General features: G+C 32.7%; 1 pseudogene; it reads left to right on the forward strand.

The window, feature by feature from the left end:
• The first annotated feature begins 31,247 nt into the window (after positions 1–31,247).
• Positions 31,248–43,035, forward strand: LOC126750146 (uncharacterized; annotated as a pseudogene).
• Positions 43,036–59,123: the final 16,088 nt, after the last annotated feature.

The raw sequence follows: 59,123 nt of genomic DNA on the forward strand, positions 1-59,123 counted from the left end.
CCAGATAAAGAATAACTAAATCGATTTATGGTGGTTACAAACTTCTACAAACTAAGCTTTTTTATGTAAATTAATTAAAAAATTAAATGTTTAAAAAATCAAAAACTCCCAAAGGGGTAAAAATGGACTAGATTTTTCCAATTGGGATAAAAATTTTTTCTATAATAGACAATAAAAATCTAATCCGATTTCAGATGGTTGATAAAATATTATTGAATTGTTAGTTGTTAAACAAATATGAGTGGCTATAACTTTCAAAGGATTTGGATAAAATTTATAGCCTTTTATATTTTATAATATATAACAATTCAATAATTTTTTACCAAAAAACTTTCGTTTGTAGAGTTTTGCAATAATCTGAAATCGCTTTAGATATTTTTTATCTATTATAGAAAAAAGTTTTATCGAAATCCTGAGGGTGTTGGGAGTTTTTTTCCATTTTTTATTTGACTTTTTAATTTATTTTCACCAAAAAATACTTAGATTATAGAGATTTTTAATCACCATCAATCGAGTTAATCATTCATTGTTAATATCTGAACAAAAAATTATTAAAATTCCTTTGGAATTTCAGGAAATACCAGATTATATTGATTAAAGAACAGCGGGCGCGGATTATAAGCTTGCTGGTAAATGACATATGCTGCGTTCTCGATTTCGGTTCATGGATATCGATCGGACGCTAGCTTCACAAATGCAATAACAACACAGAATAAACGATCTCACAGAAGCGAAGGCTTGCGTCGGCTCCTTTGATATCCGTGAACCAGTTTTTTATAAGCCCAACTGACAGATGCACCCGGCGCAAATACACTGAGATATCTCGTAAAGTTGTAGTAAACGCATACACCGAACGAAGTGCTTTTATTTTTAAAATCGAAATGGTTATATTCATATAATACGGGAGCAAACTACAAAATTTAGTTACATTTCAAATAGGATTTTTTTTTGTTAAAGCTTATGTTGGTCCTTGCTTTTTAGAATAATTATAATAATTATTATTTTTATAAAAATTGTTATTTGACAGTTTTGATACACGATAGAGGTGTAGGTTAGTATACTTTTAATTTGTTTTGGAATGGAATTTTTGTGTTTTTTTGTGGAAAGTTGTTTTATTATAATGGTAAATAATATTTGCCTTTAGTAAGGCACTAGCTGAGAAAAAGTCTGCTATTTGTGTGATGTTAATATGTTAACAATATACATATACATACAGTGAGAGCCAAAAGTCCGGAATAAATTCATTTAAAATTCAGGGGTATGTTCAAAAAAAAAACGCTCGGACACGTCGATTTTTATTTTTAACTGCGGGTTTTCTTACTATAATTTTATGTATACAGGGTGGTCCAAAAATAAGTTACGACCATCAACTTCAATTTTTAAAATGGAAATACCTATTTTTTATTCTGTATTCTTAAAGAACAGAAAATTCTAGACATATTTCATGTACAATGTCCTATACCTATCTTCATTTTTTTTTTGAGTTATTGACAGTTGAAGATCGGCATATTTGCACTTTTGACATGTTATAAAATCCAAACGGTTAGACATAGACAAATGCGGTCTGCACTTTTTATCGAAGCTTTTTTAAAACCATCTGTTGACACTAGCTAGTTAGTGTCAACAGGTACTGAGAAATTTACGGTTGAATTTCTGAACATACAATAATTCATGCAACTATGTAACACCCTTACTAAGGTAACCTTGTTTTTTTTGTTTTTTTCATCCATTGTTGCAATGATGTTATCATTTTTTGAAGTGACAGGTGTCAAGCAGGCTTATCCTTGTTTATTGTAAAATTTAATATTGCCTGAAAAAATGAATAAGTTAAGTGAAACTGAGAGAATAGAAATACTAATTATGATATTATGTGGTGATCGCATTAGGACCCAACACCAGGTTTGTGAAATGTTTAATACCAAGTATCCTGATAAGACAATATCTCAGTCTACCGTTAGCAAACTAGAAAGAAAATTTAGGGAATTAGGTCACGTCAGAGAGTGACCCAGATCGGATCATCCCTCAATTTCCGAGGAAAAGAAGTTAAATGTTATTTTGTCTATTGAAGAAAATCCTCATACACCGACTAGACAGGCAGCACTAGATAACGATGTTGGAAAAACATCTTTAAGAAGGATTTTGAAAAAGGCAAAATATCATCCCTATAAATTAAAATTAATCTAAGAACTTAACGAAGATGATACAGATCGTCGATTAGAGTTTTGCGAAACTATAATAAATGTCTGCCATAACGACCGTCTTTTTACTCGTAGAATAATTTTTTCTGACGAGTCGACCTTCTGCCTCAATGGTACAGTGAACAGACAGAACTGCCGTTACTGGTCTTCCTCCAATCCAAATTGGGTGATTAAAGCTCATACCCAATATCCTCAATCTGTGAATGTTTGGGCCGGCATTATCAATGACAGAGTCATAGGCCCATTTTTCTTCAATATTCCAGCTTCAATTTGGTTCCAGTAAGATGGCGCGCCGCCACACTTCAGCAGAGCCGTGCGCCAATATTTAAGTGAGGTATTTCCGGGTCGATGGATTAGGCGAAGGTGTCAATTGGAGTGGCCTGCTAGGTCCCCTGACTTGACTCCTTTGGACTTCTTTTTGTTGAATTATTTAAAGCATAGAGTGTATGTAAATAAACCCAACAATTTAGAAGAATTAATATAAGAAATGAGATTCAACGAATACCTCAAGAAATGATACGCAACGTTCTGAGAGAATTCGAATCAAGACTCGCTTACTGTCAAGAAGTTAATGGGGCTCAATTTGAACATTTAATTCGGTCTAGATTAGAATAGTTTCTTCTTGTTCAATGTTTATACAATACTTTTGATGAAATACATTAATATTTTGAATGTTTTTTTAGAAATTCAACCGTAAATTTCTCAGTACCTGTTGACACTTACTAACTAGTGTCAACAGATGGTTTTAAAAAAGCTTCGATTAAAAGTGCAAACCGCATTTGTCTATGTTTAACCGTTTGGATTTTATAACATGTCAAAAGTGCAAATATGCCGATCTTCAACTGTCAATAACTCAAAAACAAATGAAGATATGTATAGGACATTGTACATGAAATATGTCTAGAATTTTCTGTTCTTTAAGAATACAGAATAAAAAATAGGTATTTCCATTTCAAAAATTGAAGTTGATGGTCGTAACTTATTTTTGGACCACCCTGTATACATAAAATTATAGTAAGAAAACCCGCAGTTAAAAATAAAAATAGACGTGTCCGAGCGTTTTTTTTTTTGAACCTACCCCTGAATTTTAAATGAATTTATTCCGGACTTTTGGCTCTCACTGTATGCACACAGAAAAATCCTGATGGATTTTTTCACATTTTGTTGTGTAAAAAAAAATGTTTAATTTTAATACACAATTGTTAGATAATAACTCACAGTCTTGTACAAAAATTCTTAGGCATTTTGTATATGTTTTAATGTGTATATTTCATACAATTATTGCATATTAAATTAATACATCATAAGTGGATATTAATCATTAAGATAATGTGTATAAATATTCCACATTTTTTTTTTAAATCCAATGCAGTTTGGTAAAAAATCTAACAACCAAGTATATTTTTACTACAATTTTTAATTAATTTTTTATTCTGGCTTGTGTTGATTTTATTTACAATTTTGTAGATTAAAAAAGATTCTTGCTAATAGCCCTTCACAATTGTAGAATTTTAAAACATGTATTGTGTAGTTATAATACACAATTGTGTATAAAGGAGGACGCGCCCGACGCCCTTGCCGCTAGAACTTCGTTATTAGCGTCAATGTTGCCAGATTCAATATTAAACAGTTGTAAAGGTATGCATCAAAATTTGCAATCGATTTAAAGTTGTTAATTGAAAATGATTTAACGGGATATTTAAAAATAAGCCCAATCAGCATAAGTTCTAATTTTATTTATTTAAATAATATCGTGATAATAACACGCGTAAGGAAAAAGGAAACGTAACTTTTTTAATTGGCGGTGTAATCTTTAAGATACCTTTGATTTGGCAGCATTGCTGATAATTCCCAGTGCCAAGGTGTTCAACTGTTCATTCTTCAGTCCTTCAATCAACCGACCGGCATTAATTTGTTTTAAGGTTTTTTCGTTTCATTAATTGTTAAAAGTGTTAAAATTGCATAAGAAAAATATGGATATATTCGTTGAAGATAAACTTAAGGAGTGGGGTTTATTGGACCAACTCCAGGAGCATATTATTATGTACCTGTAAATAAAACCCTTAGCTTAAAACTGTATGTTGTTAATATGTAGGTATGTATCTACATAAGAATTTTCGTTAAGTTCCTAATTACGTTCCTATTAGGTATTTCTATTTTCTTTTAAGTTTTTTCGTTTTGTTGTGTCATTTATTTTTATTAAGTGATTTTGAAATTAATTGATGAAGGGCGATTTAAAACGAAATAACAATCATTTTGATTTCCATGGGATATGAAAATCCGGTATATGTAAACATGCCAAAACCTTACTTATTGTAAACGAACCACCCTATAGTCACATTTTTAAATTCTACATAAAATGTTAAAAATTTTCATGTATCATAATGTCATACTTGTTAACTATTTTTTTAATATAAGGTGTTGAAAATGGCACTTTTTATGACTTTAAAAGGGACCTAAAGCTAATTCTGTTATGAAGAAAAAACATATTTCAATTTTCCATTTCGTGTTTTTAAGAATTTCCATTTTAAGTTCCTATTTGCGTTTCTAATGTGGATTTGTAATACTACTACTAAAGTTTTTTTATTTTGTTGTGCAGGTTATATGTACTTTTTTAAAAGGTATTTAAATAAAAAAATGTTTCTTTAAAACAATTGAATTTTTTTACCCTACCTATACAACTTTTTATAAAACAAAAACATTACAAAAATTACAAAATTTTTATAAAACATAAATGTTAGAGTGCTCGGGAAAAACAGTCAATATGGAAAATACATATTCAATCTGTATTTTTCTTATATGACTTCTTTTCTTACCAAACGTTGGGCCTGACTTATTTGCCATTTTTTACAAAACTTATTTTATTTTAATCAAATTATGACCTATCCTGTTTTTCCCAGGCGCCCTAGAATTTATTATTACACAGATTTATGACGAAATTCTCTAAAATGTATTTTAAATTTTTAAACAATTTGTTTACTTTTTATACAAATATATTGATTATTTTTAAATTTTTATAAATATAAATACAAAACATTGTAATAAAAAACTCCAGTTCTTATATTAATTTGATATACAAACCTAAAATAAGTAACCTACACTATATTTAAATTTATAAAACAATATATAGTATTAATATACACAATTTGTAATAAAATTTTATAGTTGAAATGAAAGAAAATAAAATATATTGTAAAAACAACCTACACTAACGTGTGTATTTAAAATGCACAAATTGTGTTTTTTTCCTGTACATACCATGTTAAAAAAAACACTAAGAGTTTGCTTATTTACTGAACAATTATATTAAATAAATATAAAATATTGTTGAATTTAAGTACACAAATAGTGTACTATATATACAATAAAATAAATCAAATTGATACACAATTTGTTGATTATAGAACCACAGTTGTTTAAACACAATAGCATAGAAAAATTCTACACAAATTGATTCTGTACCATTTCCAGAATCAAATTGTATGTAAAATCTATACAATTGTTGAATTTTTATTTACCTATTTTTAAGAGTGTGTACATAGGTAGGTATTTTTAAATTAAATTTTAGCTGGAAGGTTTATACGCAGGTATGTTTTCTCGTATGTTTTAAACACAACACATTTAAGAGTAGGTATCATCGGCTTTTATATATTTATATATAATTTGTATATAACCATATGTTATAAAGGTATTATACGTTGTATAGTCGCCGTCCATTATGATTGTCTAGAACATAATATAAGATTTTTAAGGGTTTTACTACTACTATATTATGCACTTGCATGGGTAAACCAGTCCATAAAAAGACAGATAATTGAAAATTAAAGTCATTATTCTTTATCACATAAAAATACTGTATACCTAAATCAACCTTAATACTTTTATCTATTTACAATGTTATGTACCTGCACGTATGTACACATAAATAGATACATATGGTTTAGGCATATACATATATGTTTATTAAATTAAATAATTTTTATTCTGTATTTATTTGCATGGCACGACAAATTAATTAGGGAATATTCTGAACTTTTCAAAGCTTTTAAACAACCATAATATTAATACCTAATAATGTAACTTTTGTATACCTACTTTAAGGAAAATAAAAAACGGCAAATTACAAAATATCGCAAATATACACACTAACGCTCGTACTAATACACTAATTATGACCCGATACACCACGTGGGCGACGATAGTTGTACCCGTTAGAATGGGGGTAAATGGGAGGAGCCTGAATGAAAAACCGGTTCGGTAAAAACGGCTAGCCTTCGCTTCTGTGAGATCGTTTATTCTGTGATAACAATGGATACTTGGATTGTTAACATAAAATTTATTCTACGTTGCCAAGATGTATTTTTGTTGAATGTATATTTTTTGAACATGTTTTTTTTTCTATTAAGAATATTTTTTTTATTCTGAAAAAATAGTCTTAATAAAATTCTTCTTTTGTTGATTAGTCTCAAGGTATATATTATTTGGTAGCAAATAAAAGAAAATTTTAAAGAATAAATTTTTTAGCTGTTACAAAAAATACAGCACATTAAAAAAATATTCAGTAGATTATTGTATGAAAAATTGGAAAAAAAAACTGTATTAGACTTTCTAAAGGTGCGAGTGAGATAAGCCACCACACCAAACAAGTACAATTATCAACAACAATTACAAGAAAGCGGAACAAAACAAACACTCCTCTATTTCTTGTTCGTTCCTTTCGAATGCCAGTTCATATAACTGTATAATGCTAAGGCTATTGCTCCTCCGTTTTTGTTTCTGGAGGTATTAACTCTGGAGAAGTATATGTAGTATTTGTTTATGATGCAGTAGTCGGAGTTTGTACATTTTGCTTCGTTGCATCCTAGTATGTCAATCCGGAGTCGTTTGTGTTTGGGGTTATACATATTAAAAAATTACCTAAATTTTTTATTGAAATACCTAGAAAGAGTTGAAAAAACGATTGAAGTTTTTTAAGATTTGGGGTTAAGCATATAAAACATTCCGCTTTTCATTAAATTATTATTACAAATTTATACTGCTGAAATAGATGTCTATTTCGATAGATAGTAAAACCGAATTAAATTGTCAATAATTCTTCTTAATTAAAGCCTTGTCGCCATATGACAAAGCCGTAACTCTCAACAATAAAAATCCTTTCATCATAAAAAAATTTAATTGTCTTCAAGTTCCTCCATTATCATCGCGGATACAGTTTTTAATTTCTGATTTTTAATATAAGTGGAAAAGCAATCAAACTCGATCAGAACAAGTCCGCAACATGCGAATGACAAAATGAAACGCTGGTCTTCTGCACCTGACAGTTATAATATTCGATTAAGCCTTGAGGGGTGGTCGATCGATCGATTTTTCGACGTCACTTTTATCTCTTTGATAGTCTAAATGTTACTACGTCTGGCCTGGACAGCTCTATTCAATTCATATCGGTGAGTGAGTGATTGGGGGAACGATGATGAATATAAATCGGATTCGAGAGGGAATTCAGCGTAAAAGTCAATAGGGGTTTTTGAACTTAAGGTTGATGTTTTAATACTGTGGTGCTTGGTTTGATTCGACCGTTATGTAAAATTTTACTTAAGAAGTTACATTTAGAGAAAATTATATAAAAATAGCAGGATATTATTATAATCATAGTTGCTTTAGTTAGTTTTTTTATTGGCAAAGTCAATACTTTGGCTTTATAAAGATTAAAATAATAATTTCTTAAAAGTCACAATAAGTCCATCGATTTAGTACTTTTTTTAAGGAAAATTTGTCCAACCTCTTCAATTAATAAATCATTTTCGATAAAGTATTAAATATATACATATATAATATAGAAAGGAAAGTTTTAAATATTTGGAATCCTGAATCGAAGGATGCACAAATTCTGATAACGAATTAAGGACTAGAGTTGAGAAAGCACGCCAATGATTCATGCGATGTAAGAGACCTATCCGATAGCGAGTGAACTCTGGCGCTAGAGACGAATTTTGAGGATTTCTTAGACGGAGAGAAAGGTACTTCACAGACTAGATGATCGAAAGCTACTACATATCATAAAAGTAAGGAAAACAGCATAGTCCGGCATGAAAAATTCCAACTAATAAATGAGGGAAAGTTGGAAGAAAAAAGAGACTTGGGAAGAAAGCGACTGTCCTACATACGAAACATCAGAAATAGGACCCCACTTTTGATCATCAACCTTTACTGAATTCGGCGCAAAAAGAAGAATACTCCATTGAATACTGGTATTTTTTTAAAGTCCTGGAAACTATCCAGTATGAGCTCACCTGAAAGAGGCGGGCTAATACTAATGAGAGAAATGAATAAATGAATTAGGTCAACTACCTAATTAAGCTTTTGAGACGGCATGTATTCTCAGAAGAAAAAGTGCCCGCAAGGTACTATAGTGGAGGATCTCAAGAGACTTGGCATGAGTATAAATGGGTGAAAAATCGCTTTAAGACAGAGTGAGATGAAACAAAAGAGCTAGCTGGCAAAGGTTCTATAAATTTGAAAACGATGTCTGATCCCGCCAGACTAGTCAACCTTCTCAGCTCGGATAGAAGACGTAAAATAGGCTATTTAAAGGTAGGAGATAGGACAAGCACTAAAGAGGGGAACTAAAATGCCACGCCGTGATTCCCTTCCTAGCAGAGGGAAATGCGAATACAGATCCGCTGCAGAACTCGTGTACACGCGTATATCAAAGAGCGACCTACTGCAACTCTTCTACACGCCGCCGCCGTAGTTAAAAAAGCAGAGAGGGCCATCAATAATAAGGAGGTTGCATTCGCTCTTTCCTTTGACGTTGAAGGAGCCCTCAATTAGGCAAAAATCAAGGAAATCTCTGGTCCTACAGACCAGCAACACACTGGCTTCATTGGCCTGTTGTCAGATTACTCTGGGAGAAAGCCACTAATCCTGGCTTATCTTGTTGAGATGCCGACCATGCAGAAACTTTTCTTTCTCAATGCGCATCTTCTTTTGATTGGTCTTAGGAGGTACGCCTACTTCCTGTTCATTCAATCGCAGAGGTGATGCTTTGTCTACCTGGCATATTGCATGATGCAATAAAGAAGGCTGTGCCTATTTCTTAAAGTGTGATCTCAGACTTGCTATTTAGCTATTCAGCTGTCTGCCGATATCTATGAGTACTCTTCCTCTAAGATGTTAAGGTAGCGTTTTTTGCTTTACTGTACAGCGGGGTGTTTGTGTGATTTTGTCAGAAGGGTGCTGATCTTCCGTTGTAAGTTCTCGATATCGGTTTTACTCAAGTCGAGTATATCACAAGCGTATGTGTTCAATGCTTTAAAGATATTTTTGCTGTTAAGATAGGTTTGTAATACCTGTCTCATCCTTTTAATGAACCTTGTGGTTTATTCTTTCTTTGTTGGCTCGAAGTTCCACTTTTTACGCCTTCTTCACACCCAAATGCCAGTGGAAGATCACCGGGCAAAGATTGGGGTGGTTCAAGGATGAATGCCCGCAATAGAGTTGTCGCCTGTCGCCTGTCGCCAAAGCTATGGTGTCTGGTCATGGACGGTCTCCTAAGGCATTTGAGTAATAGGGGCTCTAAGCACAGACTTACGCAGACGATGGACTGTTTCTGGTTACAGGCAAATTTATTAATAGGGTAGTGTGTGATTGCATGCAGAGAGTATGCAATCCTCACAAAACCGAACTCCTAATATACTTGTCCTAAAAATAAGAAAGGTCAAGTACTTAGGTATGTAATTGGACAGGAAGCTAATGTGGAGTAAAGACGTCATCGAGATAGTCCACGAAGGAAGTGGGGTCTAAAGCATAACATCCTACACCTTTATATACAGCTGTGATCAGACCTAGAGTATGGATCGGTTGTGTGGTGGAGGGCAACAAACAGGCTTCACATTTTCAAAAACTGGTAATGCAAAGGCTGGCCGGTAATCGGCATTACAGGTTCAATAACAACCCCACCAGGTGCAGCGCTGAAGATCCTCATGCGTTTGCTGGAAATGCCACTGTGGATTTAGAGGGAGGCTCTGGCCTCCACTATAGGGATAACAGATAGCCATAGGAGCTGTAGGATATTGTAGTGACACCGATCGAGGACAAGCTTTTTGGCTTGAAAGATATTCGACAGTCTTTCAAGTGGATGTGTTCTGGAGATGACTGGAAGGGAAGAAGATAATAAATTAAACGAAAATAATCAGTACAGGGATGCATTGGACACGTAAGGAAGGAGGAAGAGTCTAAACTATGTTGAGTTCGGGGCACAGTGGAGTAAAGTGCAGCAAGTGAGTGGGCAAATTCTCCAGGTCTGGATTATCTCTCCCATCGATCTATCCAACCAGATTTCTATTAAATCCAACTAGCGAGACTGTTATTCCGATACAGAGGAATTATAGCAGACCTGACTAGAGTTAACAGATCACTATGGACTCAAACATAAATTTATCGATATAATACTTCTTTAGCTATAAATTTTCACAAAAATTATTAATATTTATAAATTTAAAATTTTGAAACGTAGTATTCTTCTTTGGAGAAGATCTTCTAACTTAAATATCTTCATTCCTAGAAATGATCTTATATCAGGCATATATTTTATATTAAGTATGTCATATAAATCTTGAGAACTAAAATTATTGCATCATTAACAAACAATACCAAACAAACATTCTGATATGTAGTAGTCATATTCTGACCTTTTGAACTTGTAACTTCTTCATACCTTCTACAAATTTGAAGTTCCAGTATTTAGTGGCATTTCTTAAGCAATAACTAATGGCTTGATTTAATAATTGAAACTTGGTATTTACGCCTTCAGATTTCTTTATAAAAACCTCATTATTTAGCTCTCCATTTAGGAACGCTGTTGGTACATTAATTTCGCTTATAGTCAGTCATATTCAACATACATTGATAATAGTATTCTTTTAATTTGACGTTTATAAATAGGTGAGTAGCTAAACTCACATGAATCAAATGGCCCTTAACAACCTTTGCCTACAATTCTGGATTTCTTTTCTACTCTGTGGGTGTCCATCCCTCGAGCTTTCCATATGATTCGAATTCACTATTAATGGATTGTTGCCACTGTACTGACTCAAGCTATAGAATATATACTTTACACGATTTTGCCTTTTTAGTAAATTCAGCATAGTCGTGTGAATTATCTTTCTCATATTCATGTCATCATTTCCTTTATCATTTCTTTGGTAGGGCTTTGTTGTTCTATTTCAGATGAGGCTAATCCCAGTTTAGATAAAAAAGCGCAAATCTCTTAACTTAATGATTTTTATCTCCTGTCATGACCATAGTCTGAATCCTCCTCCAGAATATCCAACCATAACAGCTTATAATACTCTACTTTTAGGCTTGATAGAGGGTCAGCATCTCTATCCAAAAATTTTAAACTTACTTAAAGCATTTCTTTCATTATACAATATTGGATCTTACCCAATAGGAAGAGGGGCCTTACCTTTTGGAAGGGCTGATGTCGGTGTCCTATTTGGTTCATAGGCTGAATATTTTAATGCTTCTCCTTAATACCTGAATTAACTATTTTGATCCTGACCATATTAACACATTGAGCTCCGCGTGCCCACCGGTGGGCATGTGGTCCCAGAAAGCAAACTCGAAATGCCCGAAATTTTTAACTTTTAAGAGTATTTTTTCTGTCTTAAGGTAATATAACATGATATATTAACTCAAATGTTGTTTTTTTCTAATCTTATAAACTAAATACCTAAACTATTCAAACTGCCCATCCCAATATATTTTTTGGCTCATCCTGGGACCAGACCGTCGTTTGGTATAGGCAGAATCAATGTAATCCATGCTCACGGTGGAGCACGCGGTCCCTGAATAAGCGATGCGATGTGCCCACCGGTGGGCATTTCGAGTTTGCTTTCTAGGACCACATGCCCACCGGTGGGCACATCGCATCGCTTATTCAGGGACCGCGTGCTCCACCGTGAGCATGGATTACATTGATTCTGCCTATACCAAACGACGGTCTGGTCCCAGGATGAGCCAAAAAATATATTGGGTTGGGCAGTTTGAATAGTTTAGGTATTTAGTTTATAAGAGTAGAAAAAAACAACATTTGAGTTAATATATCATGTTATATTACCTTAAGACAGAAAAAATACTCTTAAAAGTTAAAAATAAATTGTCATAAAAAAACAGTCGTTTTCTTATGTAACCAAAACTTAAAATACCATAAAAATGACTAAACTAAATATAATAAAACTTACTAAAACGACCTAACGTTTGACAAAAAAAAAAAAAAAACAAACTGCTGACACTGAAGTTTTAAGCCAAATGTTTTTGGATGCAAGTAATACAAAGGGGAATATTACACGGTACACAAATTGTATTGACCTTTTTCGCATTTTTTCGGGGGTACGCAGCATTGTGAGCCATTGACATGGTGTTGTAGCATTTAGTGCATCTCTTTCGAGTAACTCGTTTTTGGCCTTCCACTTCCTTCAACGTGCAGCGTTGCGTTCTTGACGTCGAAGGACGAGAAACAGTATAAAGTTTTTCGTCGTTTTCAATAGAGACCTGAAACTACCTCTTCTTTGAAAGTGGTGATGCTGATTTTTTTCTTGTTTATTTTATTGTAAAGATGTAATGCGTTTACTATTGTTGTAGCAGTAATGAGATGAAACACTAGGCGTTTGTACCATTTTGAAGTTCGCCTAGAAAAGGCACGTATGCTGATATTTGATCCGACAAGTCGATAGGCCTTGCCCTGATTACTTTCGATTAAATAACTTTCGTTTTAATAACTTCCTTTCCTTTCTTTGCTAAAGTAACGGTAGAATCATCGTGTTTGGTGCTTAGCATGATGACGTCTCTCTTATCCTTCCACTTCAGGACTACAGTTTTGTCATTATCTTGCCGAGCTACAATTCCAACTCGATTCAACTTTTCCTTTATTACTTCCTGAGGGTTACCTTTGCGGTTTGCTCTAATTGTACCAACTAAATGCGTTTTTCGGTCAATCAGTCTTTTGGCTAATGATACGCTCGTGTACCAGTTGTCAGTGTAAAGTGTGCGGCCACTGTCCAAAAGACCTTCCATCAATTCCATGACTACCTTTTCAGAAACTGCAAATTCACTTGATTTTTCTCTGCTGGTATATACTTTGAAATCCCAAGTGTATCCTCCAGATACACACAACTTGAAAAGCTTTATACCGTATCGGTGTCGCTTATTGGGTATATATTGTCTGAAATAAATGCGTCCTCGAAACGGAATTACTTTCGTCGATACAAATGTCTTTTTCGGGCATGTAGGAGGACTTAAAGTTCTTTTTCAGCATGTCAAGAAATTCGGATATTTTGTAAAGTCGGTCATCAGAGGGTCTGTCCTTCTCATTATCACTTACATGGAACATGCCCAAAATACCTTTAAATCTGTTTCTACTCATAATTGTGGGTATGCGATTTTGGTACAACGATTTGGTTGACCAATAATCCTGTAACTGAGGCATTGGAAGAATGCCCATCCATAATATAATGCCAAAAAATTTTCGCATTTTCACGGGATTGGTATCCACCCATTTCGGCACCTTGGCCTTCCGATTTGGATCTGCTATTGCCACAGCAATTCGCTGTGAAGAAAACCTACTGGTTTCAGTCACAAATAGATTAATTATCTAATCGTCGATAAAATAGTTAAAGAATTCAGTTGGTTCTTTCCCTGCAAAGTCTGCACTAACAGCTGGAACAACACCAACATTCTGAGGGCTTTCACTGAAAGACAGTCGGTCTCCTTGAACGTGATCCCATTTTTGCTTAGTAGTTAAAGTCGCTAGAGGTACGTTATCGTCTAGATCTTCGTCTTCGGATAATAATATGGCAGAATTATCTGAATTATTACCGGATGAATCGTTATCGGATGATAGATCACTTTCAAAAAGAATAAAATCTTTATCTACGAGCGAATCATCTAAAAATCCGGTAATTTCGTCTTCTATTATATCTCTTGACTCGTCGTCGGACAGATTCTTCAGCTCCTTTGCCAACTCCTGATCCGATAGATATTTCTTAGCCATATTTGCTTAACTCTGAAACAAAAAAACACATTAAAGCTAGTGTCCACGGGTGGGCATTCGGTCCCAAAATGTAAAATAGCATTCTGGGACCACGTGCCCACCCGTGGGTCACCGCAAAAAAATTACAGAAACAGCCAAAACTCGACAGAGTATTGATCCACAAACAACATAAACTGCAAAAAAATAACTATTAACAAAAAATTTCCAGAATGAAACTTTGGTCCTTGGAAGTAAAATCTAAATGCCCACCGGGGCCCAGTATATTCTACTAATCTCTTTTATCTAAAAAGAGAAAAGAATTGCTTAAAGCTGTAAAAGACAAAAACTATTCTCCATTATCTAGTCTAAATCTCCTAATTTTACTATTAGACTGTCACATATAAGGCACTTGACATATTCTCCTAATTTATTTTCTGCTTCATTTTTAGCATTTAATATTTTTACAATTAGGAAATATGAGAAATCATCTATGATTGCTTGAAAAAATATTTTTACATGAAAATTAGTTGGTTAGGAACTCATCCATCATTATGTACCAGCTCGCCCATTATTTTTGTAAGATTTTCATTGCTAGGAAATGCAGACCTTGAAGCCTTTGCTTCACGCAAGGTGAACATATACTTTCTAATGTTTTTAGTCTCAAGTGCCACATTGCATCTCGGTTTGCAATTCTATGGAATTCTATTGCAATTCTTTGCAAGTCTATGATGTTACAGATTTTACACACAACCTGATAGCTTTCCATTTGTTTAACTTTATTTAGTATAAAAATAAATAATCCATAACCTGAACTTGACAAGATCTATCTTGGCATTTTTCACTCTTCTAATAGCGTGTAATTTTTTGATGGAAATGATACATTTCATTTTTATTTATCTGTGACTCCTAGTCTTTCAGCTCCTTAATAACTACTTTTTGAAAAAATGATGATACTTGTCCTAACAAAAATATATTTTATTCATATTACTCTTTTTCAAACTGTTCCAAACCACTTTTATAGTTTTCTATTAAATCTAAACCTCGTCTGATATTCCTCGAATAATTATCGATTGGGCCTTAATATCCCTTTTATTAAAGCTGGCTCTTACCTCGGTTGCAGTAGTGTCTTCAGGACGTGCCTCTAATGCTTCAGAGCAATTCTCCCTTTGAAGTACAAATTTATGCAAAATTTCTAATCATTATAATTATTACCCTCTAACAGTGGCAATGTATTGATATTTTCGGCCATCCTAGCTCACTTCACATTTAATTTATTTAAAAAAAGAAGTTCAATAAAGGAGTTCTCTATTTTTAACATAGAGGAGAAGGTGCAAATATGGAATACCATTTTGTTTGATGCATAAATTTTTTTCTTAATAGATAAAATTAAGCCATATTTTGAAAAAAGAAACTTTAGACAATTAGACACCGAAATGTAAAAAGAAATATAAAAGTAATTTAAAAAAAAAATTGCAAAATGTGTACCTAAGAAAAGGTGTTACAAATATGGAATACCATAAATACCACACAAAAAAAATTTGTAACTGTCATCAAAATTAAATGTACCTACAATGTCTAAAATGACATATTACTTGCACCAGTCGCAAACATACTCGTCCTTTTCAGCGCATGCGCAATCATTATGAGCCCACATTGAGCACATTAAACACTGGTGGATCCATAATTCTCCCCTGTGATCGCATGAGAACGTATTTTCGCAAAATATGCATTAAGCATCATTCTCATTTGGTTTTAACTGTCCCGGTATATTTTCTAAATCATTATCAGAATCGTCAAGATGTAAAACTACATCTTGGTTTGAATCCTCAGATTCATCAGAGGAAACTGGATTTTCTGGACTTTTGTTTTTAGACTTTAACTTTTTCTGAGCTTTTTTCTTGTTTCTCGGAACGGTTTCTTTGAAGACAAGTTTCTCTTCACGCTACACGCTTTTACCTCTCTTTCATTTTTTTATTTATCGATTCATTTAGTTCTTCTTGGTGAGGAGATAATCAGAGTAGATCCAACTGTCTTGCGTCCTCTGTTGGATTTTTTTCGGATTGTGTTTGAAACGGGCGATATTTCATACGGTGAAAAACAACTTCTGGGTTGCTTTATGTGAATAAGTTGAATCTAAATCAACATCTGAGTCACAGTTCTGATCTTCATCTGGGTCAATCGGTTGAATTGACGTTCTAGAGTGCGAAGGTTTATCGAGAGGGGCAACAAAAGTTGTAGAGCATGAAGCTTCTTCGACAGGAGTAGTGAATGGTGCAGATAAGCCTTGGTCGACAGAGGTTACAGGTCTCTGTTCTTTTGATTTCTTAAATGCTAACAGTTGTTCTTCTTTTAGCTGCATCTTGTTTCGCAGCAATGAAGTCAGCTTTAGAAGAATTATTTCTGTTAAAAAGGAAAAATGCTAGTGGGGCAAAACCGTTAGCAGCTATTGTGTATGTCTGAACTTTTTCGTAAGCCCTACCAAATAATTTCATTATGTCAAAAGGACTAAGAGCCTGTTGGGTTTGACGGATCCAAATACGAACTTTTAATGGCCCCATAAAAGATTTATCTAAACGTTGAGTGCGGCAGACATAAAATGTTAACATGATTTACCCTTGCAAAGTCGATTACCTCGATGTTGCAAGTATGGCTGTAATGGCAGTCAAGTATTAACAAGATAGGATATTCTGCAGTTGGTTTAGTGTACTCGATAAAGTGACAAAACCACTGTGTGAAAATATGAGACTGCACCCAACCGGATGGATGCGCAACTATGGACCCAGGAGAAGCTCCTCTCATAAGCTGAATGTTCATATTTTTTCTAGGAAAAATAACCAAGGGAGAGATAAAGTTGCCAGCTGCACTCATACAAAAAATAACGGTTATTAAAGCCCCTCTCTCTGCTGAGGTTAACGAAGTGACTTGACGTTTGCCTTTAAGTCCTATGACTGACAATACTTTAGTTTGAACAATTGTTAAACCAGTTTCATCCACATTGTAGACGTTGTTCGAGGAATAGGGCATTTGTTCTTGAAGAAGATCAAAAAACCAATTAACTCTTTCTTTACAAAAACCTGCAGCTCTTGAAAATGATGTCCCCGTTGGCTTCCTTACTGACAATGTTGGATGTCTTTTTAAAAATAAATTGATACAGGCTCTGCCTGCTAATCCTGATGCAGAAAACGGGTGTTTGATTTTCTTCCTTACGGCCAACTGATATGCCATACGTTTCAGATCTGTTCTTGTGAGACCGTAAAATGTGCACTCCATTTTTAAAATATAATCAACTTATACCTTCTTCAGCTCTGATCAATATTTGATGGGCTGATATAACATCAATATTTGACGTTATATCAGCCCATCCTAACAAAAAAACGAAACAAACGGGAGTGTTTCTTAAACTTTGGTTTATATAGAGAGGCATCGTAACAAGTAATTAAATAAACACATGCACAAAAAAAATATGAGCCTCAACATTCACTTATCTGTTAAAATCAACAGTACGGAAAATGCAGGTCTCCACATGCTGTAAGCATAAACTATATTGCGCATGGCAGGCCTCTGGGCATAGAGGGCTTTAACATTGACAAGTTTAGTCGTTTTTTAATAGAGGGCGGCACTTAATTTAGTGAAAACCCAGGTATTCCATATTACAAGCATATTTCATATTTGCACCTTCTCCTCTACATGTTCAATTTATTTTTCTCGGTTTACAAAACTCACAGATTACCAGATTACTGGGCCCATAACCCTCTTAAAGGTTTAATAAAGAAAAATACGTCTTAATAACGTATTATAGATTACCAAAAAGTGAACAACTTCTATGACTTATATCTAATATAATATTTGGGGTTGCCTAACTCATCTTTAAGGTCAGATTACACTTTTTGTGTAAACACGACATTTAATAATGAGAACATCGAAATGGTAATATTTTCAGCTACTTCAAAATTCATTGATCTAAAATTTAAACTATTTTATTCTCATATATTATCATAAACTCATCGATATGGTCTTCTTGTTCTTTTTTTAGCTAAAACTAAATAATCATGATAAAATAATAAATAAAAATACTCTAAATTAGTTTTCTCCTCCAAAACCCAACACGAATAGCTCACGAGACATTCAACTTTCAACTAAACGAAAAGAAAATTTCTAATTTCCATCCAAAATTAAAAACTACATCACTTACGACGACGGTAAAACTTATTATGTTTTAAGTTCGGCCCTTAAGTGGAACACCAAAATAACCCTTAAAATTTACAACGCGCTTGTTTCGCCCCCGAAGACGTTAACTTCCGCAGTAAAATGTGATTTAGGTAAACTAAGGGAGGAAATGTAAGGAATATGGCGATTATTAAGGACATAAGAGTTGCTCAAAGTATACTTAAGGTTGGCGCGGGAAGTGCTAAGGCTGCTTTATCATCTCAAAAAGAACCTTGTCAAGTTGTCGTGTCCTTTATGAGCTTTCAAGCTAGATGCAGCTTCATATTATAAGTTTGCAGTTTTTTTTGCTACTTTGCCGCAAACATTATCGTAGATATATGAGAAATCTAATTTTATTTATTAATTTGAAAAAAGTTGAGAGAAATCGGTCCTAAAAATTGAAAAAGAACAGAAAAAAAGAATAATCTTTTTGATTAGGAATTTAACCCAAGAAATATTTTCAGAATATCCTTCTCACATTCATAAATTTATGTCTATTAAACTGTTTTAATAGTAATTAATAAATAAAAAACAAATAATATAAGCAAATTATGCATAATAAAAAATAAATCAGTAAAAACAAATAAAACGGAAATAAAAAAAATATACAAATATTAAGGAAAAAGTCCAATCTGAAGTGGAGTCAATGTAACATAGAAAAGTTAGTAGGTCTTTTCTCCACAAATAAAATGCTAATCCTAATTTAAGGAGTGATGCATTTCGGCAAGTGGCAAGAACACTGACAATTATCAGACTCTAAGATATATTACAGACATTTTAAAAATATTTACGAACATTTTTTCTGACAATACAGACTAAAATTGTAACAACATTTAAAAAACTTACATAGAGTTAATTAACACATTCTCAAAGTAAACTCCTGGACAAAATTATCGCACCACTGATTATTTTGTCAAGAAAATGTAAATAAAAATAAATATCAGTTAAAACAGTTATATATCTTTTCTCATACAAAAAGCAGAACTGGATAAAAACTATGTTTATGCTCTATTTTGGTATTCAAGGTCAAATTTATCTGTTATCAAATATAACATTTAAATTCCTTATTTTGCATTTTTCGTTACATATGTACCTAAAGCGAACAGTTTCAGTAGTACTTCGTACGTTTTAAGGTGATAATTTAATACAACTGTTGTGAAACATAAACCGTCCTTTTTATTGAGTATGGAGAGAGCGGCACGTCATCTAACTGAAAATGAAGCGGTCCAAGCAGTAACTTTAGTTGGAGAAGGTCGAAGTTACCGTTATGTGGCTGGCATTTTAGGCGTGCATCACACAACAGTTATACGAGCTGTGCAGCGGTTTCGGGAGACTGGAACCCACACAAGAAGACCAGGACAAGGACGACATAGAGTTACTTCTCAAAGAGATGACAATTTCTTGCGCCTCAATGTTCTAAGAAACAGAACATCTACCAGCCGTAGCTTAAATGATTTGATTAGGGAAGTACGCCATGTCAATATTTCAGATCGTACAGTTAGAAGACGCCTCCATGAAGCGAATCTAAATAACAGAAGACCCGTAACTGGATCACTCCTCACCAGACAACACCGTGTTAGTCGTTTAAGATTTGCAAGACAATACTCGGGATAGAATATAAATGACTGGAGGCGCGTTTTGTTTACAGACGAGACGAGAATTGCATTGCGATCACCAGACGGCCGTTCTAGAGTCTGGAGAAGAGAGGGTGAACGATTTGCCCAAGCATGCATATCTCCAAGGGAGCCATTTGGTGGAGGAAGTTTTATGTTCTGGGGAGGCATCGCCTACGATGCCTGTACGGAGTTAGTGCCCATACCTAGACCAGCTCTTAATGCACGTAGGTATGTGTTGGAGGTCCTTGAAGAACATGTAGTTCCATTTGCGCCATTCATAGGAGCGGATTTCTTACTTATGCATGATAATGCTCGCCCTCACGTGGCTGTAGATGTTATTGAATACATTAATGATGTGGGAATTACCACTTTAGACTGGCCGCCCCGTAGCCTCGACTTGAATCCTATAGAACATGCCTGGGACATGTTAAAACGGCGCATTTGGCAAAGAAATCCTCCTCCCCGAACATTACCTGAATTGGAAGATGCTGCTCGTGAGGAGTGGGAAAACATTCCGCAGGAAAGTTTTCAAAATTTGATACGAGGAATGCCGCGAAGACTTCAAGCGGTCATTGCAGCTAGAGGTTGCAATACACGATATTGAGAATTCATTATTGTTTTTCTTGGGTCTAGTTTTTTATTTTTGTATCAAAATTGAAGTTAGTGAAAATTGATGTTTTTTCCTTGTATTGAATTTAGTTACTTAAATCTCGTTTTGTTAAATAGAATATAATTTTTTTTGGTAATAAATAATGCATAGTTAAGAATGTTTATTTATTAATTTTTTTTTGTTTCTTAACAAAAAAAATCTCTGAAAATCAAGTGGTGCGATAATTTTGTCCAGGAGTGTATAAACAATAACAAATAATACTTGAATCACGATACACTCACAACGGTATGTTCTTGCGCATCCGCCCGGCCATCGCGTGACGTAATGCGGCAGACAAGGTTCTCAGGCGCGATGCATAATTAGATGGTATATTTGATATTTCTGCGATTTTTTGACGGATACTAGATATTTTTGGTACATAATAATTAGTATTTAATAGTTATTAAATTAATTAATACATAATATTATTAATTAGTAGGTACACATTATTTATTGTTTGCCAATTTTACAAGTTCAAAAGCCTTGTGCTTTTATATTAATGAGAAATAAGTATATACCACAGATATATTTAGTTTATTGTTTTAGTTGAATTAATAACAGGGAAATCAGGTCAAAATTTTTGCATTTATTTTAGTTGCCTTTATTTAATGTTGGCACGGAATTGTACTTTAAATGGTGTGCATTTTTGGGAGTGTAATTTAATAGCTTTTCTCTCAAAGGTATTTCAAAGCAGTCTTCTTTAAAATGGACTGAACATATTCGTGCTAAAATGTTAAATTAAATATTAATTTAAGGGTATACAGTGTGTCCCAAAAGTTACGTCTAAATTCATTTAAAATTCAGGGGTGTGTACGAAAAAAAAACGCTCGGGCACGTCGATTTTTGTTTTTGGTTGCGCATTATTTGCAATAAAATTTTAATTGGATTCTACACAAAATAATAAACATTTTGGTGTATCACATGCCCTAGGTTTATTTACCTGTTTTTAAATACAGGGTGTGGAAAGAAACACTTTTTATAATTTTAAGAGACTCTACAACCAATACCATTAAAGATAGAGAAAAACGGCTTTTACTTTCCTATCTTAACTTTTTAATACCTATCTTTTGAGATACATGCCAAATATGACACCTCTCAATATTTTTGACAGATTTTTCTGACAAGTTTCATATTTGACATGTATCTCAAAAGATAGGTATTAAAAAGTTAAGATGGGAAAGAGAAATCCGTTTTTCTCTATTTTTAAGGGTATTGGTTTTAGAGCTTCGGTATTTGGTTTTAAAGTCAAAAAGTGTTTTTTTCAACACCCTGTATTTAAAAACAGTTGAATACAACTAGCCACGGCACAACTAGACATTTTGATAAAAAAAAAACAACTTAATAAAATAATGCTTATCTAATTTTAAATTCACTTCCAATATAAATAAATAATAATACACAATAACCACGTAACACGTAAATAAATAAAACTCGCCAGCTTCCAAAAATTTCAGAAAAACTATACAAACAACACCATAAAATGAACCGAGAAAGTGATAGGAATTGGACGGTAATCAGACGCTGCTTGCCAGACTATGTCATTGCGCGAAATAAACCAATTGGTGTCAAACGAGGAACATACCGTTGTGAGTGTATCGTGACTTGAATGGAACATCGCAAAATATCTAGTAAACCGTTAAAATTACAACCAATTGAGCAATCCCAGATTAGCAGATCTCTACGCAGTAAGAAGTGTTTATATTTTTTCTTGAAAGACAAATCTCAAACTGCGAGATCAAAACATATAATATGTTGGAATAGGTACGTCGCCGTCGATGATATATTTAGGATGGTCGTCTGCTGGAAGCGTAGTCGCGCGACTCGAAGGTAGCGCATACGTTAAAAGACGAATATGCCCAGCCAATGAGAATTGAAGACGGGACCGAAAACCGATAGATCTCTTCGTTTGCGTTCGTAACATTTTGCAACCGATTGACATATTTCTTTTTTAGCTACTGCAGTATCTGTTTACGATAATTATGGCAACACTAAGATAATAAGGGATATAATTTTCTTAGTTCTAATTTGAATTATTATGTATTTTGCAGTCAACAAAATGCAATCTGCGAAGTCTGTGAGAAGGAATTTTCAAGCACATCAACGAGGAACAGACATCTTAAGAAGTTTCACCCAGATTTATTGGCCAGGAACACAAGAAACACATTATATGTCCAATGTGTACCAATGATCCCCAGACATTTTCTTATTTTAATAGTTTAAACAAACATTTGCTTGATGTTCATGATATAACGATTAAACAATCATTTTTAAATTTTAGAAATGTCGAAGAATATACCTCTTGGAGGGCGCAAAGTAATAGGGAAGTCGATTATGCCTCATGTCAGACCCGAAATAAATTTAAGAATAAAGAAGAACAAATGTTTTACAATTGTAACAGGGTAACAGGAGCGACATCAGAGGTTGTATAAACTCTTAGTTATGAGACATAATTGTATATTTTGTTGTTTACTTTTAGGATTCAAAAGCTCATGTAAAATGAGGAGTGCTAAGTCTGGGGGAAGCATACGCATTCAAGGAACATGCCCCTCAAGGAATTTAGTTAATGTTTTAAAGAATGGTAATAATATTGCATTCATTTTTATATTCCTAGACATAATTTTAATCCTTAAGGATAAATTGATGTAAAATTTTTTTAAACGCATATGTAGGACATTTAAACGAGTTGAGAACAAAAAGGTTATCTAAAGCTGAAGAAGATATTCTTGTTGGGCAATTGACTGCCGATGTGAGAAATAAACGAATAATTCAAGATGCTAGAAAAATTCAGAATGACACAATAGAAAGGGTAAACTTGCTCACAAGAGGTGACCTGGCATATTTGATAAGGTAATATAATGTAGACAAGAAAAGAGATGCTGATGATATGGTAGCCACTGCTTTTAAAATGAATGAATGGAAATAATGGAATAACCAAGAAAAAATTATGTATTTTTTTTCAAGAGAATTGGTATGTATAAAAATTAAAATTAATTCTTATAACAAATTAGAGAGTTTTGGGTTTTTTAATAGCGATATAAATATATGGAAATAATGAAAGTGCTCATGCATATGAGGGGTGATCCATCAATGAAAAACGTATCATATAAAATATTTTCTGACCAATTTCATAATTTTATTTTACTTTTTCAGAATTGAAAAATTACTACATAAAAATAATTGCATGAAAAATTATTTTCATGTAGGTTGTCTTTTTAAAAATTCCATTTACAAATTGATGTGACAGTTTTTCAAGCGAATTTTTCGCAATACATATATGTATATACCGGGTGGCATTTAAGCAGAATGTACCATTTTATAGTCAATAGGGCGATTTTCGCTGCTCTGATGGTCGCGACCAAATGCAGGTACACATTGCTAGATTTTACTAAAACGTGGTGCAATATGCCTTATTCAAAAGAGCAACGAATCTTTTACTCATCCTAAAGAAATTTCTATTCAGAAAATGCAGTTCAATACATATATAAAATAAAAAATATAATACTATAATACATAATATAAAAAATATAATACTCATAATAGGCAAACAAATGGCTTTTGCACAATTTAGGAATAGGTACAATTTAACGAAGAAAGTAGAGTAAATAAATTTAATAGCTGATGTAAGTTAGAAAATTAATATGACAACAACGCCATAAATACAGTCAAGCCGCCGCATCACGCCGTTATGCCTGGTTTTTACATATAGTCTTTATTAGAAGTGTCTTGAGTTGAGTGTTTATCCCAAGTGATTATCTGATTATCATTTATACAGAGGTCGGCATAAGCCAGTTAACCAATTTGCATACCAAACAAAAAGAAAAAAAAACGATACAGAAAAATCGCACAAATTCGGTAAGGCAAGCACCGTTGCCGCATTCGCACTATTTTTGAAGTTAACTGACTTATGCCGACCCCTGTATAATTTTCGCCATGACGTCTGAGGGTTTATCCTATATTTTACCTGATCAGTTTCGGTACAGTGTAAAAGAAGTTTTGGATAAAGGTAACATATTTTATGCTGAATTAAAAACAGCAAAAGATTGCGACGCATGGGTTTCAGAGTTTTCGCGCCTCGATTCAACTGCATGGATTTTACGGCGAAGTAAACCAGCATCCATTCGTATTTTATGCAGGTGGGTAGATAGATTTAATATAATTAGGCATGTATTTATATTCTACTGGCTGTACAGTGTGTCTTAATTTGGTGATGAATGAATTTCGATCTCGGAAACTGTCTAAGATTAGAAAAATTATAAAATAAGTTTTAGACACATTTTTAAGTGCCGTTTGCGAAGCGATTGCAGCTGCAGTTGTTTTATGAATATTTTGAACTAACAAAAATTTTACACAATCGTTTTTATTTTTTCGTAGCCTTATTTGAAAAGATATTTTGAAATTAATTTCTCATCAACAGACACTTTTTTCCACTACAATATAGGATTATTAAATATGCGATACGACGTTTCCCTCCGAGTAACCATCATGAACTTTGTTTTTTTTTAATACATCTCTAGGCTATGGATTTAAAAAAAGTTCTAAGGTCTCAACGAAGTATCGCACTTATTCGACAAATTCATATTAATGGGGTTTTCCGTAAGAACTCTTATCTCGAGAGAGAATAAAGGGATTTTTTATTAAGGAAATCATTAAAAGGATTTTTTCGAATAAGTGCACCTTAGAAGCTCTTATAAATTTCAATAAAACGGCAGTATTTAAAAAACAAACATGTTGATAATTACTCGGAGGCGAAACGGCGCGTCGGATTGCAAATTTAATAACGCTATTTTGTAGAGAGGAAAAAGTCCGAAAAAGTGCGGCGATTTAAAGTAAATTTAAAAATACCTTTTCAAATAAGGCCAAGAAAAAATAAAAACGATTTTGTCGATTATTTTTTTTTAATATTCAGAAAATTAAAACAACGCGCTCCGTAAACGGCACTAAGTTATTAACAAATTTTTCCACCAATTTTTCCCATTTTCTATCATTGTGAGAAAAAAAATTAAGCTAAGATGTGCTAAGCAGGTGTCATGTCGCTATGATATTTTCACGCTTAAAATGGTGGTTTGACAACATACTTACGAACCACCAATTTGTGTATCGTGCCATAATAACATGTATTTTTAGGAAAGATTATGAATGCCATCATTCTGCTCACAGAAAAAAAAAATGACAATAGGAAGTCGAAAAACTTGCAATGTAAAGCAAGTATTTCTATTGTAATTAAATTAACTACGACTGTAACTATAAGAAGACATCAACATATTAAGGTGATTTTTATATAAAACACTCGATGGAAAAATATAAATTTATCTATTTTTTAGGATAATTTACCGGCCATAATTACAATAAAAAATGACCACAGCCTCAGCATCAATACTGCTGATATACTTGGTATATTACCTGCCGCACCTAATACAAAATCAGTATTTGAATCATACTTTGATAACGGATTAGGTATAACAGGGGCTATTAATTTTCATATCTCAAAACTTGAACTGAAATTGGAAGAGATCGATTTGGCAAAAAGTTCTCTGAATCCAAAATATCGGACAGTAAGATACTGGTATGATTTTTGGCGTACATTGCACCTAGGCCCACGTACTGGTGTTGCTATTTTGGAGGTAAAATTATATGTTTACTTTTTGTTGTTTAAGCATCTCAGAAAGTTTTTGTATATTCTAGAAACTAAAATCTAAACAAGAAGAATATGAAAAATTAGGAATTATTGTCCGAAAAAATGAAGAACCATTTGCTATTATTATTATAACACCTGTAATGAAACGTGCTCACCAGTTGAAAACTGCCGGTGATATTGTTTTCGTCGATAGCACTGCATCTTGTGATGCAGAACATAATTCAATAACATTTATGTTAACAGTCACTGTCGCTGGAGCGGTACCCCTAGCTATTATAATAACCAAATCACAAGGTTTGGTGGATTATATGTCAGGCTTCCAACTTGTAAAAAGCGTTTTGGGTGATAACGCATTTGGCGGCCAAGGTGAGCCAAAGCTTTTCATGACTGATGATAGTGATGCGGAAAGAGGAGCTTTGCAACAGATTTTTCCAAAAGCGAAACTTTTACTTTATATTTCCATATTGGGCAGGCTGTATGGAGATGGCTTTGGGACAAAAATCATGCAGTTTCCAAAGAAGATAGACCATTATTATATCAGTCTTTCAAAAATATTTTAGTTGCTTCAACCTTGCCAGCAGCAGAAAACGGGTTTAAAGAAGCAATCTTAAACCAACTAGCAAAAAAATATCCTCAGTGGATAAGTTACATTAGTAACTACTGGAATCGTAGGGAATGTTGGTGTCTGTGCTACAGAGACGCCTCAACACACCGAAATCAAACAAACAATTTTTCAGAAGTGTCTGTAAGACTGTATAAAGACATAGTATTAGGAAGGTGTAAAGCATACAATACTGTTGCGCTCGTCGATTTTTCTGCGACCGTTATGAAACAGTATTATATTCGTCGATTACGAGATTTTTCTCATGGACGCTGTGATAAAAAACGGCTTTTCTTAAAAACACACCTTATTAAAGCTAAGTACCTTTCAAAAGAAATAATTAAAAAAAACAGGTAACTTTACTTTTAAAGTACCAAGCGAGCAAAATAACGAAATGTATGATGTGGACAAAGAAGCAGGTTATTGCTCTTGTCAAATTGGTAGATTAGGTAGTTTGTGTAAGCATCAAGCTGGTGTTTATTTTTTCTTTTGGGATATACATGAAAGTACTACTGACCATCGTTATAATATGGCAATACTGGCATTGGGGGGATAAAGCCCAAAAACGGGAGTTTTATGCATCCTTAGCAATACGTCATACTGATAACGAACACAGTAACAGTAATGAAAACGGAATTTAAATAGCTACTACTGAAAGCTTACTATCTGAAACTGTGTCACGGATTAGTAATCCTTTATTGGAAGTTGTAATTAAAAAAACAGACGCTGATGCTGATACACTCCTCCAAAAATTGATTAACACAATAAAAACAAAACAACAAACTTATGGGTCTTCATCCGCTATAATCACTCGATGTATTAAACGATTGCAAAATGTGAAGCATAGAGGAGCTTGGGATACCTATTTAAGTTCGTTTGGAACCAACATTGGTATAAAAAAATGACCTGGAGCTGCTATACACGTCCAACCAACGGCGTTAGCCAGAAGAAAAGCTGGTGTGACCAAGGGGAGTAAAAGGCTACCATCTGGACGACCTCCATCTTCTGAGACGCGGAATACAAAGACTTGTAAAAGAAATCGAAATTTGGCCTCTAATGTTAGGAATGTACCCAATGCCAAATCACACGGTGCAGGTCATTAAAAAATTTTGCAAGCAATTAAAGTAGCCGAGGGTATTTTTTTTGTTTTAAAAATCACCTGAAAATTTGACAAGTTTTTTTTACTTTTTTTTAAACAATTATTTTCTATGTAAAAAAATGATTTAAAAATGTTGTAAGAGATATTAAAAAATAATATAAATTAAGAAGTTACCTAGTGTTGTTTTTAACTTTAAAAACAATTATTTTCTATGCAAAAAATTGTTTTAGAAATGTTCTAACAGATTTTAAAACATTATTATTCGGTCTAAAGCAAAATGTACCGCGTTTTATTAAAGTTTGGCAAAATGTACCAACGTTTGGTCGCGCCCAATCAGAGCAGCGAAAATCGCCCTATTGACTATAAAATGGTACATTCTGCATAATGCTACCGGGTGGTGCGTCGCCGAGCGGAACATAGGAAAACCGAAAATTTGGTAATTTTGCAATTACATTTAATTGAAGAATTCAAGATTCGCTTATTAAAATTTTTTGAAACTTTTCACGAGGGTTTACCAGATTGGTCTCTTCGAAAAGTTATCTTACATTTTTTCTGTAAAATGTACAGGGAAGCCAATAATTGACTCCCTTAAAATTTACATGGGATTTCCTATGTTCCGTTCGGCGACGCACCACCCGGTAAATACATATATATGTATATATAGCAACTAGTCAAATAAATTAGCTTGTACCAACTTATCTTGTACTGAATGATAACGATTTTGCTTACTTTGTACATGAATGGAATTATGAAGAAGAAATTAAAAGAATTTAAATTTTAGGTTCCCCAACTAAAGACGAAGAGGATAATGTTTTGTCTATAGTTCGGTTTTAGTTTGAAGAAAAGCGAGAAGTAGTTTACCTAAAATATAGTTTGCCTCTCTATTTATTACATATTTTACGGTTTTTTTAGATTACGCAGCCAGCTGTGTAGCTATGGTATAACTTTATAATATATATATTATATATACTTTATAATATATATAATATTTATAGATGAAAATGATTTTGCTACATTTATGACTCAATTCAACAATTTCAAAAATAAAGCGATGGAATAAGAAAGCTTAAAGCTATGATTTGAAAAAAAAAGAAAAATTGAAAAAAAATGTACTATTGAAATCAAAAGTAAGTTTAGATAAGTTTAGTCTATATTTTATCTTTGTAGGTATGTATGTAGCTTAAATATGATGCTGTATTAATTATTCAGTATTTGTGTGTTCTATTTATCTTTACTCTTTAAGGGTTTTGATGCGATCCTGCACCAAAAGATATCAATTTTAAGAGGTTTCACTTTAGGTGTTTTGCTTCTACCTATGTATATAAGTACCAATCTCTTATCTTGAGACTATTTTAGCTTATTGGTATTTTACTTATTTGCTAGGTAAATTTTCAAATGTACTTAAATTTGGATTGCTATTTAAGTATAATATTTTTAGGGCGCCTGCTACTGCTGAAATTGCTTTAAAACGGTGATGGAATGATAAGGGGCAGAACCTCTGTTAGTATATTTATTTATTAAAATGTATACAGAACAGTAATTTTTTTTTCATGGTACTACAAGAAAAATTTGTTGGGTTGTACGTGATCAGCAGAGATGACAAAGCTAGCTAAAGAAGTGATGGATTTAGTTTCTTCTCTATCATTTTAGTTTTAAGTTGTTGATATAATATAATGTAATACATTTTAACTAATCCTAATATAGTATAGAGTTATTATAAAAATTAAAGTATATTTGGTTAAATTTAAAACATTTCAGTAAGCTAGTTGCCATTAAGATATTTGATAAATATGATGGCAAATCTTTAATTTCAAAGTAATATCATTGTTATCACAATGATTTAAATAATTTTCGAATTGTCTTACTGAAAACTACTCAGCAAGTAAGCTGCCTCAAAATATTTATGGAATATTTACTTCTTATAGCCACTATGATGATGCATTACTCTAATGATTTTTTTTAAAACAATACCTAAACAGTTATACAAAAATTAAAAGAAACAAACATATTTTTTATATAGGATTATTTGTAATATATATTGAATTTAGTCGTTAAATAAAAGTATATACGTTATTTATATGGTTTTTTTTCCTTGGCAATTAATATAATTTTAGTTAGTCATCGCCTAGCAATCTTTATCATCTACCCATTCGATATTCTCTGATCCACATATTTCAATATCCTAAGTAATGTATAATTGGCTATTTAAATAAACTTCAAACGTTTGTTGACAATTATTATACTATTAAAATTATAAATTATAGGTATCTATCATAGGAATACGACATGTAAGGGGTAATCTCACACTAAGTTTTAATATACCAGAAAAAACATCTTTAAAATAAGCTAAATTACCAAACAAAAAATACACACTTTAATAATAATGCCAATATTTTTGGATTGTTTAATGCGTTTTATATACACCGTACTCACTCATGCATTTGTACTTATTTACTGATTAACACAGGAACACAGGAACCCCACCGTACTCGGTTCTCTATTACCTACGTTTAAACTTCAACTAACGAAACCTAGACTTTCTACCAGTCATTCTAGTATCCTGAGAATGACTGGTTTCTCTTTTTTTATTTCTGACCCTATCCAACATCTATCTATAGTGATCATGGATATTGCATTCATACCTCTATCGCTACCATAATAAAATGATTTCAATAAGGCACTACGTAAATATCTATGAAAATCAATTTGGCAACAATTTATAAATTAGTTATTTTCATATTCTTAAAAATCTTGATTACGCTGTAAATATATATAAATAAAATCATTAATTTACTAGTCTATAATAGCTACAAATATTTCTTTATTGCAAACAAAACCAAGTCCTATATTAGCAAATATATAGGTCAGAGATGACAAATCTCGCTGTTCAACTAAATGCATTGAAAAATTCGTATTTTGAATTTTGGCGGTATGCAAGCCACGCCTTTGTAATGCCGGAATGCTCTCATTGGCTGGGCATATTCGTTTTTTAACGTAAGCTATACAAGCGACTGATCCCAACAAATGAAATGTAAGTAAAACACAATAACAACATCCACTGTAAACGACCTTGAGCGACTGGCGACCGATGCCCCCATGAATGGGATTAGTCGCTTGTAATCGCATCAATATCAATCGAAGACGCCATAAAATTATTCATCGCGTTTCGGTTCGTGTGTTCTGTGCAGGTCACTGATCAAAGAGAAGTTAAAATGTCATCGAGCGAAACCAGAAAGATAGAACTCCCAGTACTTGCAAGCAACCATCAAATGCGTAGAAAACAGTATGATACACAACCAGATAATGCTGACGTTCGTCCTGTTGGTCCTCTAACAACATCTACAACTAGCAATCCTAAACGTAAAAAAAAACCGGCAGACCGTACAGGAATACTGTTGAATATAAATTTCTAGAAATCGAGAGGCCTAAGTTACAGTTATTTACCGAACATGCTGTTAACAAAGAAGGAGACAGCGACTACCAGTTTTTGGTTAGTCTTCTTCCATACCTAAAAAAAGTTCCAGAGCACTGCAAATTCAATGTAAGAAATAACGTTCAGCAAATTCTTATTGAGGAAGGAGAGCAAAACAACAGATCCTCAAATATCATCTCTCTACACAACACCGGTACATTCGCCTTGGACCAGCGAAACAAGTGGACCCTCATGGACAATTCAAACGTCTAACTCACCTCCACGCGAGATTAATTCTGGCTTGCGACAATATTTCGGGAACTTTTCAGATTATGTAGGCTAATACAATACCAATCAGGGGCAATAAGAATTATAAAAAGTTTGCATATTGTCTGGTACTAATATGTACTTTTTTCATTTCCTTTTCATGATAGATGGTTGTTACTTGTTTTTTGTTCAATTTAAACTAATAAAAATGTATGACAATTGAATAACTTTACTAACCTGAAAGTCACACTTAATCGTTCCACAGGTCTTATTGTCTCCCTGAAATTTGAATCTTTGGCGATCGATGACTCTATAGTACTCAAAATGTACTGAAATGTGTCTAGACTCATCCGGTAATAATCAAAGAATTTGTGCGGATTATTTAGTAAATCGTCATGCAGGTGCTGGAATTTTTCCAGTAAATTTCTTCTACTAAGTATTTCATTTATCTACCACAAACGTCTCTTCTTATCACGACGAGCTCTCAAACGCCTTATTATGTAAGGTTGTTCCAAAAAGTACATGTGTTGCAAATCAATTTCACACGATTTTACAAAGCACACTTTCTTCCGATGATAACAGTTGCGAACTAAATAGTATAGAGTCGCCTGCAGTGAATGATACCAGTTGCTCAGTCTCATGATCGCCCATACACGGCCGTATAAGCTCTATCTTCGAGTCGCGCGACTACGCTTCCAATGGACGACCAGCCTTACAGTCCTCATCGGTTCCCGTAAGGACTTACTGAAATTTCAGGCATATGACAACAGGAACAATCGGGCATCCTTTCTAAACGTTTTAATTAAAAAAACAAACAAAATGAAACTCGAGTTTGAAAACTATAGAAAACCAACGGCCGGCCGTGGATAACGTTATACCCTTTTTTTTAAACCATCCAGTTAATCAAAAGTTTTCCGCATTTAATTCACTTTTCAACCATCTTTGTAATATCCCTTTCGCCCAAAAACATTTTAAAACACAATGTAATATATTTTTTTATTGCCTGGAACAATGGTTATCCTGACAAAATAATAAACGCTCTTTATTATAAACATCTTAAACATTTAAATAAGCAAATATTTAATAAGGTAATATTTAAAAAGACGCTTACCGAAGTATATCATATTTTGGTAACCGATCGCATCAAGTTGCTAAGATGTGGTGTTTAAAAACTAAAATGTCATTATCGAGAATGAAAATCGACAGGAAAGTTAAAAAACATAGTAAACTCATTGAAAATAATATTAAGCAAATTATAACCAATATCTCATCTCCTTTTGCCAATCATATTATTGAGGCTGGACATAGGTTTGAACCTGAAGCAGATACCGAGGTGCTCCACGTTTGTCAAAAGGGTATAAAGTTGGATCTCTTGGAAATACTGGAAATAAATATAACCATTAAATTACCGGTTTACACTTGCGTTAATGACCAAACTAAATTTGAAACCAACACCTTCTTTCATTCCTTAAGTCCTAACAGTAACACTAATATTTGATTTGACTCATCAACATACTTAAACCACATTTATTTTTTTAATATATTCCTTATATCACCATTCGTTTTGAAATAAATTCCTAACTTCCATAAAACGATATTCAGCAAATATTTTTATCATGTATAAAAACGTGAATTGAATTACTTCTTAGGCATATATACAATGCGATTAATTATTATATATGTATATACTTATTTTTTTCTACATTAAGGACTAAAATAAAGATTGATAATAGTAGTAAACAAGTAATATATTAAACTAAAGAGCAACTTAGGAAACAATCGAACAAATTCTGCACCTATAACTATAAACGCTTCCCTGCTCAGATCGTAAATCAATAATATCAGAATAATTAAATCAGTCGGAATTTCTTTTAATAAATAGACAATTTTATTGATACGTCAAAAACAATTTATCCTACTATTGATATCTAATCTTTTTAAGAAAATTATGTTTTTCGCATTTTAAGATCCATGAAAAATAAAAAGACAAGTGATCCAGATAACTTGTCAGCTTTTCTTTTAGGAAACTGTGCTACTGTCCTTTCCAAGGCACTTCCTTCCACCCAATTTTCTTTTCAGTTAGTATTTGTCAACTCAATTTATTCTGAATGATATGATGGATCTCACCAATTAAAGACCGATAATAATCATTAAGAACTTCGTTAAATGCTTAGAAATTCTTGCTCATTGTAAAATCATCGTCAGAACTAACTAGATCCGAGTTTTTCCATGACTTGGGCATAATCATTGATTCCACATTAACAGTCGCAAAGCACTACGAAAAATAGTTTTCTAAAATATACAAAACCCTCAGTTTGATTGCCGGACTTAATAGAGACACTAAAAGCATTATTCTTTTTTATTTGTTAGATTGAAATTAGAATATGCCTCAGTTGTCTGTTCTCCGGAGTATAATACATATTTTCAACTACTCCACAGAGTGAAAAAAAGATTTCTATTGTTTTTGTATTTTAAAACTGATGGTGTTTATCCAGCTTAGGGATGTCCAGAAGATGATATTCTGAAAGTATTTGCTCTGCGATCACTCAATGCGGGGAAGCTATTTTTCACACGTATTCTTGTTTAAGCTACTAAACAACCAAGATGACTGCTCTACTCTTTTGTATAAAATATAAAATTCTTAATTCCGGGCTTATTCTCTGGTCATAATTACACCTTTGCTTTATCAAAAGCAAGGACAAATAAATTATATTCTTTGCCAATACACGTAATGTGCCGAACATATAATACGCATAAAATGCATTTGACGTCTTTTAACACAAAAACATTTTAACCCAATTTTCCCTATTCTTACAGACAAAGCCATTTTTTCCCTATATTTTCTCTTGTGACTTTTTTTGATTTGTGATCTGATATGTCATATATTATTATAGGCTAATTGTATGTAGATATATTTAAATATACTTTTTTATTATTTTTTTTTATTTAGCAGCTTGTTTGATTTGAAATTTATAGTACTTTTCTAAGTACTTTATTAAGTACGTATTCCCTGCTTTTCTAATTGGGTTTTACCTGTAGAGCTTTGTTAATCAATGAATTATGAATAATAATATATATAAAGATATAAAGATTCCCTTTCTCAATCACTCTGTGTAATAAAAATTAAAGAATATATTAATTAACGAAGCATTTTAAAGCTGTATGTCATATGAGATTTTGAAATCATATGAATTTTTTTAAAACTTACCACAGAACTGGAGATGATATCATCATTTTTTATTTACAAAGATTATTGGTACTTGCTCATTACCTCAGATTTGAGGTCAAGTCACATTTTCCATGCTATTTAAAAAAGGCGATTTTAAGGATCCAGGTAATTATAGATTTACTGCGTTGGTAAACTGTTAGTTCAAGCTGTTTACACAAGTCTTACAAAACAGACTCACTGTTTGGTTGGATCAAAATAAAGTAATGCCCGAGTCTAAATCAGGTTTCAGAATAAAAACGTGGGTGCCAGAACAATATTTTCACTCTATACTCCGTGATCCAGAACCAACTTCGATTAGGAAAAAGAAAAATATTAGGTGCTTTTATAGATTTGTTGTCTTTTTGACTTAATTCCTCATTCCCTTCTCTGGAATAAGTTGTACAGCATGGGCATTAGTGCTAAGTTTATTATAATAATAAAGGAATTGTATGAGGTTGCGACGATTAAGGTTGTTTGACGATTAAGGATAGCTTTACAAAAGAGTTTAAAATTATCTTAGGTGTACTACAGGGTGAATCATTAAACTCATTGCTCTTTAACCTCATTTCCGATATTAAACATTTTTTCTTGACTCAGGGGATGAGCGGCATACACTGCTTCTATATGCTAATGACCTGGTTCTGCTCAGTGATTCGCAAGTTGATCTTGAGCGGAAACTTAACATTCTTAACGATTACGCAATCCAAAACCAACTTAAAATAAACGAATCTATGTCAAAGGTCTTAAGTTTTAACAGGTCTCGAATAAAACTTGCTATCCGTTTTTGCGTGAGAGGTAACGAACTAGAAATTGTGAGTAAGTATAATTATCTAGGCGTTTTCTTTTCCACCTCGGGCTGCTTTAAAAGTATGAGCAAATTAAGTATTTTTCGAGCAAAGCAAGTATCTGGCGCAGCTCTTAGTTTAACGTTAAGGGTAAAAATAGGATCATTTGCATGTAGCAAGAAGATATTTCAAACAACAAACAAAATACCAACAAAAAGCAAATCAACAAAACCCCACCAACAAAACACATTACAAAGCAAAAGATACAGTCTGTTATATGTACATATGTATATTATAATATAGTCTATTGCATTAATTGTTTTTGTTATTATTTTATTATTGCAATGATGAATAAAATTGTTCCTGCAGTAATTTCTTAAAAATGTATTTTTAAAAGAATATAAGCTAGAAATATTTTCGATATTAGTTTGGCAGCTATTCATAATTTTTGAAGTTTGATAGGAAAATGATCTTTTATAAGTTTTGGTTGAGTGAAGCGGAGGTAATTAGTCTTCCTTTATACCGGGTATTAATATTGTGACCATCTCTGAGAAATTTTATTTTATTATATAAGTAAGGTGATCTTGAATTAGTGAATCTTAAATTAATTATTTTAAAAAACATTGAAGATACGTGAAAAATCCGTCTGCTGTGCATAGTCAACCACCTGGTTTCCTTAAGCTCGTATTTTATGGGGTTGTGCTTCCTTATACCATATATTAATCTAAAGCACGCATTTTGGAGTTTCTGAATTCTACTCCCTTCAGAAGTTCTCAAGCATGGACCATACACTGCATCGCAATGCTTAAGCTATGACCAGCGAATCACACAGTACAATTTTTGTTTTTCTATTTAAAACGTAGCGATGTGGATAAATTTTTTTAAGGTGTAAAAATTCTTTTTGAATACATGAATTTACCTGCTGTCTATTCAGAATCAAACCCAAGCTCTTGCCGTGCTCGACGTATTTTATAGGCTCGTTAATATGAATTAAGTCCCTATAATACTATAAAATTTTCTATTATTCTTACGGCTACCCTTGCCCCCTATGGAGACCTGGGGTACCTCAAAAGAAATCTCTAAAAAACTAGAATCTATCCCATTATAATAAACAGCTTGATACCTATCTCTAAGATAATTAGCAATCAACACGCATGCTTCCTAAACCCTAAACCAACAAATGACAAAATATTTATTATAAGATTATGGCTCAGAGTATCAAAAGCCTTGCTATAGTCAATCATCCCCAGTAATGTTAGTTTATTGGAATCAAATGCTGATAAAATATCATCAGTTACAGATACCAATGCCGTACAACAACTGTGGTTCGATCTAAACCCTGATTGTGTCAGGATGATGATAAAATTGAGTTGTCTGTGGTACAAGCCAGTCTATAAAATTCAATTTCCTTTTCTAATGAGTAAAACATTAAGAAAGTATATTTGATTATTATTTTCCTTTTCAAACGTAAACTAAGGTTTGGATGATAACTGTTGAATATGGTTCGAATGGTTAAGCATTGATTTCTTGAAACAACTGTTACAATATCGTCAGCATATTTTTTACAAAACGGAATTTCAAATGGCAATTTATCAATTAGAGCATAACAAATCTGCACATACTTCTGATAAGAAATTTCCCATTCCAAGTCCAAATGGTTCCATGTAGAACGTGGCGTAACATTATTAAATACACGATCATCAGGATATCGGGCCAAATTTGGATATCTTTCTGGATAAAGATTAAATGCTGCTAGAGCATTTCCTCTGCATTCATCATAAATGAGATGCATGTTTGCATACTCTTCGGCGGTATACGGCAAGGGCATAATAAATGACTAATCAATAAAACAAACAGCTCAAAAAACACAGTCCACAGAAAAATTACCTCAAAAACAAACCCAAAGCAAAAAATAACGGAAACGTTAGGATAAAAGCAAAAAAGTAGTTAGTTCACGGAATACTGTAAACAAAATAAATTTCAAAAATGTTTGTTGTTTTTTGCTATACTGATAAGATATACCTCTTGATTTTATAATTCTTGAGTCAAATAAAAACATTTTAAACATACCTTAAAAATTTGTTCAAATTTATCTTTCACTTATTATATTTATCTCTTTTAATAATAGTAAACCGTTTTTTAAAAAATATTAGGTAATTTTAAAAGTAGGTTAAATAAGCCAACTTGTTAAGGTATTAGCCAGGTTGCCGTACATTTTTTTGGTCCACTATGAAGGGTCAAAGTTGAGGTATTAAAAATAAAAATAAGTACAGCTTCAATTTAGAATAAAATGTCTTTGATCAGTAAAATATCGATTCAATGTTCTGATCCAAGAATCTGATTTTGGTGACTTCCACTAGAGTATCTCGAAGACCATCGATTTTTTAGTAAGGTTTCATTTCATTTCATTTTATGTTTTTCATCAGTCCCTTCAGTATTATCATTGATTTTCCGGACACTCTTCTTTATTTTGATTAAGGAACTCTTTTAACTTAATGCTTAAACTAAGAATATAAATCTAAGACTCATCGACGTTTTTTTTTTGGATTTCTAATAATTTGTTATTAAAAATCTTATCTGCTGATGTCTTACCAGCAAATAAGATTTATCACTTTTAATAAATATCTTATCTATGATATTGCTTATTTAATATATATTGTAAGTTAATCATCAAATTTTTAATTAGTTGCTCTTTTTTATTGTAAGGTAAATTTAATTTATATCTCAAAGATCATAAATATTGTAACCTTCTTGGAATTTCCAGATCATTTAAATTGAGTAATATTTGTTTAAATTTAAGGGTCTAATCGGTTTTTGTTCATCTAGTAGATTTCGAAATTTATTGTTTTATTTTTGAAAAAGAAAATATGTAACTAAATAACTAATGAGATTTATGCAAAGCATAAAGAATTTTACGGTAAAGCAGTAGTTGAAGACCGTAAACTCTGGGTTTATCATTAGTTCTAAAAAAGTTCTTTTTATTTTGAGGTAACAGCAAAATATATGAAAAATTTGAAACTACCTTTAAGTATTTCTATAACATTTTTTATTATATCTTAAGGGGTGTATTCTATCTCGGGCGCATTATGGAGATAAAATTCGTAGGGTAAAACATTGCATTTTCTAAAAAATTCCCTTTCCAAGTAACTCTAAATAACCGAGCATTTTTTACAAAGCAGCCACGCTTTTTCCTCTAATGTGTTAATTTGGATAAAAACTTTTAAAACTTCACAACTTAATCCGCCCTAATTCGTTTTAAGCCCGAAGTGAGCGAAACTTTAAACCGGTCTCCCCCCTCTCCCCAATCCCCTCTATCCCCTCTCACCCGAAACTTTCCGAAAATTCATCCGCAAGCTTACAAACCTTAGTTTTACTAATTTCATATTTCAAGTGGCTTACTGCAATCAAAATAAGTTTAATCTTATTTAGAAGAAGTGGTGAGGAGGGGGGCTTGCGGCAAAAAGTGGGGAGGAGTTTGAGAGTTTTGCGGTCGAAACTTATACCATCCAATTTGCAAGAGTTAATTATGCGCGGTTAAGAATGCAGACGGTTTACCAAATTAGTTTTCATATTTGCACGTGCAAGTTTAACTTTTATTACTTCTTAAGTGATTATGAATACGATGGATTCTTATTCGGTTGAATAAAAATCCTCTGGTAGGATCAAAAGTTACTTTTTTAAGCCCCTAAAGTTGGTTTGTTAAAAATACTATTTTACCTATAAAAGGAAACTTCGGTCTTTATTTCATTAGCCGAGATGTTCCGGAGATTTCCGGTCGGATTTAATGTAGTTTCCGGACCAGCAGGGCAGATAACCGGAGTCTGCTTTTGATATTTTATCTGAAAGTTAGTTTGGCTTTTCTTGAGTTCTATAGAATGCTACGATAACCGAACCTCTGCAGTTTAGTAATACTAAAGGGTCGCATATTCCTAAAACATGTTTAGGAGCTTTATTACAAACCACGTTTGCATATTCTATGTTAGAAAAATGACGTTTATTGAAATTAATCTTCTGTTCAAGCTTATCTTCTTATAGACAAATAATATGTAGGGAGTATGTGGAACTTCCATGGTATATTCTTTTTGGCTTTTTTTGTAAAATATCTCAAAGTTATGAAGTTATCAGCCAAACGATATGGACCAAAGTTGTAGATAAAAATTATCTATAAAAAAATATTTTTTTTACTAGACCAACTGTTTACTAAATATAGAGCTTGAAAGTTTAAAAAAATCATATTTTTATAAGTTATTCATTTACAATCTCACTTACTTTGATCGTAAATATCTCAAAAGCAGTAATGGTTTTAACCAGAAGAATTATAAGCTTTTTTAAGTTATTTATAAGAAAATTTTATATAAAAAAGATAGAAATAATTTTTATGTCAAAGCAACTGTGAAAAATCTATGAACATTACGATTATGCATTATGGTAATAAATGCTGACAATTTAGGACGCTTAGTTGCTTTTATTATAATTTACCGGAAAAATTTCGAAAAAAGAAAATTCCTTTTTTTATGTCATAAACCACTCAATTTTTTTTTTGTGGCATGTGACATTTAACCATGCAGCCAGTTACAATTTGTATATTTTATTTGATTTGCCATTATTACGTATCGCATATTTCTTACTACTCTGATAATTGATATAGTAATATTCTTTATCCTTTATGCAAATTATGTTTTTTTTTAATGCTATCTTATTTTTAATATCTAAAGATATATATAATTTATAGGATGGTTTTTAGCTACATTATCCTATTCTAAAACATTTAAGACAGTGAGACACACTTTACGCCGCTGGGGTCTATCAGGGCGACTCAATACAATACAAGGGATATCGACTACAGAAACATAAGGGAATGAGACTTGGAACTAGGATAACTATTCTAATTAAAAATCTAAACTAAATACTAAGTCTTATATTTCTAACGAAGGTAATTAGATAATTAAATATTTTTGCATTTTCTAGTGCCAATAAATGCTTAATATTAAATGGACTAACCACTTTACATTTCACGCGTAAATTAACCACTAGCATCTCGATTTCTTGAGTATATTTTTTACATTAAAAAAATATGTGATTTAGGTCACATGTAACATTCGCAGATAACGCAGGTTTCAAATAATAAACATTGTTATATATTCGCTCTCTGATAAATGATAATATTTCGTTGTTTTTAGTTTAATTAATAACAATTTTTTTAAGTAACAAGTGTTCCTAGTGTACTTGGATCATTTTGTGCCAAAAACTGTAAGTGTTGGATACTTCTTATGTACGTAAATTGCAATAAAACAAATTTTGCTCGCACCATTATTCAAAAGTCCCGGAGCGTGTCCTTTACTAATACAGCAAGGTCGTTGATAACAGTCGCAGAGAGGCCTACTATATCACGGCTTGGCCGGAATATTATCTCACTTACGCAAGGATGTCTGTTAGCAATCAGCAAATTTTTGATTTATTGTTAAAAGTAAAACAACAAAATACTGACATTAAGGCTGATATTCATGGGATAAAGAGGGACCTGGGGGAATACTGTGTAAGACTACAGGAGTTGGAAGGTAAAATTGCTGAGTTGGAGAGTGAAAATTTGAATTGCAAGGCAAGGTTAAGACGTTGTGAAGAAGCAGGAAAGATAAATCGGTATAGATAAAGATAAATTGGAAAAGCTTGTTTTGGAAACATTTAAAAAGGTCTTACTTGTGAACATCAGCTCACAAGATATAGATAATATATACAGAATTGGAACCATAACTGAGGGACGAACCCGTTCTGTAATTATAAGATTTCTTAGATTTTCTGTAAAGAAACAAATTTTTCAAAACCTTAGCAAACTAAAGGGTACCGGTGTTACTATATCTAACGATCTTACAGTTGAGCAGCAGCAAGATCAAAAAATCCTCTATAAATATTTCAAAATAGTCAAAAGTAAGAACTTCGAGGCAAAAATATTGAAAAATAAATTACTAGTGAACGAAAACACGGAATTTGGAATAATATACAGACATCCAAATGGTAACATTGGTGATTTCTTGGACTTTTTTGAAAACTGCATGTCGAACCTCTATTCTCAATACGAAAATATTATATGTTTTGGAGACTTTAATATTAATTTGCTTCAGGCTTCTAATAATACAAAAAAGCTGGAAAATATTGCAGAAGTGTTTGAATTAACGCAAGTTATAAACGAACCTACTAGAATTACTAACCGCTCTGCATCTCTAATTGATCTTATATTTTGTAATTCAAAAATTGTTAAATCTTCTGGCGTTAGTACAGTTCAGATTGCTGATCATTTTGCCACCTATTTAAAAATAAATACTCCAAAAGAAGCATGTGAGTCGAGAACTATTAAGTATAGACCTTTAAAGAATATTAATTTAAATGATTTTAGTCGTGATTTGTCTATATGTCCTTGGGATGAAATTTTGTATATGCCAAACATGGATGATAAGTTAGAATATCTGAATTCTCTTATTTTGAACCTTTTTGATATTCATGCTCCCATAAAAACCTTTAAAACTAGCAATAAACAAAATTATGCGCCATGGATAACTGAAAATATTAAACTCCTATAGAACCTACGTAACACTGCCTTAAGACGTTATAAAAATCAAAATTACCAGCACATTTTTCTTATTACAAACAATTGAGAAATTATACAACATGGGCTATAAGAGCTGAGAAGAGGTCTTATTTGAGGGATAAATTTTTGATTTCAACTGTGAAGAAAAAATGGGCAGAGCTGCAGAAACTTAATTTAACAGGATCAAAGAATAATAATAGAATTCCTGAACATTTAACTGAAAACCTAAACAATATAAATTCGTTTTTTGCTAATCCAACACAGGTTACTCATCCGTTAAATAATGATCTAATTCACTTTTATAGTACTCACATTAAGGAAGGTATAACAAATATATTAACTTTTGAACCGGTAGTAGAGGCAGAAGTCACTAAAATTATATATGACATTAAAAGCAAAGCTTTTGGGTCTGATCAAATAAATGCCCACCTAATTCAACTTTGTTGCCCTCGTATTATTCCTTACATCACGCATATTATTAATGTCTGCATTGAAATTGGCTATTTTCCACAGCGTTGGAAGCATGCATATGTAATTCCCTTACCTAAAGTTAATGAACCAACTGAATTTAATCATTTGCGTTCTATAAGCATTCTTCCGGCCCTGTCGAAGATCTTCGAAAAGGTACTTGAACGTCAAGTGAGAGCATTTATTGGTGAGTTTGATATCATTCCTTCAAAGCAATCTGGTTTTCGCCCAGGATTTGGCTGCTCCTCCGCAATGGCAGCTGTTACAGATGATCTGATTAAGTCGGTTGATGACGGGAAAACAAGTGCTTTAATCCTATTGGACTATAGTAAGGCTTTTGATATGGTAAATCATCATATTCTCATAGCAATTTTCCATTACATTGGTTTTAGTATGTCATCTGCACGGCTTATTAGATCATACCTTGCAAATAGATCACAGCAGGTTATGTATCGGGACAGGCTTTCTGACTGTCTTCAAGTTATTGCTGGGGTACCACAAGGAAGCATATTGGGTCCTCTCCTTTATACAATTTATACTTGTAATTTTATTGACAGTCTTCAGTTTTGCAATTACCATCTTTACGCTGATGATACTCAGCTCTACTATTCTTTTAATATACGTGAAGTAGACATTGCTAACGAGAATATAAACCTTGACCTTCAGAGAGTTTGTCAAACCTCCGCTGATCATAATTTAAAAATTAATCCTGCCAAATCAAATTTTATTATTTTTGGTAATGAAGTGTCAAAAAAAGTTGCCCAGGAGCGCCTAAGTCTTAAAATTGACAATGTGAATATACCTTGTATAAAACATGCCAAGAGTTTGGGATTGGAAATAGATAGTGATTTGCGGTTTCGGGAACATATAACTTCAAAATTAAAAAAAGCTTATTCAACTCTCCGTCTTATTTATTTTAGTCGTCATTTTTTACAAAAAGATATTAAATTATTGCTATGTGATTCGTTAGTGCTAAGCCATTTCAATCACTGTGATGTTATTTACGGGCCTTGTCTTGATAGTTTTGAATCTAGAAGCATTCAAAAAGTACAAAATTCATGTTTACGTTTAATTTATGGCGTCCGTAGACACGAACACATTTCACCGTTTTTACGTAAATCAAAATGGCTTAACATGTACAATCGTAGAAAACTACACATGAATACATTTTGCTTTAAAATTCTTAAAACAAAAAAACCAGGATATCTTTTTGAGAAACTTGAATTTAGAGTTGATGCTTGTAATCGACCTTTGCGTTTTAATGATAAAGTGTCCCTACCTAGACATCGAAAAGAAATATTTAAAAGATCATTTTCATATTGTGCGGCTTAAACTATAAACCTATTTTCACCGTCATTTTCAAACACTTCGCTGTTGAACTTTAAAAAACGACTTAAACAAATTCTGATTGTTGAACAAATAGGCTCTAACTGAATTATAGGGGTAAGCTTGTCTAACTGGATCTCTTAAATAGCTGTGATTTCTTGAAAAACGGTTTTTAAATTACGTGTTGAGTTATTGTATTTTTTTTTATTTTTTTTTTTGATTTCTTGTGTTTTTGTTTACTGTTTTTGCTTTGTGTTTCTATTTTTATCTCTGTATTTCTGTTTTACATTTTAAACTTATTCTAAGTATTTTATGGTTCTATAATTTTAAATTATGTGTTTGCTTTGGCCATTATGTATTTTTGTATTTTGCATTTATTATTATTCATTTATTTTTAATTATGTTTATTTCAATTTTGTTACTCTACCTTATTTTGTAATGATTACCTTAGATTCTAAATATTTAAAAATGTAAAAGTTTTAATTTATTTGTGTTTGGGCTTAAGCAGTGCCTTACAACACTTCTATTGTAAGGTGTCTGAGGAGCCTTTTAGGACATATTGCATTGAAATTTCTGTATTTTTGGTTAATGTTGTTGGTCCTAATAAACGAATTATTATTATTATTATTATTACAATTTGTGCACAGATCAGTAGGTAATACTTTTTAATTTTGTTGGTCTAATTCTTCGGTCTAATTTTGTTGGTGAGGTGTGCTGGGTAGCAAGCATGTCCTAATTTCATATGAATTATAGTTGTTTTAAAACGCCTTAGCACGTTTAGTTCACTATGCCAGTATGCAGAAGGTATTTTTGGAACTAATTCGCAATAATTTGTTGGAGATTATTTGCAAATATTTGCCCAAATATCATTCCACTTAACATTTGTATTTTTCCTAATTATTGCATTTATGTCAGTGAGACAAGGAAGATCAGATACAGTTGCCGACGGCAATACTATTTGTACTTAGTTAACAAATCTTCTAGCTTATTAGCTTTAATACCAGTATGAGCCTTAACCCATAGAAATAATACTTTTTTGTTAAAAAAGGATAAACGACGTATAAGTTTTTTATTTTCCCATATTATGGAGTTAACTTTATAAGACCAAGCATAACTCCTTTCAATGCCTTAAAGAACAGACATGGAGTCCGATAGTATAATATAGTTTTTTTTGTAAGGCAAGTTTAAGTTCCTCTCTAATGGCAATTGCCTCAGAAGTAAATATGCTACAATTTTTGTCAATTTTAAATTGACATTGAATGTCTAAAACAGGGATGTATATTGCTGCTCCATTGCCTTCTTCACTCTTTGATGCATCTGTATACAGGGTGTTTCAGAACTATGGGATCAAACTTCTACGAAAAACAGTAGAATCAAAGCTAGACTTAATTGGACGAATACCAGCAGCATTTGAAATCATTCAAAACGAGGATCAAATTTTTAGTGTAGTCCGCCGAAATCATGTGCGGCGTTTAAATCGGTATATTGAGGTTGGAGGAAGATATTTTGAATAATAATTGTTGTGATGGTATCATATACAAAAGGTAAAAATAAATGCATCAGATCCTATTTAAGTAATTAATATTTTTTCTAAATTTAAACGCGTCTTAGGGCCGTAGTGGCGTAGTGACGCATTTCCGGACATGGGTTCCTATTCTCAAATGGATTTTTCTGTTGCACTGAACAATCCCCAGAAGTTTGATGCCATAGTTCTGAAACACCCTGTATATATATGTATACTCTTATCATGCTGTGATAATTCTAATTTAAGTTTGTTTTTATTTAATATGGAGCTATCAGTAAACGAAGGATATTTAACAAATAGAAGATCTGTATTTAAGAATTTGTGTTAATTAAAGAATTTAGCACTAAGCATGCTTCGGCGCAAATAAAGAAGAGATTCCAATGCTTCAACTAAAAGTGTCTGTGTAGGAGTAGAACGGATAGCACCTTAACTAATGCGCAGAGCTTTATATTGTATATCTATTTTCTGTAACAAACCATTGGAAGCAGAACCATAAAGACAGGATCCATAGTCAATAATTGATCTTATGTAACTGTTATAGATAACTAAGGCTGTTGATACATCACAGCCCCACCAAATTTTAGGAAGATATCTTAAAAAATTTAATTCTCGTTCATATTTAGGAATGATGCTGTTGATTTGTTATCTCGAATTAAGTTTTTTGTCTAAAATTATGCCTAGATATTTTACTGCTTTTACGTAAGGTAATCTAATATCATTCGTTTAGTAAATATAACTTATGTTAGGAGTATTGTGACGTGTAAAGATACATACACTTGATTTTTTAATATATATTTCAAAACCATTTATGACCATATCCTAATAATATTAAACATGTCACACAAACTGTTCAAACATTGGTCATATTTTTTATCAATACTGTATATACAAAAATCATCAGCATACTGTACTAAACTATATTTACATAATAAGGTGTAAGTCGCTAGTGTACATGTTAACTAAAGTAAGCACTCAATTTCAACTGGTAACTTTTAAACATTAATACATGGCGTAGTATAAGCCTTAAATCCCCATGATACTGCCATTCTCTTAACTCTTTTTCTCACATTTCTTTTTCGTGAAATATGCACCTATTGAAAACTTTTGAATCCATTAAATAAACTGGTAATAGATCACACGGCCAGTTTAGTTATGATCAGTCGATCTTAGTTACTGTCACAGTCAAGTTGGGTCACTGTCGCCGAGATAGGTTTGTTCAGGTCGTGAATTAGGGATAGTCGAGTCATGAGTACTAGTCGCGGCTGAAGTAAGAAATTGCTTACGAGTTAGCCCTATTCCCCATTACTGCTTAAAGGCTAATATGGAGTTTCTCTCCAGGCTATTGATAACTAATTTCACATCTAAGAGTTGCAATCCACACTCAAGTTGAGTCATTCCCGGAGAAAGTATGTCAGTTGAGTCGTGCGTCGTAGTTGCCTTTAAGATCGTGAAATTCTGATCGAGTGAAAAGTTGCTTACGAAATTTTTCGTATTTGTCCTATTACCTCTAATGCCCATGATGAGTTTCGCTCTTTCCGTCGCTCTCTTTACACCAAGTGACCACGTTTAGGCCCTTAATTCATAAAAACCGAAAAATGGGGCTCTATCTTAGTGACCTACTGAAGGTCCGTTAATGTTCTTATACTCTAAACTCAGTTAAACTTTATAAATGTTTCAAGTTATAGGTTTGGTCTTCATGTGTTAATGCAATATGTCAAAGTACTTACCCCATTGTGGCTAGACTATACAAGCACCATTGGTACTAGTTAGTAAGAATTTATGGGAAGTTTCCTGCTAAAAATCAAAAGTGAGCGTAACTAAGGTTAAATTAAAAATTTCTCATCGTTGAAGCTAATAAGCGACCGTATTTTATATCGTACAAATTTTTTTCATTTATTTGATAAAATAAATTCAGTACCTCCGCCCGGATGGTTGCCTGTCCGAAGAACTACAAACTCTTATCAAAAAGATCCTCTTATAGAAATCATCTTATAGAAAAGATGGTGTACTTCGCCCGAACTACCTATAAGAATGACACCGATGAGGAGAAACTGACAGCGGCAAATCATAGAATGGATTCCTGCTCTATTTAGTCCACAGGACATCCTGGTATTATTAAGCGACTGACAACGGAGAAGACGCTTGGCGCGGCCGGGATCATAAACAAGATGCATAGAATGCTTTTAATCAAACGACTTCTATCGACGGTTCAGAACCCAACTCCTTCGGACGGAGGACTCTCCCAGAAAAGAACATTCTTGGCCGACAGGCACCACCATACTTGCTTGGCCCTTAAGAACTTCCCGCCTTCACAGGAATACCCTCCTCAGGATCAGATGCCTTGACCAACACAACAATATATCATTATTTGAGATGTTTTATAGCCTACAAGGATCAGAATCCACCCTTAAAGGTAGATACATAAATTAATTACCAGAAAGCTTTAAGTTTTTTTGTCGTTTTATTGTCACTTTACTTATAATAATGATGTTTGTTGAAAGAAAAGGCGTACAACTTTGATACTAAAGCTTGGAGCAAACAGTGAAAGGCTCCGATACGAGTCAATTTAGAACGCTGTGCTGAAGATCTTATTGAAACTAGTAATACTGATTTGGCTGAACTAGAACAACTCTCTAATAATGAATGCGTGGAATGTGAACCTATACAAGAAGAGACTTAAACCTATTTCCCCGATATTGCGGATGATAATGCTACGGGTCCATTATTGGGGACTGAAAGTTATAGTGTCAACATTAATATTAACATGGACCATGTTGATGAAAATCAACTAAAAACAAGGCCAAGATCTATTTTATAATTCCGATGATGTTGAAGTCGACCTCCATTATAATATATAAAATTCTGGCTTCGAAAGTAATAGTGAATGTAGTGATGAACATTGAAAAATCAAACGAAGCAATTACAATAAAGAGTAAAAGAGACAAATTTAATTAAAAAAACTTTAGTAAAGAACATTCGAAACTGTGGTAAGAAATACTAGTCCACAGTCTGAGGAAGAGTGAACAAACGAAGCTTAAAGCATCCTTGCCACAATTGTAAACTTAAGTGCACTAAAAAAATTGATGAATACTATCGGAAGGAGATTTTTGCAATATCTGGAGATGATGTAGCGTTTTATTTTTCTACTCCTTATGTTCACTAACGTTCCATTGATATTTCATTAATTTCAATAATTACATTAATCATTTCAGTCAACTTCTTTTATTCAAATTTCTTTAAATTCACACTGTCAATGACACATTACTACTGTAACGCATCACTCTCCTGGTTTAATTATCCATGCTTTCTGTTGACGGTCCGTCACTTTCGTGTCGCAAGTAGGCGCACTCAGCACACGTAAAAGGTCAGTTTTTTATTTCCGAAGTTTGTGAAGCAGGAAGTGGCCAATATGGTTTATAATTTATAGTCCTTAATCTTGTTCAAGCAATCTTGTTAAGCAAGGTAAGTGTGTCACATTTTTAACGCCATTCATTTTTTATGGACAGTGAATACAATGGCAACCGTTGTTTTAGGGCTTTACTTTTCCGTTTTCCTCTTTATTCTTCTTCAATTGTTGATGGCTGCAGGCTTTTGATTTCCCCGGGAAATTGCTGTAAGCGGTGGAGCTGGAGCCAGAGTCAGAACTAGTATTAGAGATTCCCAGTCCGGATAGCTAAGCTACAAATGACATACATTCACAGCCTCGATTTTGAAGGCTAGCCGTTCATTTCTTGGAGGAATATACAGGCCAGTTTATTCCATTTATTTAAATATTACTAACCGTAGATTTGTCTCACTTATTTAAATTTTTATTAATATACCTTTTATTTCAATTTAATGTTACAAATATTTAATCAATATCATAATTTAATACGTCAATTTCTTATCTATAATATTAGTTATTTTTTGTTGTATTGTATTATATATTTATTTTTAGTTATTTTTGTTGTTGTATTACGTTGTTGTGTTGTATTGATATTTTTTTTTTGCCTCTTTAAATCTACTTTATCCAGGATCATTTAATTGTTAATTGAAACCTATATACCAAGTTTTTTCTTAGTTTTTTTTTTAATTTATAAAAAAAAACTAAGTGGCGCCCTCTTATTTAATAGTTATAATCAAGTTTAGATTCTTTAATAGCCAGTTATAAGTGAACCTTCGAACAATCCCAAGCCTCCAATAATTCTGAGCTACCGTCTGCAAACTCTTGGCAAAATAATAATACTGTAAAGTTAACGCCACAATGGGAAACTTACAAAGGACACAGATAGTTGTTCCCAGGAATGCCATTGAATCGTAAAAGTAAAAGCTGCTCTAATCAATAATACTCGATAATGAAAGATGGAGAAAAAATACAAGTATGCAAATAATTTTTTTAAACATTTTTTGATCTATCGGGCAGAGCTATACGCTCAACCTTTGAAAAAATTGATAAAAAATAGGTATGCCAAGCTTGGAAATAAGAGGCAATCATGGAAAAGATCGAAATAATAAATAACTCGTGACGAGTGCAAAGATCACATGGGAAAAAATTTCTAGAATGCGTTGTAATTACAGCAGATCTCAAAGTTCTCCAGACTATATCGATCATAAAAAATCCGTTACCGAACCTGACAGACATGATCTAAAAGAAAGAAAGAAGTAAAGTATGACTTCTTCTGCAGGAAATAGCTACTGCTAGTACAGAGCTCTTTTCAAGTCATACAACCTTTCCCCCTTCTGCACCGGAGAAAGATTAGTGTTATGTTTATCTTATATATCAAAACACGAAACAAAATACAACAGAATATCGACGGGTTTTTGACAAAACATCGTAAGCGACAAAAAGTCCATAAATTGCTTTTTTTGGATAAACTGTTGCTTACGATAAAATACACATTAGTAGTACTTTCCACGTCTTTAATATTCACTATTAACTGCCTAAAATGAATATTTACTTGATCGTAACCACCAATTATTTCCAGACGCTTTTTAAAATGTCAGTATTTTTATCGTATGCGCCAACATGTTTCTGACAAAAGATCGCATACGCCGTAAAATCGGGATGGTTACGATTTGGTATTGTCAATTACGACAATTTTTTTACCCCCACTCGTTGCCTAACGGCGATATAATCTTGTAAAGACACGTTTATTTTGTCATTCCACTAGTTTTCATGATATTGCAAGGTTCATTACCGTCCGTTTAAATTATTGCTTTTTTAAGTAGTGTGTTTAAGAAGTGGTATAATACCTTTAATGTGTACTAAGTATTCTATTGTAATTTTGCGGTGATTACTGTTATTGCCTAATGGTAAGTTAGTATTATGTAATTTTTTAGTACCATAAAGCAAGATACTTTGCACCACTGGGTAATTTTGCACCAAAAGGTAAACATCCACCAAATATTATTCCGATTATTCATCCACTTAAGCCTGTAAATTTAAATGATCTGGGGGAAACTACTAATAATGCTTCTTTTATTCGTAATATTGAAAAACCAATCATGCCAAATAAATTGGTAGACTATTCATCCAGTTCAGAATCAGAAAACGATGAAAATAAAACTCCTAAAAAAAATAGACGCGACTCTGACGAATATTCTTTTCATGAAGAAAAATATTCCGATACGAGCTTTTCTGATTCAGAAATATCAGATCGCAGACATGATATCACCCCAGACATTGTAGGAAGCGCAGGCATAAAGAAAACTAAAAAGATATCAAAAATAATAGTAAGACAAACAGAAAGAGCATTAGGGGCTGGAAAAATGGTCCAAGAAAATCCTTGTAAAAATAAAAGGTGTCAAAATGGATGTGCAGCAAAACTAACGGAACAAGAGCGACATGAGATATTCGAATATTATTGGGGCCTAGGCAGTCGTTCCAAACAAAGGGTTTCGCTTCTATCATGCATAAAAGAACGGGAAGTAAAAAGAAGACGAGTAAATGACGTTAACCTTAGTAGAAGAAATAAAACCTTCACTTACACAATAAAATGGAACGAAGAGGAAATTAAGGTTTGCCAACAACTGGAATATTTCCCAAAGTCGATCAAAGAGGCAGACACAACCCACCTCATAAAACTTCAATTGAAGACAAAAATGAAGTTCATGACTTTATTAAAAAGTTACCCGCAGTTGCATCACATTATTGCAGATCAAGCACAACTAAGAAATACTTACCCCGCGAACTAAGAAATGTATCTTATTTATATTGGCTTTTCAAAAGAGCAGTTACAGTCTCGCAAAGTAAAAACTAATGTATCACTAAGAGAATTCAGGAAAATTTTCAATAATGACTTTAATATTGGGTTTTACCTTCCCAAAAAGGATAAATGTATTCTTTGCGAATCTAGAAAAGACAAAGACGACAAATTCAGTGAAGCAGATGAAGTGAAGTACCAATTTCATATCAAAGAAAAAGATGAGTGCAAACAAAACTTTTTAGCAGACCAACAGATCGCAAAAGAGGATGATAGTTTTCTGTGTGCAAGTTTCGACCTTCAAAAAGTTTTAAATACACCTCATGGCGATAACATGCTTTTATACTATTCACGAAAGTATTCATTTTACAACGAAACGGTTTATGAAAGCACAACAAGAAAAGCTTATTGCTATTTATGGGGTGAAGTAGATGGAAACCGAGGCACCAACGAAATTTGCATCGTTCTTTATAAATATTTACTGGAAATTGAAAATGATTGCAAAAACGTAAAAACAATTGCACTATATTGCGATAGCTGTACTGGTCAGAATAAAAATAAAGCCATGCTTATAATGCTGCATACATTTTTAAAAAAAGCCGCTAACATCCGTCATATTAAAATAACCTTCCTTTTACCTGGATATACTTATATGTCAGTAGATACAGTCCATGCCACAATAGAAAGATTTACTCGCAGGAGAGTTATCTAGGCACCCTCAAAATGGCCAACCATAATTGCAAATTCGAGAATTCACCCTGAACCTTTTAAAGTTATAAGCATGAAACATTCTGATTTTCTGTCATGGAAATCAGTAAGTGAAAATTATTTACAAAGTAATAGTAAATATATCAATGGAAAAAAAAATTCAAATCAGTCAAGTAAGAATCGTATTTATGAACAAAGAAGAAAACACACTAAAAATTAAGCATTCTTATTTCGATACCGCCGAAATTTGTGTTTTGCCTATTTCAAGTGGAGTTCCTAAAGGTTTGTTAAAATAATTCATACCTACGAACACATACTATTATTTTAAATATTATTTTTTCTCATTTCATACGTAGAAGATCAAAAGTGTTACAGAAAAAGCTGGAACCGGTTTACAAAAACCCATTAGAAATTTCCCTTCCAAAGTTTCAAAACCTAATGGAACTATGCAATAAGCACATTATACCAAAAAATTTGCAGGCGAGTAAAAAAATTTGAAGTCAAGGCCGAAATTCCAGATATTTTAGCTGAAACAGACGACGAAGAGCAAAACGACGATCTTTAATATTTTTTTTCATACAGTCATTATATTAATACGTTTTTTGAATAGATAATTTATGTTTAATAAAGAATTTGATATTACCCGTTTTAAAAATTTAAATCCCAAAATCATCGTAAGCTCCAACATAACTCTATCGTAACCCACAAATAAATAATTGACAATTTAAAAAAGGTATTGACAAAATATTGTAAGCGACAAATATACCCGAAAAATTGTAAAATTTTACAAAAAATTAATTTTTAAAGTTATCTAAATTAGGATTTTAGGAGTTCAGAAAAAAAACAACAAATTTTATTAAAAAAGAAAAAAAATAGAAGAAAAAACATTTCTTGTAAAATTCGAGGAAAGTCGCTTACGATGTTTTGTTAAAAACCCATCGATATGAGGATCATATTTTAGAAATGGACTTGTCTAGACTTGAAAGCATGACAAGAAACTTATATTAATTATATATAACATATTTGTTTAGATCCCTAGACCATATTGATTATGCTCAGTTTTAGGCCGACATCGAAAGTGTATCTTGGAATTCCATTTATCTGATTAACAACATTGATGCAAAAATAGATTTTTTAACGTCAACAGTATTAAGCATTTTTGATACACATGCACCGTTAATAATAAAAAATGGTAAAAAAAAGTCGTATAATCCTTGGATAACCGATAACATCAGATTGATGAAAAATCTTCGTAATCAAGCACTTAATCGCTTTAAGCGCACTAAGGATCCTGTCCATTGGAATTACTACAAAAATCTAAGAAATCTTACAAGTGCTATAAGAGCTGAAAAAAACCATATCTTAATCACAAGTTTAAGAATTGTAGTTTAAAAGAGAAATAGGCTGAGCTTAGAAAATTAAATGTTCTTAAAAATAAAAATAAAACAATTCCAGATCACCTAAAAAATGTTGACCAATTAAACAAATATTTTATTGAAATAGGATATAATCATAAACATGCTAAACTTGATTTGCTGAACTTTTATATTAATAATTTATTACATAACATGACTTTTTAATTTACTCCTGTTGATGAAGAATTAATTTATAAAATTATTCTTAATATAAAATCTAAAGCTATTGGTGCAGATAACTTGAATATAACACTTCTCTCTTTTTGCTGTCCTTTTATAATACCATATATAACACACATCATAAATAGCTACATCAAGAACTCATACTTTTCCAAAAACTGGAAAGTAGCTAACGTTTTGCCTCTGGCTAAAGTTAATAACCCTACTGAAGTAAATCAACTAAGATCAATATCAATTTTGCCAACTTTTTCAAAAATTTTGGAAAAAGCTATGGAAACTCAGATAATCAACTATGTTGACAGACTTAATATTATTCCTTCCAAACAGTCGGGACTTAGACCTCGATATAGTTGTTCGACGGCACTGAGTGATATAGTGGACGATATTGTCACTTCTGTCTGATACTATTAGCGTTGATTGAAGAGGCGATTCCCTTTTTAATCAACGCTATTAGATTATTCCAAAGCATTTGATATGATGGATCATAATATCTTGATTAAAATATATAGGCTTTAAGGAGGCTTCGTCTTCTTTAATTAATTCATTTTTGTCAGAAAACAGCGAGTTTGCCTAAAGGGAAAAAAATCAGAATTTTTCGTGTCATATCAAGAGTACCTCAGGGTAGTATACTTGGCCCACTTCTATATAGCATATATACCTTTAACATTGCAAATTCCTTAAAATATTGTAAATATCATCTCTATGCAGACGATACTCAAATTTATTCGTCATTTATACCTAGTTTAGGTGCAATAATTGAAAATTTAAACTTTTTCCATATTGACCACTACAATACAATCTATAATAAGTGCTAAGTCAATAAATGTGATGGATGTGTCAAAAATATGCAATTTGCAGATATACCGGTCTGACTTAACAGCCGCGAATGATGCCCCACCCCCTCCATTTGGGAAAGAAGCCAAGCAATGTATTTTCCACACCCGTAATATTGTATAGTTGCTATGACGCAGTGATGGTAAACAGTTTTAAAACCGAATTTCGATGTGTGACACGTATATGAGTCACGTGGCCTGGAATTTTTTTTTTAATTTCGATAAAAAAATGTAAATTAAATTATCGCCACTGTTGACCTATGCGAAATTTAACTGAGCAATTGTTCTGAAAATTAATTTTACTCATTTTAAGCGGGTTCTTTTACAGCCTCGGGTCTCCATTTATTTTACGTTTCATAAACAGACCAATCATAAAATTATATACTTTTAGAAAATAAAATTTTAATTGCGGTCCTGTTTTATCGTCTCTTCCTTGAAATTAGTCGCAGTCTGCATATATACACATCAAAATGGTCTAAGGAACACTTAGAAAAATAGTTTTTTTCGCCTTATAAATTTTTACATATTTATATTTTCATACGGAATAGATACTACATTTAATATTAAGATACCAACGAAGTAAAATAAATATTTGGGTACAAAAAATCATGCCAGAACAGCGTTTTTTGCTACTTGCACATTTTGTCGAAAAAACGCAGATTATAATTTTTAAATTCTTTTTTTTTTTTTTTTTTTTTTTAATTTATTGACCTTGTGCTGAGCACATTTAGTCACGAAAAAACCTCTATATAATTTTTTAGTACTTAAACTAAATCGGACATCACAAACGACCATGCCAAGTCTGGGGCTCGAACCCAGGGCCTCACGACTGCTAGGCAGGTATACAGGGTGCCTCCGATTAAGTCGGCACTATTGGTATCTTTGTTAATATTTAAGATACAGGGTCGGTTAAATTAGCAAACTAGTAGGATTTTTTCTGTTGATTAAAATGGTGAAAACAGAAAAAAAATTGAACATCGCGTTTTCGAGAAAATGTGAAAAATGTACTTTTGTTAAATGGAATCCCCTGTATATTTTTACATAAATCAAAAGATAATAATTTTCTTAATAAAAAAGTTTTTTTACACTAATAGCCTAAACCTAAAAATAACAAAGTTATAGCGATATTAATAATTTTGTCAAATTTAGGCAAGTTGGCTTTGAAATAAATAACAAGTAAAACTACTAATTTACAATAAATGAGCAAAAACATCGCCATCTTGTTCAATACATTTCTGAGCACACTTAAGCACACGTCTTGTAGCTTTTAAGATTGATCTTCTATCTATTGATCCAATTATTTGCCTAATATGTGTTTGAAGTTCATCAACGGTTCTGTATTTTTTTTTTATACACTTCATTTTTTACGTAACCCCAAAAATAAAAATCTAGAGGGGTTAGGTCTGGTGACCTAGGTGGCCAACGAATCGGGCCATGTGTCGCAATCCATTTATCGTCAAACAGTCTATTAAGTAATATTCTTACATCATTTAGTTGATGGGGAGGTGCTCCATCCTGTTGAAAATAGATTTGTTGCCGTCTCTCCAAGTTAACATTATCCAAATAATCTTCCAGCACTCCAGATAATATGAGATCAACCTATCTCCTTCCAGTCGAAGTGCCATCATAAAACACAGGTCCTATTACTTGGCTTCCTATTAAACGTTTATACTAAATTGATTTTGAGGATTTCTGGGATCAGTAAGGAAAAGATTTTCTTGGGACCAATAGTGTACATTTTTACGGTTAAACATACCTTTGTTTGAAAAATTAGCTTCGTCGCTCCAAATTATATGGTTTAAAATATTATCATTAGCTTCATATGCATTACGTAACCAGTTGCAAAAAGCAAGTCTTCTTTCGTTATCGCCAGGCAACAATGTTTGTACTGGTCGATACTTATATGGCACAAATTTGTGTTTCTTTAAGACCCGCCAAATTGTTACTAAGCTCACACTGTAAGCTCTTGCTAAATCTCTAGTTGAGTTTTCCATATGAGCTTTAAAATATGCCAAAATAAAAATTTCAACATCCTCACTTACTATAAATTGGTTCCTTCTTCTAGTTCTTTTAAACACGTTTTCGTTACTTCAAATTTTTCTGTAGAGAATTAAAAAGTATCTACGGTTTGGCAAGTTATGAGTCTGGAATCTCTGGCGGTACTCTTCTAGCGCTCTGTCACTATTTTTTCGACATACAAGGTAACATTCTAACATATCATATTTTTCAATATGCGTAAAAGGCATTTTACTAATTTAAATTTTACAAAAATCACAAACTTTGCTAACATGTAACTGTCAGTATTTCTTTTCTATTTAATAAAATCTGTATGGCTACTGTCATTTTATTATTCAAACAATGATTTATTTGTTTTGCTCTCAAACAGTTCAAGGCCAACTTGCCTAAATTTGACAAAATTATTAATATCGCTATAACTTTGTTATTTTTAGGTTTAGGCTATTAGTGTAAATAAACTTTTTTATTAAGAAAATTATTATCTTTTAATTTATGTAAAAATATACAGGAGATTCCATTTAACAAAAGTACATTTTTCACATTTTCTCGAAAACGCGATGTGCAATTTTTTTTCTATTTTCACCATTTTAATCAACAGAAAAAATCTTACTAGTTTGCTAATTTAACCGACCCTGTATCTTAAATATTAACAAAGATACCAATAGTGCCGACTTAATCGGAGGCACCCTGTATACCCACCGCGCTGCCGGGGCCGGCATTTTTAAATTCTAACGCAATATCGCATTTTCTGTGGTTCCAACCGAACAATTGTGATTTAGTTTTTATTCAATAAAAATGGAAAGACGACATTTAACTCGAAATGCTAAGAGCAGTGGGAATGCTTGAGGCAGGAACAAGTCAAAGAGACGTTGCAAGAGCTTTGGATACATCTCCCAGTGTAATTAACCGTTTGTGGACAAGATATAGAGAGACAAATGATGTTAGAGAACGGCATCAAAGCCCGTCGCGAGTTACCACACCTGCCCAAGACCGTTTTATAACTTTGCAAGCTCAAAGAAATCCCACGGAAACAGCCTCTGCTTGGGTTCAGCAGCTCTGAGTGTATAACGTCGAGGTTTCAGGTCAAACTATTAGAAACCGTTTGCATGAGAGAGGACTTCATGCCAGAAGACCCCTAAGGGTTCCTCGGTTAACTTTAGGAAATCGAGGTGCAAGATTAACGTGGTGCCAACATGTTAATTTGGAATCAAGAAAGATGGGCCATAGTTCTTTTTACGGATGAGTCTCGATTTTCATTTTATCCTGATTCTGGTAAAATTCGTGTCTGGAGAGAAGAAGGAAATGAAAGTCGTTTGCGTCATGCCCGGGAACTAGTGAGGCAACGTGGTGGATCACTAATGTTTTGGGGTGGCATTAGACTTGACGGAAAAACGAACCTATTTTTGTGGAAAATACAATGACTGGAATAAGTTATAGGGATAATATACTACTGCCTGTAATTGTTCCATATTTACGCGAAATGGGCCCAAATTCGTTGTTGCAGCAAGATAATGCCTCACCACATCGAGCACGGCTTGTACGAATCGCTATTGAGGAAATTCAAATCAATCTTCTACCCTGGCCCTCTACCTCACCGGACCTTAATCCAATTGAGCATGTTTGGGATTGGTTAAAAAGGCAACTTCTTCAACGATTTGACTTTTTTCAAAGCGGTCTGGAGCTTCGTCTTGCTGTGACACATGTTTGGGAGGAGTTGCCCCAAGACTTAATTAATAATTTAATTTTAAGTATGCCTAGGTGATGCCAAAGTGTTATTAATAATAGAGGTGGACCATCTGGCTACTAGTTTAATTTGTATTTGGTAATTTTTTATTTTTATAATTTTTTTTAATAAACGGTAATAAATGGGATTTTGTTCTTTATTTTTATTTGGCCCATAAATTATGAGTAAATTATAATCTACAAAAAAAAGTTAATAATTATATTGTTATTTTATTCGAATAATGTAAAAAAATTGCAATAATTCACTTTTTTCCAATCTTCTCAAAAATATTAACATATTTGTATGTGTTCCCTAGACCATTTTGATGTGTGTATATGAAGTTATTGATATTAATGTTTCCTGTTCCCTCCTCTTTCTCCCCCTGCACTCACCTTCCACTCGCGACTTACAACATACAGATGTTTAGATGTATAAGATGTTTATGCATTTTTGAATA

Source organism: Anthonomus grandis, chromosome 2, assembly GCF_022605725.1.
Source record: "Anthonomus grandis grandis chromosome 2, icAntGran1.3, whole genome shotgun sequence".
NCBI lineage: Eukaryota > Metazoa > Arthropoda > Insecta > Coleoptera > Curculionidae > Anthonomus > Anthonomus grandis.